Here is a 72,089-nt window from a genome sequence, read left to right on the forward strand (position 1 = left end):
TTTCCCTGCTCATGCCCTTGATTTGCAGAGCAGATGCCTTTGGCCAAAGATCCATCCTCAGCTTTCTCCCATCACCATGCTCACAAACAAAAGAATGGGGAATTCAATGACAAAGCCAAATCCAGGGAGAATCTAGAGGGTTCTGAATTAGTGTTATCTACTACCCTTGCACAAGTAGCATCAGCAGCAGAAAACCACTCATTACCACGGAAGACTGCAAAAGATGAAATGAAGAGAGTGGATAGGGGAAAAAGAAACCATTTTCTCTGACATTGCATTTGAATCCAGAGCATAAGCAACATTAAGAATTTTATGCAGTGTCTAGAGAAGTATGTTCTGGCCCACCACCAGTTATACAGACACATTTTAATGGTGTTTTTCAAAAAATCTTATGTGTTTTTTAAAAAATTTTTGATCCAATTGAATAGGCATACATCTAAACGTACAAAAAAGTTATCTTTAGCTACTACTTTTAAATTTAGCTTTGAATCAAAACTTGTATTTTACTATCTCTTTGGGGCAACGCATAACCATTAATAGTGATGCAATTTCTTTTTTAGATTTAGACAGATTTGATAAGACTACGGGGTCTGCAAAGGAAGACAGTGTAAAGAATACCTTTTCTTTTATTGGAAGTAGATATTTTTCTTAATAATCTTGGAAGGGAAAAACAAAGCAAACTCACAGCTTAACATGTTCTTAATAAATACTTTAATGCTGCCTTGCTTTGGGTTTGTATTAAGACAAAAGCCAGAACTACTATTTTCTTTATGCCCTGTATGTAAGCATTGTGGGTTAGTGCTTTTGTATTCATTACAATATTTTCTATAAAATACTAAATGGAAGAAATTAGCCACTCTATCATATCTATTCAAAGCAAAAGAATTCACAGACCTACAACGATAGCATTTTGTGCAGAAAGGGACCTTATGTTGCCACCAAAGCCAACCCTCTATGCCACTGCCACCCTCACTCATTCAACAGTGGGGAAAGCTCAGACCTGAAGAGGAAGAATGTAAATTCCACGAGGTCCGGGCTCTTTGGCTGTTTCGTTGTATTTGCTGTGGATCTACCCATCTGGTAGGTAGGAAGCAGTCGAGAAATATGTTGAATGAATAAAAAGTTTGCCCTAGCCTTGCACTGCTTTCATTATACACATGCCATCATGATATAAGAAAACGACTGTAAGTTTTCCAAACTTTTATTTTGAAAAATGCAAACTTACGGCCAAGTTGCAAAAACTGTGCAGTGAATACCTATGTACTCTTTACTGTAATTCATTAATTTTAAACATTTTCCCACATTTGCTTTATCTTCCTCATAAAGTGAAACTTCCTTTCCTTGCTTAAGAAAAGGGACATCCTCCTATGTAAAAAAGATATAAAAATCACATTCAGGAAACTTAACTTTGATACAGCATTCTTATTTAGTATACATCTCATACTGAACATTTCTAAATTCTTCCCCAATCAAAGTTTATAATGTTTTATTTCCCAATTCAACATCCCATCAAGGATTACGGATCTTATTTCCTTGTCATTTCTGTTTATTCACTTTTAATCTGGAACAGTTCCCTACCCCTTAATTTATTTTTTGATTTTGGGTTTTTTTCTCTGTCTTCTCATTACACTGCTAATTTTGAAGAATCTATGTCAGATATTTTGCAGAATGCCTCTCAGTTTGAGGCTGTACAGTTTCTTCTTCATCATTAGGCTCAGGTCTAGTATTTAGGGTCATTGGAACCACACGGGAATGAGTGTCCTTCACAAAGCATCACATCCAAAAGCACATGACCTCAGTCTCTCCTCCTATTGGTGACAGTAAGCTTGATCTCTCGGTTAAGGTGTGTCAGTCAGATTTCTCCTTTGTAAACGTACCTTTTCCCTTTGTAATTAATAAGTAATCTGTGGGAGATTAGCCTATCTCGTCCCCAACTTTTCACCCAGTGATTTTAGTATAAATCAGTGAGTCTCATCTTAATTAATTATTGCTATGGTGTTTACAAAATGATGATATTCTCTTTGTATCTTTCTTTCTATATTTTGTTGGCATTCTTATCTAAAGTAGAACTTTCACTTCTGATCTCCCCTATTTTTAAAAACTTAAAGAATTGCTTTATAATTCTGTACATTAAAACCTATTTCCATAGTTGCTATTTTTAAAAACTTGTTTAAAATGGCACCTTTTCTGGAAGAACTAATGGAAATAAATTTACTGTATTTACTACTGTCTCATTTTCAATAATTATCTACTAAAATTAATAACTCAAAAATATATTTTAGAAGAAAAACATTGTTAATTTGAGAACACAAACTTGTGATGTTTTGTACTCAGATCAATCAATTTAAAGCACCAAAATACTTAGCTGTAGAAAGCAGATAGGGTTCATGATATTTTGGCTGTCAGTTACTTGGGTGGTTATAAAACGAGTGGTAAGGCAACATATAGACATGCTAACTTTTGGGTGTTCCTTTTAAATAACTCAGTTTCCTCTGCTATATTTAGTTTATTCTTTTCTAGCAGATATACTAGAAGGAAAACTTCTTGGTTCAACACAAAATCGAGTCACAGACTCTCTGTTTCTTTATTCTATTTTTTGATATTTAATAAGATGTTGAACTTGTCATCCAAACAGAATTCTTCTGATTTGCATTTTTGTGCACTGATTAAATGAAATGCCCATCTTTCGATTTTTAAATATAGGAAGCAACTGTTTTGTAATGCACATAGGAGTAATACACACAGGAAAATGTTACAGATCTGTAACACCATCATTAACAATCATATATTAAATGCACCTCGGACATAACCTAATTATTTACATGTTCAGAAAGCCCATCCCTGGCTGGTGTGTTCAACCTTCTGAAAATGAAAGGCTGCGGGGACTGCTGGTGAGTTTCTCACTTCAGCTCTGCCATACCTGCCATTGGTCCAGTCTGTGGGAGGTTTGTTTGTCACTCAGCTGCTGCGATGCCACCAGGGAAACAGCCTCTGTATAAGCACCTCTGGGGCTTTCTTCCCAGCATTGCAACTGTTCCTGAAATTGGTCAAGGTAGGGAAGGACTCCACTAATGCTTAACCTGCAGGTCCAGGAGGTTGCAAAATCATGTGTCACTGGGGTCAAGGTTACCCGGATAGCGTCAAATTATCTAAACATTGTACTGGCAATTTTATGTTCCTGTCTCTTTTCTCAACTCTGATCTCTTATCTCTTTGCACAGTAGAACACTTGGGAGAAATTTACCTACCTTCCAACGACTTAGAACAAAAATATTGATTTCCCATAATTTTCATACCTTTGGGAACTATGCTAAAGAAGGGTTATAAGCTGTGTGCTTAGTGCACCTTCCAAAAAGAAAGCAAAACAAAAGAACTCAAAGATGGCAAATTTTAAAAACTGAACATTCATGAGGTGTAGATCATCGGGAATGATATAATAGAAACGATTTAATTTTTTCTCATGTGAATTTCACACACTACAGAGGGGTTAAAAAAAATTCATGTCTACCCGGAACCTCAGTGTGAACTTATTTGGAGATAGAATCTTTGTATGGATAGATGTGATCTGTTAAGACTCTCAAGATGAAATAATCTGGGTTTTGCACCCAGGGACACACAGGGAGGAGACTGTGTGAAGACAGAGGCAGCGATTGGAATGATGCTGCCATCAGCCAAGGGTCTCCGGGAGCCCCCAGAAGCTGGAAGAGGCAGGAAGAATTCCTCTCTGGAGCCTTGGTGGGAGCCTGGCCCTGGCAGCACCTTGACTTAGAATTTTGGGAGAACTGTGAGAGAATAAGTTTCTGTTGTTTTAAGCCACCACATCTGTGGTAAATTGTTCCAGCAGTCCTAAAAAACCTGTACACACACTGAAGAGAAATCAGATGGATTTTAACTGAGGATTTGTAAAAAAGTTGTGAGGTTCCCTGGCAACTAAGCCTGATGATAAAGCCTAGTTTTCGAAAGGGAACAGTGAATTTCGAAAGGGAACAGTTTCATACACTATATGAAACTCTTCTGCAGCTCTATAGCAAAACAAATGTGACAATCCAGATGAATGCCAGGAAAGATGTAGAAGATGGAGAGACATACCTCATGACATCTATATCACAGCAAAAGGCCAAAATCTCTGTAATGCATTCAGTCCGTCAAGAACAATGAGAAGTATTTTTACACTGTGCTTGGGTTTTGCATTAAATTCCCAGGGATAGTTGTCTTCATTCAACAAAGACAGGACACCTGATGTGGCCCAGGTGCTGCTCCCAGCTCTGTAGGATGCATCCATGAGCAAAACAGAGATGACTAATCTTGTGGAGTTGCTAGTTTAGCAGCAAGTAAACCTAATCAGTGAGTAAGTTACCTAACGCGTTAGAGAAGGAAATGTGCTAGGGGAATAAAAGAAGTAAAACCTGGCAGGAGAAATCAAGGGTCCTCAGTCTGGGGAGACAGTGTGATGAAAGTGACAAATGGGGAAGTCAGTGTGTAACAGGGAAGAACAACTCTGACTCCATACTGGACCTGCTCCTTCTGCTTTATCCTTTGTGTTCTAGGGGTAGGGGAGAGAGGAGAAGATGAAAATAATGTGAAGAGCCCACCTGAGGTTCATGGTTATGACTCTAAAGTGAACCCAGTAGCATGGCACTAGGACAAGACACATTTGTAATTTCAAACTTTCCTGTAGATATAAAAAAGGAGAAACAGGTGAAATTAATTTTAATCATGGCTCTTTTGTAAGAAAATAATTAAAAAATATTATTTGGACTTGTAACCAACATAAGAATTATTAAGGAGACATTTCCCCCTTCTTCTTTTAGCACTTGGTCTTCAAAATCTGGTGTATATTTTACACTCACATCTCTATCTGGACCAAGCACATTGCAAGTGTCAATAGCCACGTGTGTTTAATGGCTACAGCGTTGGTGGTGCAGATGCAGGTGGTGACGGCGGAAGTGACTGGCTGAGAAAAAGTGAAGTTCAAGATCCTCAGAGGAGGACAGGGAACTGAAAGTCCAGGCTGCTCATAGGACTGTGTAGACGTGTATTGAAAGTTCCAAGAATAAACAAAGGAGAGCCTCTGAAGAGAAAGCCAAGAAGCAGGTAGGTAGAATCACTTGGACACATGAGAGGACAGTGCAGGATTCTGTCTTTCACAGCAACAGTGAGGAATGATGCAGTTTTTAGAGAGAAAGAAAGAAAGAAAGAATAGTCTGAAAACAAGAATAAGAAGTGAGTAGACAGCCATAGAAAAGAACGAACTTCTGCCATTTGCAGCAACATAGATGGACCTAGGGAGTGTCATACTAAGCAAAATAAGTCACACAGAGGAAGACAAATATCCTATGATATCACTTAAATGTAGAATCTAGAAAAAATGATACAAATGAACTTATTTATGAAACCGAAACAGATTCACAGACATAGAAAACAAACCTGTGGTTACCAAAGGGGAAAGGCTGAGGGGGATACATTGGGAGACTGGGATGGACGTATGCACACTTCTATATTTAAAATAGATAACCAACACGGACCTGCTGCATAGCACAGGGAACTCTATTTAATACTCTGTAATGACCTATATGGGAAAAGAAACTAAAAAAGAGTGGATATATGTATCTGTATAACTGAATCACTTTGCTGTACACCTGAAACTAACACAACATTGTAAATCAACTATATCCCAATATAAAATAAAAATTAAATTTAAAAAAAGGGAGTAGAGTTTCTGTCGCTCCCCATGGTACAAGGCCTGGGGGATGGTGGAGAGAAGAAGCAGCCATGTTGGAAAGGGCTTCTTTGGGGATGAATATCTTTAGGGGATGTTTTTTTTTCAGGAAAGTGAAATCAACCTGTTAATCAACAGACACTGGTTTGCTTATGGCTCTTAGGAGGTGAGAGGGTCTTTGCTGGGGTTGAAAACTTGTGTAATATACACATACTTACATTTTTCAACATAGGTAAAGAAAGATTTGACTAAGTTTATAATATTTAAAATGATTGTTTTTTTAGACATGGGAAAATTCGGGGAGTATTTGACTCTAGTTAATGATTAGTCATTTCTGGGAAGTGGAACCTGGTGACTTTCATTTTTGACTTGGTGCTCTTTTTGTATCGATATTGTCTTACAATGTGTACATTTTTGTCTGAATAAAGAAAAATTCAAATACCTATTCTTTCCTGGAGGTCCTTTAATTTGATATAACCTCTCTCCTGAAGAAAATATGGGATTTTCAAAAGAATTGTTAAGTGAATGAGATTGTTTTGTGTGTGTGTGTGTGTGTGTGTGTGTGTAATACCAAGTTAGATAATAGATACAAAGGACAACCAAAGCGACCAGTAATGAAGGAAATGCCAGAATATATCACCCCAAATATGCTTCTTTGGCATAGAAGTTATATGGAGGTGAAGGCAATTAAGAAGCAGTAAATGCAGGAAAAGTTCCCCACTTTCTGCCTAAAGGCAGGAAATAAATCCTCCTTTTACTCTTATCAGCCCAGAGAAGTCACCGGTGAAATTTGCAACCAAAACCTATTCCAATCGCCCTTATATCCCAAGTTACTTCTTCACTATTTACTACCTCAAACCCCTTTGTCTTGTCAATTCTTCACAAACTTATTGTTTCTTGGTCTAAAAAATATAAAAGCTTCCTGCTCTGGTCCTTTCAGGGCTTCATTCCCTTATGAAGGCTCCCGTGTACATGTACAAGTTCAACAACATTCGTATACTTTTCTCCTGTTAATATGGCAGTTTGATTTTCAGACACAGCCAGGGACCCTCAAAGGGGTCTGTATGGTCAATCGTTATTGTTGTTACATGTATATAAATAATCAGATCAAGTTTGTTTGTTTGTTTGTTTGTTTTTGCGATACACGGGTCTCTCACTGTTGTGGCCTCTCCCGTTGTGGAGCACAGGCTCCGGACGCGTAGGCTCAGCGGCCATGGCTCACGGGCCCAGCTGCTCTGCGGCATGTGGGATCTTCCCGGACCGGGACACGAACCCGGGTCCCCTGCATCGGCAGGCGGACTCTCAACCACTGCGCCACCAGGGAAGCCCCAGATCAAGTTTTTTGAAACCAGACATTTTGCAAACAAGTTAGTCTTAATTTGACTATCTTTGGTAGAAATGAGGGTGTTTTGAGAGAGAAAAATTATGTTTCAGTAATATACCTTTGTAGATATTAGGTTCCAGTACTCAGTTGTCTGTGAGGTTTTGTTATTTATCTGTAAACTGGACTAGATCCTGAATTCTTCTGGTTTCCTCCAATATCTGGCTATAATTCTCCAAACTAACATTTTCAGTTCTTCTCCCATTTTTAAAAACTTGGAATCATTGAGAACTAAAACTGCCCTTTTTCCAAAGTCATGGGAACTAAAATTGGACAACTTGATATAAACCTCAGAGAAATCACCATAACATCATGTCTGTATAGACAATCTTTGTACCTTTTGTATCTGAGCCACTCAGAAAGTTTACCTGAACACCTGATGACAACATCAGAGACATTGCAAAACATATTTTGAACTTGACATCTAGAAATCAGCTGGCTCCACTCTGGACTCAGTGCCTTATTGCGATCTGGATTACAACTAGTGATTCTAATCATGGTTCTGATTTGTTCTCTCTTTGCTGTTTTAAACAGTTTATGCTTTGTATCTTTTGCTGTGGTGCTATGATACCTTCCACAGGAATAATGGTAGCTTGAGGTCTTGAGATGATTAAACACTCCTATAAGACCCCTCCCGATGAAGATACATGCCTATTTTGAAGACTCACTTCTTGGATGGCTTCGAGCTGCTTTTATGGGGCCAAAAACTCTCAAAGGGCATACCTCTCACACAGCCACCTCTTTACCCCTCAGTGGGGCATGCTTTCTGAGAACGAGCCTTCCCGGAAGCAAGGGAGTTGATACTGATGCCAAATAACCAAATGATTAACCATCAGTGTTTTCTAATGGAAGATCTCAATCAAAAGAAGGAAAATAAAAATGGTGTTGGTATTGTTAAGAGAGCTCTCCAAAATGGAGCCAGGAGGCCAGTAAGAAGTGTCACCTGTGCACATTAGCCTGGATGGAATCTGACCTTTTGACCACTTATTGTCCAAAGAAGGCATCCAGAACATCTGCCAGAAACTCAAGATACTTATCCTACTGTTACCCTAAAATAACCCATGACAGTCTGTCTTCTTATCAGATCCCTACCCTAAAACAACTCATGATCCTTAAAGACAAATATTTCCTGGCTCAAGCTGGAGTCGATCACAGTTCTCACCAGGCAACTTTAACAATCTTGTGGCTTTTTGTCTTTATAAGGCCCTGACTCTTTCTCTTCCCCAGAATACTTTTTTGGTTTTACCTGAATCTATGTCTCCCAAATTGTGATTCTTAAGGCTCCAAAAATCTCTTTTCTTAATTACAGCCTTCTGCATTGCTTCTTGGATGATGCTAGTCATCCTAAATCCACACAGAGGAAAGAAATAGTCCCTTAATTGAGACATAATTTGCAACATGAGAACCCCTTCCCTTGAAATTCGCGTCCTAAGAGTTTCTTTTCTGTTTCTTATGGGTCTGCCATAATAGTTACAACTGAGCAAATATTACTTGTTGATGGCTGTTCCAGAGTTTTACTAAAAGACTTTGCAAAGCTCCTACTTGCATAACTAAGTTTAAATTCCAGGTAAAGTTTTTTTTTTTTTTTAATTTTTAATTTTTTGACCACACTGCACAACATGTAGGATCTTAGTTCTCTGACCGGGGATTAAACCCACACCCCCTGCACTGGAGTCTTAACCACTAGACCGCCAGGGAAGCCCCCAGGTAAGGGGTTTTAATTCTCTTGAGATGCCCATCTATGGGAATAAAACAAAACATCAACAACAACAAAGCAACAAAGAAGGGCTACTTCATACAACAAATGGCAATTCACCATACCAAATAAATGAATGAAAATGGATTGCTGAATGGCTGCTATGTTTACAGAACTTTCTTTGCTTGGAAAGGAAAAAGATTTTGAAAAACAAAGGTAACTATTTCGTTCCTAAATGATGAATAAGAGATCTGCATATTGCTTTGGTTTTCTCCAAAGCAGAGCCTGAGGCCAGGGCTTGAGCAGAAGGTGTTTCTTTGGGAACTGGTCCCAGGAGGAGGGGAGGTGATGAGGCAGGCAGGGAGGGAGGAAAAGCCAAAATCAGGATTCCTTATGGAGGTCAAGGCTGTAGACAAGTGGGGATTCCGCTTGGATGGTTCCAGAAGCGTGTGGGGTGTTTTCAGAGTCATCTTCTGAAAAACAGGATGCTGGGGCATTTATCCATGAGAACTCCTCTCCTGGCTTTGTGTTTCCATGTCTGCCACTACCTTTAACTGTTGAGTAAGAAAAATGGGAACAGTTGGGCTGAGGAGTAGGGTGGGGATTGCGGCAGTTCTAAGATTTGAGGGTTATGTGAAAGAAGGAAATGGACCACTCCTCAACAGATTACAGGTGGCCTTTTGCTTGAAACCAATGCTGTGTGGCTGAAGGAATAAAATAAATTCCCCTCACTTTCTAAATTACACCCAACACCAGCTCTTGCTAATTCTTCCCTTTGCTCCATGTCACGGGCTCACTCTCTACCCCCTAATCTTAGACCAAGAAAAGAACCAGAGATATGGGATTTTATTTTGACAGTCAAGTTATTTTTGATATTCCTTTAATATTCTTTTAGGACATACCTGAGAAAAAAATGTTATTTTGTCTACCACATTTTCAGTATTTTTACTTCTACAGATTGGATGGTTTGGAGGGTTTCCGACGGCCCAGGATTGGACATGATTCCTGTCTTTTAAGCATGGACATCAGGCAGCTTTGCCTCTAGCATTTTCTCTTTGTAACCCATGGGTTCACAGAGTTACGTGCTTGAGGACCTGTGAAGAGTTTAGAAGAGATTACCACAAAGCATTGCCTGTAGCCATATGGTCTCCTCTTTTCATCTCCTCTAATGTCTGAGATTGGTCTCCTCTTTTCATCTCCTCTAATGTCTGAGATTGGTCTCCTCTTTTCACCTCCTCTAATGTCGTGAGATTTCTTTGCGTTAAAGTATATTTCTAGAAGGTCTGTATAAAATATCCAGTACATAAGCTATATTGGGAGCAGTATGTACTATATTGGTTATAGAAGTTTTAAATCTGATCACGAAGAAAACATTTTCAGTATGGGGTAAGCATCAGGTTGACAAATTGGTTTTCAAGTGGCAACATTTAAGTGTTGGCAAGATGCTGACCAGAATATAACTAGTCCTAAATCTCATAATACTTTCTACTGCAAAAATGAATGAGGGCTTCCCTGATGGTGCAGTGGTTAAGAATCCGCCTGCCAATGCAGGGGACATAGGTTCGAGCCCTGGTCCGGGAAGATCCCACATGCCGCGGAGCAACTAAGCCCATGTGCCACAACTACTGAGGCTGCATGCCACAACTACTGAAGCCCGTGCGCCTAGAGCCTGTGCTCCGAAACAAAGAGAAGCCACCGCAATGAGAAGCCTGCGCACCACAAGGAAGAGTAGCCCCCGCTCGCTGCAACCAGAGAAAGCCCACGCACAACAACGAAGACCCAACACGGCCAAAAAAAAGAAAGAAAAGAATGAGAATACATGTGTTTGAGGGGCCGTCATTGTAGCTACTGTCCTGGCTGAAGGAAACAAGCTTTTCTTAGGTTAACTTAGGATTTCTCTGATACACTGAATTCAAATCTTTGAATAATCAGCTCTCGTGTTGCTCAGATAAGCCACTGAATTGACACTGCTTAGAAGATCTAAGTGGAATGTTATTTAAAAAAAAAAAGACAAAATTTTTTTTGCTTCTAAAATATCTAACTTTTCTAATTTATAGTGAAAACAACATCATTTCCTTATTCCTTTCACTAGTATGGGGACCAGTAAGTAAAGATCACTTCTCAGCCGAAAGGCTTAAAGAGAGTAGAATAAATTATTTAGCTGAATTATTTGTAAACACACACTTAGTTGAATAACCACATAGAGAAAGAGGAGCTATTATATATTTTCTGCTTCCTGACACTCTGGGCCAGCACACCAGGAACTTTTTTTTTTTTTAATTAATTTATTTATTTATGGCTATGTTGGGTCTTCATTTCTGTGCGAGGGCTTTCTCTAGTTGCAGCGAGCGGGGGCCACTCTTCATTGGCGGTGCGCGGGCCTCTCACTATCGCGGCCTCTCTTGTTGCGGAGCACAGGCTCCAGATGCGCAGGCTCAGTAGTTGTGGTGCACGGGCCCAGTTGCTCCGCGGCACGCGGGATCCTCCCAGACCGGGGCACGAACCCGTGTCCCCTGCGTTGGCGGGCAGACTCTCAACCACTGCGCCACCAGGGAAGCCCACCAGGAACTATTGCTACCTCTCCTGCTGACAAACCCCCGTCCAGGGAATAAGCAATGGCCTGAGGTATCTGTAAAAACCCCAGTGGAGTACAGGGATCTAGGATGCGGTTTAGATGATTTCCCAGCTCTTACAACATTTTCATGCTGTTTATACTTCTGTAAAACTGCATTGATGTTACAATTTATTATAGTCATAAAATCAGAATTTTCAGGTGGATCAAGATCTTCGAAATTACAATCGATTTTAAACACCTTCATTGCTTTTGATGAAGAAGTTGATGTGTACAGACATTAAGTTAATTTTCCCATATCACAAATTAGTCAGTCAAGACTAGAAATGAAGCTTCTGACTTCTGATGACATAAATTGATCACTTTAGATGGTGAGAGAAATAGGAAAAGCTGTCTCTCTGTGTGGTTCTTTGTGCCTCTCCGCGGTGGATAGGGAGGGGGATGGAGCTTCTGCCCTGGCTCTAGGGGCCTCAAAGCAACGGTTTAGAATTTAGTCCAATAAGTAATGTTTTCTAGAAAGAATACTTTCTCACAGATATTGCTTGGAAACCTGGGCACATTATTATCGTTTAAAAATTGTCTGCACTACATCATAACAGGTGATCTGGCAACAGGAGAGTCTGGATGCTGCAATGCTAACTTTGTGCTCTCAAAGCAATGTCACCGTCACCATTTTATTAAACATGTACGCCCACCTAACCAAGCTCATTATATATTGTATCCTGGAAAAAAAGAAAGAAAAAAGAAAGAAAAATAAAAACTGTCTGCAGACAAAGTGGGATGACTGCCACTGCCTGGTAATCAGGGTGTGACAGGTGACCAGTAAATTAATAATGTGCATTTAAGTTCCAATTCAATACAGCAGCCTAACTGCTGCTAATCATTAGATAAGATTCAGGCCAGAAGAGCTATGAAGAGGGGACAGAAACGGGGTTTAAGCATGAATCCTGCATCTGTTACATAACGTATTTCTTTCCCCAGAGACATTCGAGGTCCATTTGTGGCTGAGGAGTTGTAAGACTATTCAAATCTGAGACTGAGAGAATAAATGTTTGTTTTTCTCCTACAGTGTACAAACTCATCCTCTTATACCCTGTAACACTATGAAAATGTACTCTTGGAACAGAATAGTTAAATCTTTGGGCTGTTCCCTTTGCCTCTTACCGAGTTATTTGCTGCTTGCTACTGTGGATATGAAAGCAGAAGTTGACAAGTCCAATATTGTTAGACAGAACACTCACACTTCTAGCAAACAAACTGTCCCAAACACAAATCCACTCTAACGTTTACCAAAGTTCAGCTTCTGTTCCAGCTGAAACAAGAGCCTTGGTAAGAGACACAGAGGGGCTGATTGGCTGGGCAGGGTGGGCAGGGTCCATAAAAGGCAGCTGTGGAACACCTGGGGGGCAAAGGCATCACCTGGCCAGAGGCAAAACTCAGGGCTCCTGTGACAGCACGTCTTCACCATGAGTGGGTGCCCAGTTTTAGGAAGCGGCTTTGGGTGAGTATTTACCTCTATCCTAAGTATGGGTAAGCTCTTAGGAATGTCAGGTATGAACACTAATTTCGGAATTTCCAAAGCAAGGGTGAACAGTCACCCTTCTTCCCTTGTTTAATAATCTACTTTGAAAAGTGAGCAATAAGGGAATTCTCGTCACTCCTATTATTAGTTACTGTTCTTTCTCAAGCTCTATTTTTTTCTTCTCACTTTTTCATCTGCAGATATGCTTTTAAAAACCTCTCTGTACAAGGCAGTGAAGAAGACAAATCACAAATGGGTGTGAATAGAGCCAGTAAAGGGGGACTTATCTATGGGAACTACCTGCAAGTAAGTGGCAGAGTCCTTACAAGGAATAGCTTTCATTGCTAGGCGCTAGGTGACATTTTCATGTTTGGGTTTTTGTTTGTTTGTCTTTTTGTTTGTTTTCTCAGTCGCCAAATAGTTTTCTGGACCTAAAGATATCTCTTTTCATACACATGTATGCTTTTTCAAGTTTTGTTAGAACAATTCAAGAGACTCGTATGTGAAGATTCACCTGCCTGACAGAGGTACAATAAAAGCAGAGAATGCAGAATCCAGGCCGAGGACACATGGGATAAGATAAAGCGCAGATAACTGGCAGGCATTGCACAACTTGCATACCTGAGACCTGGTTACTGAATCCCAGCATAGATAATTGCAAATGTAGCCAGAAAATATTCTCTTTTAAATTCTTTATCTTAAACTAGAAATGTTGAAGGAGTATGTTTAGATGAAAGAAAGATGTTACAAAGAGGCACTTGGAGATTATTTTTATTTCTCTCTCTCTCTCTCTCTCTTTTTTTTTTTTTTGGCCATGCCACATGGCATGTGGGATCTTAGTTCCCCGACCAGGGATTGAACCCATGCCCCCAAGGTGGAAGCGTGGACTCTTAACCACTGGACTGCCAAGGAAGTCCCTGGAGATTATTTTTAAGGTGTGAAGTGATTAGAGCCCTGATGCCCTTGTTGGTGGGTTTCTAGGGATGAGCTGACATGCAATGTTAAGACCTTAGAATCGACTCTTTAAGAGAATAAAAGAGCAGCAGACACACAGTAGGCTAAGCAAACTATGAAGCTTTTATAGCACTCTCTCCAAGAGATGGAAGGGACAAGATTTCTCAGTGAGGGTTAACAGCATTTGTTATGATAGATTCCTACCAAATATATTTTCTTCTGAAAAGAATAAAACTCATAAATTCAACTCACTCTTTATGAAGAGGCATTAATTGTTTAAAAGAAAGTAGATTGGTTCCTGAGCATTTGGGATTTGGGGGACTTTTTTCAGTATTGTATTCTATTTATTAAAGTTGGTAAAAATCTAGTTTTGCAATTTCAAAATCAGTCTTTCTTTCTGTAATCTTTGTTCCAGCTTTATCAAGATATAATTGACATATAACATTGCATAAGTTTAAGGTGCACGCACGTTGATTTGATACACTTATATATGGCAAAGTGATTACCACCAGAGCATTAACTAACACCTGCATCAGGTCACATAATAGCCATTTCTTTTTTTTGCAGTGAGAACACTTAAGATCTAGTATGTAATGCATTGTCCTTAACTATGATCACTATGCTATACGTTAGATCCAGATAACTTATTCATCTTGTAACTGGAAGTTTCTACAAAATCAGTTTTTCTATTTTTTTGTTTAAAGTTGGAAAAACTTTTGAATGCGCAGGAACTTCAAAGTGAAATAAAAGGAAATAAAATCCATGATGAGCATCTTTTCATCATAACTCATCAAGGTAAGTTGCCCACAAGGTTGGAGAGTAACTATTCATAGAAATTTTCCATCAGTAATGAGGAAAGATACCACACTTTTACCTGTAAGACGGTGGAGGACTAAGAAATCACCTTTGTTTGGATGCTTGCGAATACTTTGCTGTCAGATAAGTTCTCATAGGACCTCCTTCTGCGATTTATAACAGTCTTCTTTCTGCTACCTCGGCGCTTCTTGGATCAGTTACGACTCTGTCCTAAACCCAAGGGGGCTTTCTATCTCTTGGAATTCACAATTTATTTGCAAGCTAAGATGTCACTATTTTTCAACTTGGAACATTAGGAGACTCTTTTCAAGAAACAGATCCCTCACATTTACTGTAACTTTACATATCCTACAGAGAGCTGGTACTAAACAGGAATGTGAATTTTGTCAAAAATGTGTGTTCCTACTCTCCATACTTCTGACTTCTGGGTAGTGGGTTTTTTTTGTTTTTTGCTTTTTTTTTTTTTTTTTTTTTTTTTTTTTGCGGTACACGGGCCTTTCACTGGTGGGGCCTCTCCCGTTGCGGAGCACAGGCTCCGGACGTGCAGGCTCAGCGGCCATGGCTCACAGGCCCAGCCGCTCTGCGGCACGTGGGATCTTCCTGGACCGGGGCATGAACCCGCGTCCCCTGCATCAGCAGGTGGGCTCTCAACCACTGCGCCACCAGGGAAGCCCTGGGTAGTGGTTTTTAACGTAGAGTCCTTGACTTTGGAAGTTTAGGAAGTCCCTGAACTCTTTGAAATTTTGTGCAATATTTCACAAACATGTCTTTCAGAGGTCTGTGACCCCCAAACCTTTAGATTTCCTCTAAGATTGTTGGTGTCATAATACTGCCCTCTGGCTGACCAGGCCCCAGTGACTCATGCGGGTCAGTGCTGCGTTTCTAGATGTTTCCTTGTCCTGTCAGTTCTTTGTGCCTTTTCCTCAAATGATTGTTTTCTTCACGGACTGGCTAATATGATCATCTCCTTTGAGTTAAAAAAATTAAAAATGGAAAATAATGGGGCTAATGTGTTACTTCTCCTGTTTTTTATGTTGACATTTTAATCAGTGGCTCGAAGACAAAATCAGCAGGAGAGGAATCACCGCAGGGCAGCACACGTTGGGAATCCGAAATTTGTTTCGAATCCCATCTCTACTATTAAAGATGGTGTAACCTCGGTCAGGTTTCTTGACCAGTAATTCTCGCCATTTCCCCACCTATACAATGGAAAGAATGATTGTTTCTTCTCATGCATAGAGTTGTTGTGAGGATGACATGAGTAACGTGCACTAAGCACTGAGCTCAAGGTAGAGCACACAGTCAGCACACAACGAATGGTAGCACCTATCGTCTGATGGGGAGACTTTCCTTCCATCAGAACACGTGGTCAGTGGGTCATGGGACCAGTTACACCAAGTTAAACCTGAAAACGTGACTCACAAACTGATCCAAAAATATTTGGTTTGCTCTTGTTGTCCAAATATGGAAAATAGATTTCTGAAAGTCTCCTTAAATGTAATTTAAAGGTATAATTTGAGCCCCTTCATTAGTACAGAAGCACAGCCTGTGGCCAAACAGAAGGCACTAGCGATCACTAAGATGATTGGTTTCCATGCTCCTCTAATGACTACACTGGCTGTTTAATTCATCTATTTATATAATAATCACCCAGCATTTATCTTTTGCCAAACACTGTGCTAGGAACTGAGGGAACTAGATGAGTATGACAGAGTTTCAACCTGTTCATAGCTTGTCCTCCCCATAGAGTCCAAGTCCCTAGAAACAAATACGTTGTCATACTCATTAGGTTAATGTGTATTAGGGTCTCACTCTATAGGAGTTTAGTATCACTTCCACTTCTCCACACACCTCCAGCTTCCACATGGTAAGTTAGATTTAGATTACATGCTATATCCACAAGGACATTAACAATATTTTGTTGAGAGAAGTCATTTGGAAAATAACGTAAAGCATATGGATAACACGGCATATTCAAGCACTCAATAAAAGGAGTCTGTTATAACTTTACCACTAATATTTGTTTGTAGCACAAAATGGGGCTATATGGGCCTTTATTGATTTTTAAGTTACATTTTGATTTCTCTTACAGTGTGTTAACCGTGTCTTTCATATAATTATGGTCAAAAGGCTCCCATCACTTTCCAACTGACAATGATTTTCCCCTCGCAGCTTATGAACTCTGGTTTAAGCAGATCCTCTGGGAATTGGATTCTGTTCGCGAGATCTTTCAGCATGGCCACGTGAGTTGCCATGTCACAATAGTGTTTTCATACTTTTCTTGGAGAATGTAGAAAGTATTATTAATGGGAAAAGTTTAACACCAAATGGTGGAATTATAACTTAACGGGGGAAAAAAGTTTGTAGCAGAGAAGTGTTTAGTCACATCTTCCCAGTCAGTCATCACCTTGCTTCAAGGTTCCTTTCCAATTTTAGTTTCAAGCCCCTTGCTTAGAACTCCATATTTTCCCCTTAAAAAAACGTTATGATGAACGACCGTGGATTGCCAGGACGGCTAATGCAGATTCGTTCATCAGTAGGTACCAGAATTGTATTTCTACTGAACGTTTGCATGGGAAGACAGGAGCAATGGTGAGCAAAGGGAGACGGAGAGAAAGAGGAGAGGAAAGAGGGAGGAGATGCAGAGGAGGACCGGGCAGGGGAGGGCAGAGAGGGGCGCCCCGCGAAGCTACCGCAGCCTCCCTCCCAGCCTGCATCCTGCCCACACCTTCCTCCGCCCTTCGAGGACACAGGACCCAGCCTTGGGTCCCCCAGCTCGGAGCCCCTGCGCCAAGGGGGCTGGGAGGAGAGAGCATCCATCCTCAGACAGTGCCCTTCTCGTACCTGTCAACGCAAACCCCATCCGTCTCAGCGGCAACTCCCGCCTCAAGACGGAGCCCACGGACCCAGGGGTCTGCTTGACCTGCACACACGAGTCCGCATGTTCCCCTGGACTTTATTCCTTAAAGCAAAACTAACAGAGACGTTTGCTAAGGGATCAGTGGGAGTTGTGGTCCAGAATTTACTTAAAACTTGTTTCCATATAGTTTTCTATTTTTAAAGAAAAAAAATGATTTTGAGGTTGCAGGCGTTCCTTGTACACAATTCAGAGTTGCTATTAGTTCAGTGTCGACCTAAGGCACATTTTAGTGCCAAGGTTGCTCTTTAGAGTAGAGATGGCATTAACAGAACACATTGTTACTTATACTCTGTTTACTGTCTTCCAGAACGGAGGACTGATGACTGTTTCACCTCCTAACCCCCCAGGTCAGGGATGAAAGGAACATGCTGAAGGTGGTGACCCGAATGCACCGAGTGGGGGTGATCCTCAAGCTCTTGGTCCAGCAGTTTTCCGTCCTGGAGACCATGACAGCCTTGGACTTCAACGACTTCAGGTGTGCACGCGGCTTTGTCAACATGCAGAGGTTATCCTCCCATTCTGATGGGCTGGAGAGAACGTGTGTGTTGTGTTGTGTGACGTAAGAAGCCTGTCCTGCTGACACTCTGTCACTGGGAGCACTTGGGAAACATCACCACACGCATTTGAGCAGCTACTGAAAATACTTCATCCCTTCCTCTTACATATGAACATAGCATGATCTGTGAATTTCAATTCATCGTGTGTGCCCAATTTTTGTCCCAAAAGGATTTTAGACAACTTACCAAAATGGCTAAAAAGGCTGATAGAATACACGTAACTAAATTTAAATGATTAAAAACTAAAAATAAAAGAGAAACAGGAGTGCTATATAAAGAAACATGTCAGCATAAGTTATGGATTAAACTATAAACTTTATTTTTTTATATTTTTTAATTTTTATTTTATATTGGAGTATAGTCGATTAACAACTATACTCAGGTGTGTTAGTTTCAGGTGTACAGCTAAATAATTCCATTATACATATACATGTATCTATTCTTTTTCAAGTTCTTTTCCCATTTAGGTTATTACAGAATATTGAACAGTTGAACTATAAATTTTAGAGGTACATATCCAGGAAGATATTTATCTATCTATCTAGGAAATCTTTTTTCATAACCAAAATTTGAGAAGAAATCTTCCTAAGAGCATCAGGTGCATTTACTGATGGAACAGACAGTGTCTTCTACATATATGATGATCAAATGAAAAGTGGTAGAATTCCTTTGTAGTATATATTTAACAACTTGAAGTTTTAGTACCAGTTAGATGAAGGAAATTTGTAAGGATGTGAGAGTTATGTGGGGTGGGAGTACTCACACTTTGTGATGCCCTATTTTTTTTTTTTTTTTTTTTTTGTGGTACGCGGGCCTCTCACTGTTGTGGCCTCTCCCGTTGCGGAGCACAGGCTCCAGACACGCAGGCTCAGCGGCCATGGCTCACGGGCCCAGCCGCCCCATGGCATGTGGGATCTTCCCAGACCGGGGCACGAACTCGTGTCCCCTGCATCGGCAGGCGGACTCTCAACCACTGCGCCACGAGGGAAGCCCTGTGATGCCCTATTTTGTGTTAGGCAACATCCAATTCATTTTACTTGTAGGGTCTCACCAGTGCTCATAATAATACTAGGTAGTGAGATTAATGAATTGAACTTTAAAGAGAAATGGAATAATATATATATTTTTTGGCTGCATGGCTTGTGGGATTTCCCCCACCAGAGATTGTCCCTCGGCCACTGCAGTAAAAGCGCCAAGCCCTAACCACTGGACTGCCAGGGAATTCCCTTGAATAATACTTATAAAGAAACTTTTAGCACTATTGAATGAAAAATATTGCTCAGTGTTCACCTGTCTTTATCTTAGGAAAAGCTTAGTATACACCCATACATGTACGTGTCTGCATGTGTATGTATAAGTTTACATGTAAACACACACACATAGATAAACACACAGATACATACACATATGACCTTTCACAAACTATACAAACATCAACTGACAGTGACAATGATGGCTAGGACCTCGTTGTCCTGATTTCGGTGAAGTCCAAGTCCTGGGTCCAACACTAGGCAGTTGTGTGTCTGTGTTTGGTGATGCCTGGGAGACTCACACTGACCACCTTTCCCAACAGAAGAGACCCTTGCGGCGATTGACCGTGACAACAATCTCCTCCCTCCTCTTCTGCCCTCCCCCACCTGTTCTCACAGAGAGTACTTATCCCCGGCATCAGGCTTCCAGAGTCTGCAGTTCCGACTGTTAGAAAACAAGATAGGGGTTCTTCAGAGCTTGAGGGTCCCTTACAACAGAAGACACTACCGTGATAACTTCAGGGGAGAAGACAACGAGCTACTACTGAAGTCCGAGCAGGAAAGGACCCTCCTGCAGCTGGTGGAGGTGTGTGTGCAAAGGTCACTGGGAATGCTTAACTCAGCACACCTGGTTACTTGAGCTTCTGCGACATCTGGATTTTAAAATTCATATCAAAGTTGGGTCGCATTCATTGTAAACAAGAGAAGAATGAATTTATCGAAATACTTTAGCTGGTAAATTCCACTAATTAAAATATTAAAACCTCTCTTGAGAACTTCAGAGAATTTATATAATCCATGACATGTTAATATTTAACAACCTCCTTATCTTATTATAACAATCCTTTTAAATATTCCTGCTAAGCAACATTTGATTAGCTGATTTTTAAATTATTTATTGAATGAGGTTTGTTTCTTTAAAATATTCCATAATTGAAAAGTTCCACAAGTTGTGTTTCTTAATTAAACTAAGTAACTGAGATTCTATCCTTCAGACTTTTTTCCCTTCATATCTTAATTCTCTGTGGGTCTGTAAATGGCCTTGAGGAATTATTAATTTGTTTTTGCATAAGTAAATTATTAAATAAGGATTGTATAGCCTTGACTTCCTTGACAAAGTCTTTTCCTTTGCAAATTAAATTTTTATTTTAGTGAATTATACTCTGCTCACTAATCTCCTGGGCATTGTAAGTGTAGATTTAGGTTAATAAATTATAGATAATGCTATTTAACAGCTTATAAAGATGGAGAAAGAATCAGAAAGCTAATTTCAAAACCAAAAATAGGCTAAGTGAGAACCCACAGAGATGCACAGATTTGGTTTTATTTCTATATTAAAAATCCTGTGGCATCTTAAAATAATTGAGCAGTCAGTTGATTTCAAAGTTGCTAAGTGTACAATGTCCCTGCATTTAGAAGAAATCATATCTTATACATGTCATGATTCCTTCAGCTCCTAAGACATAAATTATTTTGAGAATAAACCAGAAGCCCTCATTAAAAGAATGTATAGATATGTTCATAGATTTATAGAAAAAAATTAGGACTTTTGTAATAATATATTTCTTAATAAAGAGTAAATATCTTTAATGTGATTTCCTTTAAGATTAGAAGAATAAAATATTGCTATTTTATAAATGAAGAAATTGAAGGGAAAGAGAAATATTTACACACAAAAAAACAGGATGTATGTTTCTCAAAACCATGAAAATTTTCTGTTTCAAGTTCATAAATGTTTGTTACAAAGCATTTTACATATTTTAAATTTTACAATGTATTTACTTGAAAAATATTTATTTTAGGCATGGCTGGAAAGAACCCCAGGTTTAGAGCCACATGGATTTAACTTCTGGAGAAAGTTTGAAAACAACATTGTCAAAGGCCTGGAAGAAGATTTCACAAGAATTCAGGTATTTGTGAAGCCATAAGTAAACATAAGTTTGCTACAGGAGAAGTACTGGGAATTTCATTTTAACCATTTTCTCTTAATCTTTCATTTTCTTCATATTCTTTTACAAATTCATCTGCTTGGAATATATGACATGATTGATTTAATTTTACTGATGTGCAATAAAAATTAAATGAAGAAGTTGATTGTAGGCAAGACTTTGAATAGATGAGACTAATAGTCCTTTCTCATTTTTATTGAAAATATCATGTTATGACCAGTTCTAGACAGAAGTGGGCTCACAAAGGTCCAGTGATCCAATACACTAAGCCATATAACTTTCCTTCACTCTGATGTGTCTGCTGAGTTCTTCCTATTGGCTCTCAGACAATGTCAAGTTTCTCTCAGTTAAAAAAAAATATTGTAGATTCCTCAATTTCCCCCACGTTATGGGCCCCATATCCTTTCTTCATGACCAAATTTCTTGAAAGTGTTGTTTCAATTCTACACCTTGAGAGGCTGTGTCACGAGGTGTTTAAAGCAGGGACCTGATGTCACAGTCATGGGTCAAGTCCCCCCGTCCCTGCTTGGTGACCCTGTGCCATTGAACCCCTCCGGCTACCTAACCTCTCTTTGCAAAGAGAGGTTGGCAAAATAGAAAATATGAGTATCTACCTCATAGGATTACTGTGATCATTGCATGAGATTCACATTTGCAGAGTATTTTGAACAGCAGTCAGCATGGTTATTTCTTTTTCTCCATCTAATTCTCGCCCGAGTTCAGTCTGCCTTCCTGCCCGTCATTCACAAATGGTCACTGGTACCTAAATCCAATGGCCATTTTTATCTCCATTTTACTTCATTTCCTACTGGCTTTACTACTAATGACTACTTACACTTTCTTGAACATTTTCCCCCATGGTTTTGGTATCAACATTCTGTCTACATCTAGTTTTCTGAACCTTGTTTCTCTGTCTCCTTTTCACAAGGCATAGGCTCAGATCCCTTGCATTCCCTCTCTGTCCTCTTCCACCAGTGAACTCGTTTATACCCACTGCTTCAGCATCTGCTAAGACACGAGTAATTCTCAACTGTTTAGCTTAGTTAGCTCCTTAAATTTCTTTTTTTTTCTTTCTTTTTAAAAAAATATTTATTTGGCTGCTTCAGGTCTTAGTTGGGGCGAGATCTTTTGTTGCAGGGTATGGGCTCTTCCTTGAGGTGCACGGGATTCTCTCTAGTTGTGGCTCGCGGGCTCCAAAAGGCATGGGCTCAGTAGTTGTGGTGCACGGGCTGTTGCCCTGCGGCATGTGGGATCTTAGTTCCCTGACCAGGGATCAAACCCACATCCCCTGCATTGGAAGGCGGATTCTATTTTATTTTTATTTTTTATTTTTTATCTTTTTTTACTTTTCATTTTTTTAACATCTTTATTGGAGGAAAATTGCTTTACATTGTTGTGTTAGTTTCTGCTGTATAACAAAGTGAATCAGCTATATGTATACATATATCCCCATATCCCCTCCCTCTTGCGTCTCCCTCCCACCCTCCCTATCTGACCCCTCTAGGTGGTCACAAAGCACCGAGCTGGTCTCCCTGTGCTATGCAGCTGCTTCCCACTAGCTATCTATTTTATATTTGGAAGTGTATATATGTTCATGCCAATCCCTCATTTGGTCCCAGCTTACCCTTCCCCCTCCCCATGTCCTCAAGTCCATTCTCTATGTCTACCTCTTTATCCCTGTCCTGCCCCTAGGTTCCTCAGAACCATTTATTTCGTAGAGTCCATGTATATGGGTTAGCATACGGTATTTCTTTTTCTCTTTCTGACTTACTTCACTCTGTATGACAGACTCTAGGTGCATCCACCTCACTACAAATAACTCAATTTCGTTTCTTTTTATGGCTGAGTAATAGTCCATTGTACATATGTGCCACATCTTCTTTATCCATTCATCTGTCAATGGACACTTAGGTTGCTTCCATATCCTGGCTATTGTAAATACAGATGCAATGAACATTGTGGTACATGACTCTTTTTGAATTATGGTTTTTTCAGGGTATATGCCCAATAGTGGGATTGCTGGGACATATGGTAATTCTATTTTCAGTATTTTAAGGAGCCTCCATGCTGTTCTCCATAGTGGATGTATCAATTTACATTCCCACCAACAGTGCAAGAGGGTTCCCTTTTCTCCACACCCTCTCCAGCATTTATTGTTTGTAGGTTTTCGATGATGGCCATTTGACTGGTGTGAGGTTGATACCTCATTGTGGTTTTTTTTTTTTTTTTTTTTTTTTTTTTTTTTTTTTTTGCGGTACACTACGCGGGCCTCTCACTGCTGTGGCCTTTCCTGTTGCGGAGCACAGGCTCCGGACGCACAGGCTCAGCGGTCATGGCTCACGGGCCCAGCCGCTCCGCGGCATGTGGGATCTTCCCGGACCGGGGCACGAACCCGTGTCCCCTGCATCGGCAGGCGGACTCTCAACCACTGCGCCACCAGGGAAGCCCCTCATTGTGGTTTTGATTTGCATTTCTCTAATGATTAGCGATGTTGAGCATCCTTTCACGTGTTTGTTGGCAATCTGTATATCTTCTTTGGATAAATGTCTATTTAGATCTCTGCCCAATTTTGGATTGTTTTTTTTTTGTTTTTTTGATATTGAGCTGCATGAGCTGCTTGTATATTTTGGAGATTAATCCTTTGCCAATTGCTTCATTTGCAAATATTTTCTCCCATTCTGAGGGTTGTTTTTTGGTCTTGTTTATGGTTTCCTTTGCTGTGCAAAAGCTTTTAAGTTTCATTAGGTCTCATTTGTTTATTTTTGTTTTTATTGCCATTTCTCTAGGAGGTGGATTAAAAAGGATCTTGCTGTGAGTTATGTCATAGAGTGTTCTTCCTATGTTTTCCTCTAAGAGTTTTAAAGTTCCTGGCTTTACATTTGGGTCTCTAATCCATTTTGAGTTTATTTTTATGTATGGTGTTAGGGAGTGTTCTAATTTCATTCTTTTACAGGTAGCTGTCCAGTTTTCCCAACACCACTTGTTGAAGATACTGTCTTTTCTCCATTGTATATTCTTGCCTCCTTTATAAAAGATAAAGTGACCATATGTGCATGGGTTTATCTCTGGGATTTCTTTCCTGATCCATTGATCTATATTTTTGTTTTTGTGCCAGTACCATACTGTCTTGATGACTGCAGCTTTGTAGTATAGTCTGAAGTCTAAGAGTCTGATTCCTCCAGCTCCATTTTTCTTTCTCAAGATTGCTTTGGCTATTCGGGGTCTTTTGTGTTTCCATACAAATTGTGAAATACAATTTTTTCTAGTTCTGTGAAAAATGCCATTGATAGTTTGATAGGGATTGCATTGAATCTGTAGATTGCTTTGGGTAGTAGAGTCATTTTCACAATGTTGATTCTTCCAATCCAAGATCATGGTATATCTCACCATCTGTTTGTATCATCTTTAATTTCTTTCATCAGTGTCTTATAGTTTTCTGCGTACAGGTCTTTTGTCTCCTTAGCTAGGTTTATTCCTAGGTATTTTATTCTTTTTGTTGCAATAGTAAATGTGAGTGTTTCCTTAACTTCTCTTTCTGATTTTTCATCATTAGTGTATAGGAATGCAAGAGATTTCTGTGCATTAATTTTGTATCCTGCTACTTTACCAAATACATTGATTAGCTCTGGTAGTTTTCTGGTAACATCTTTAGGATTCTCTATGTATATTATCATGTCACTGCAAACAGTGAGGAAGTTTTACTTCTTCTTTCCCAATTTAGATTCCTTTTATTTCTTTTTTTTCTCTGGTTAGAGTGGCTACAACTTCCAAAACTATGTTGAATAATAGGGGTGGGAGTGGGCAACCTTGTCTTGTTCCTGATCTTAGAGGAAATGGTTTCAGTTTTTCACCATTGAGAATGATGTTGGCTGTGGGTTTGTCATATATAGCCTTTATTATGAGGAGGTAAGTTCCCTCTATGCCTGCTTTCTGGAGGGTTTTTATCATAAATGGGTGTTGAATTTTGTCGAAAGCTTTTTCTGCATCTATTGAGATGATCATATGATTTTTCTCCTTCAATTTGTTAATATATATCACATTGATTAATTTGCATATATTGAAGAATTCTTGCATTCCTGGGATAAACCCTACCTGATCATGGTGTATGATCCTATTATGTGCTGTTGGATTTGTCTGCCTGTATTTTGTTGAGGATTTTTGCATCTATGTTCATCAGTGATATTGGCCTGTAGTTTTTTTGGGGGGACATCTTTTTCTTGTTTTGGTATCAGGTTGATGGTGGCCTCATAGAATGAGTTTCAGAGTGTTCCTCCCTTTGCTGTATTTTGAAAGAGTTTGAGAGGGATAGGTGTTAGCTCTTCTCTAAATGTTTGATAGAATTCGCCTGTGAAGCCAACTGGTCCTGGGCTTTTATTTGTTGGGAGATTTTTAATCACAGTTTCAATTTCAGTGCTTGTGATTGGTCTGTTTATATTTTCTATTTGTTCCTGGTTCAGTTTTGGAAGGTTGTGCTTTTCTAAGAATTTGTCCATTTCTTCCAGAAATTGTCCATTTTATTGGCATATAGTTGCTTGTGTCTTTTCTGATGATCCTTTGTATTTTCTTCAGTGTCAGTTGTTACTTCTCCTTTTACATTTCTAATTCTATTGATTTGAGTCTTCTCCCTTTTTTTCTTGATGAGTCTGGCTAATGGTTTATCAATTTTGTTTATCTTCTCAAAGAGCCAGCTTTTTTAGTTTTATTTATCTTAGCTATTGTTTCCTTCATTTCTTTTTCATTTATTTCTGATCTGATCTTTATGATTTCTTTCCTTCTGCTAACTTTGGGTTTGTTTTGTTCTTCTTTCTCTAATTGCTTTAGGATAAGGTTAGGTTGTTTATTTGAGATGTTTCTTGTTTCTTGAGGTAGGATTGTATTGCTATAACCTTGCCTCTTAGAACTGCTTTTTTTTTCACACACACACACACACACTGTATTTTATTTTTACAAGAGATAAATAAACTGACATCAAGAATTGTAAATGGATGACCACAACAAAATTAGAACTGCTTTTGCTGCATCCCATAGGTTTTGGGTCATCGTGTTTTCATTGTCATTTGTTTCTAGGTATTTTTTCATTTCCTCAGTGATCTCTTGGTTATTTAGTAGTGTATTGTTTAGCCTCCATGTGTTTGTATTTTTTACAGATTTTTTTCCTGTAATTGATATCTAATCTCATAGAGTTTTGGTCGGAAAAGATACTTGATATGATTTCAATTTTCTTAAATTTACCAAAGTTTGACTTGTGACCCAAGATATGATCTATCCTGGAGAATGTTCCATGAGCAATTGAGAAGAAAGTGTATTCTGTTGTTTTTGGATGGAATGTCCTATAAATATCAATTAAGTCCAGGTTGTTTAACATGTCATTTAAAGCTTGTGTGTTCTTATTTATTTTCATTTTGGATGATCTGTCCATCGGTGAAAGTGGGGTGTTAAAGTCCCCTACTATGGTTGTGTTACTGTCAATTTCCCCTTTTATGGCTGTTAGCATTTGCCTTATGTAATGAGGTGCTCCTATGTTGGGTGCATAAATATTTACAATTGTTCTATCTTCTTCTTGGATTGATCCCTTGATCATTATGTAGTGTCCTTCCTTGTCTCTTGTAATTGTCTTTGTTTTAAAGTGTATTTTGTCTGATATGAGAATTACTACTCCAGCTTTCTTTTGATTTCTATTTGCATAGAATATCTTTTTCCATCCCCTCACTTTCAGTCTGTATGTGTCCCTATGTCTGAAGTGGGTTTCTTGTAGACAGCATATATACAGGTCTTGTTTTTGTATCCATTCAGTCAATCTATGTCTTTTGGTAGGAGCATTTAAGCCATTTACATTTAAGGTAATTATCGATATGTATGTTCCTATTACCATTTTCTTAATTGTTTTGGGTTTGTTTTTGTAGGTCTTTTCCTTCTCTTGTGTTTCCTGCCTAGAGAAATTCCTTTAGCATTTGTTGTAAAGCTGGTTTGGTGGTGCTGAATTCTCTTAGCTTTTCTTTGTCTGTAAAGGTTTTAATTTCTCCATCAAATCTGTATGAGGGATCCTTGCTGGGTAGAGTAATCTTGGTTGTAGATTTTTCCCTTTCATCACTTTAAAGATGTCCTGCCACACCCTTCTGGCTTGCAGTTTCTGTTGAAAGATCAGCTGTTAACCTTATGGGGATTCCCTTGTATGTTATTTGTTGCTTTTCCCTTGCTGCTTTTAATATTTTTTCTTTGTATTTAATTTTTGATAGTTTGATTAATATGTGTCTTGGCATGTTTCTCCTTGGATTTATCCTGTATGGGACTCTCTGAGCTTCCTGGACTTGATTGACTATTTCCTTTCCCATATTAGGGAAGTTTTTAGCTATAATCTCTTCAGATATTTCCTCAGTCCCTTTCTTTTTCTCTTCTTCTTCTGGGACCACTATAATTTGAATGTTGTTGCATTTAATGTTGTCCCAGAGGTTTTGAGACTGTCCTCAATTCTTTTCATTCTTTTTTCTTTATTCTGCTCTGTGGTAGTTATTTCCAGTATTTTATCTTCCAGGTCACTTATCCGTTCTTCTGCCTCAGTTATTCTGCTATTGATTCCTTCTAGAGAATTTTTCATTTAATTTATTGTATTGTTCATCGTTATTTGTTTGCTCTTTAGTTCTCCTAGGTCCTTGTGAAAGGTTTCTTTTATTTTCTCCATTCTATTTCCAAGATTTTGGATCATCTTTACTATCATTACTCTGAATTCTTTTTCAGGTAGACTGCCTATTTCCTCTTCATTGTTTGGTCTGGTAGATTTTTACCTTGCTCCTTTATCTGCTGTGTAGTTCTCTTTCTTCTCATTTTGCTCAGCTTACTGTGTTTGAGGTCTCCTTTTCACAGGCTGCAGGTTCGTAGTTCCCGTTGTTTTCGGTGTCTGCCTCCAGTGGCTAAGGTTGGTTCAGTGGGTTGTGTAGGCTTCCCAGTGGAGGGGACTGGTGCCTGTGTTCTGGTGAATGAGGCTGGATCTTTTCTTTTTGGTGGGCAGGGCTGCTTCCAGTGGTGTGTTTTGGGGTGTCTGTGAACTTGTGATTTTAGGCAAGGCTGGGCATGTGATAATTTTACTCTCTAGAAACCTTGTTTTTCAATCTTTATTTGTTTCTCCTTACCTCCTTTTTTTATTCTCTGTGGCTTCCTTAGGCTTCCAAAAATGCATCAAGCATCCACTGCATAGAAGTCTGATATTCTCGTGTTGTAATTCACTTTCCAGTTCTTGCAGATTGGCTCTGTTAGGTCACTCTTCTGACACTCAGCAAAGCTGCTGACTGGTCCAGTCAGCAGCTCATTTCCCCTGTTGTGTTAGTTTCTGGAATGGCCTGCCTCGGGGAAGGGATGTGTTAATTTCTTCTTTCTTGTAACCATCCACAGGTGGAACAGGGTGGAAGGTGGATTCTTAACCACTGGATCACCAGGGATGTCATGCTCCTTGAAGTTCAGATTCGATCTTCTATCCCAGATAACTCTTTCCCTGTCTTCAGGTCTTGGTTCAAGGACAACTTCTGCGGGATGTTCTTACCCAACCTCTCTGCTACTATAATTTATTATGGACAACACTGTTCCTTTATACCACTGCCTATGGTTGTAATTTAACTTAAGTTTTCAGTGTTTCAGTCTCACCAGATAGAGATCAAGGGACTCAATTTTGCTCATGATTTTTTATCTATATAACATTAGCCTTATTTACTGAATAAATCAATAATCAATTGGCTATAGTGTGCACACACATTCTTACCCCACGATGTGGTTGTTCTGATGAATTGAAGACAACTGGGGAAACGGATTTTTGCTCCAGCCCAAGTAATTGAGTTGTAAGTAGCACATGTGTTGTAAGCAGGAAAATAAGAATTCCCTTAAACAAATCAATAGATATCAAATAAATAAAAATATAACAGTGGAAAATATCTAAGGAATAGTATTTCCAGAATACTGCACTGAAGATAGAATTTCAGTAGAATTAGTTGTATCTCTAACTAGGAATTCTTAATTTTTCCTAAGTGGAATTACTTTACTGCCTGTATTAAATAATTGCTGTCTAAAATTAGACCATTATTGACCACTTGTAGTTACCTCCAGCTTTGCCCATCTGAGTCCATTTCTCTTGATATTTATGAAGAGAGTATTTGGGTTTAACAAATCATTTAAGCTTAAACAAAAGTATAGAACCAGTGGTATGAGGAAAGTCCTGTCTCATAAGCCGTAATTTTCAAGCTGCAGTATTAGATGATATAGTACATATCCTAAGTACAGCCTTTCTGCACCCAGCTAGTTTTTTCTCACAAGCAATGTTTTCTAAAATAAGGATCTCTTCTCTCTTGGGAATATTAATGCAGTATTTTCCCCAAAGGCCAAGGAAGAGTCAGAGGAAAAGGAGGAACAAAAGGCTGAATTTCAGAAGCAGAAAGAGGTGTTACTATCCTTATTTGATGAGAAACGCCATGAGCATCTCCTTAGTAAAGGTAGGCATTTCTATTCCGAGGATCCTTCCCCTGGAACGTAAGACCATGAGATCAAAAAGTCAAACCTTAGTTGGGAGGAAGAAATGCACACTGATATTTCCACTCATAGGAACAAGGAATTTTTCATTTGTTGTGGAAGTTAAGTATTTTCTATACCAGGTTTCTCTTTTTTTAATTGACTTAAAACATATTTAATAAACCTTATTTTATAATTCTATAATTTATTTGAAGTGTTTCCAATAAGGTATTCATAAATGATACAGGAACTGAGTATTTAGGAAAAGAAAAAAGGTCAAGTCCTTTTGTATGTGGCTGTTTATTGCTTGATTTCTAACCCTGCCTATTTAAAGGTTTTGAGAATTTAAAGTATGTGTGTGTGTGTGTGTGTGTGTGTGTATATATATATATATATATATATATATGTATGTATATATATTTAAGTTTGTCTTTCAAAATCTAATATTAAAATAATGTTTTAAATGATAGTTTTGCAAATTCAAGCTAAGGGATAAAATATTTAAACGAACATTCACATTCTTTTCTAAAAACATGTGACACAATTATTTAAGGTGATGATTGCCAAATGAACATGAGCGCCTTAAATTACCTATTAAATTAAAACTTGTTATGTGTCTTGCAGGAGAGAGACGGCTATCATACAAAGCACTTCAGGGGGCCTTGATGATATACTTTTACAGGTAAAAGCAAATCAAAAGGGGAGAATTAAGGCATACAGCATGATTGTTTCATTTATTTATTTTTGGTTTTCTTTGGCTGTGCCGCACGGCTTGTGGGATCTTAGTTCCCCGACCAGGGATGGAACCCGTACCCCTGGTAGTGAAAGCACTGAGTCCTAACCGCTGGAACGCCAGGGAATTCTCAAAAGAGGTGAATTAGAAGTAAAAATGGAGGAGTACATATAAATAATAAATCCAGTATAAAGTTTATACATTGCAATCATAGTTTTAAAAAATCATTTAGATTTGGCGGCGGGGGGGAAGCTTAGAAAGTAATCGTGAAGTTTCATGAGGTTTTTCTTTATTTTACATAGTAAGAGTCCAATTTTATACCTGTGGTGGGTAAAAAAAATAAAATAAAAATACACACAAATTAAACAATATCCTTTTCATTAAATTCTGCAGTGTTATGTGACATGAACTGTCCTAAGGACCCAAAGTTTAATCTGTCTCAGAAACTCAGCAATGAAACGGGTTCTGTCACTTTAATGATGTTGTTATTCCTGTTTTGTAAAATGAAAAAGAATGAAGTGAAAACACCTTATAAACTGTTGTTCTGCTTGTTCAGCAATTTCAAGTCTAACTGTCTTCACAATCCGCAGTGTCTGGGGCAACCACGTCCTGTCCTCCTAGCCACGTGGGTGAACGGCCCATCTTTGTGTTTCATAGATTAAATGTGTCAGAGCAATAGATGGCACACTAGTAAAAAGCAAAAAAAAAAAAAAAAAAAAAATCTGTGTTTACTGCATGTCTTACTTACTTGGGTTTATTTTTTAATCCTGTCCCATCTATTTTTCAGAATGGCAGCACCAAAAACCCTTCTGTTTTCCTCAACTGTTAGTAAGCATATGCTATTCAGGCTTATGTATCCTCGGCAGAAAATGCACTGAGAGAGTTGGGGGAGTAGATGAAAAAGGAAACAAATATAGCAGAGGGAACTGTAACAAGCAGTCTTTGTTTTCACGTTTTAACATCTTTGCCTGGATGAAGTTTCTGACTGTTATTGGCTAGAAAATCCGAGATGGTGTCCGTGTCTGCCTTTTATGAGAAGGGGTGTGAGGTGTGACTCTGGCTGGTCACTTCACGTCTATCGAGGAATGTTCTAGACTCTTACACACATGCTGCCACATGAGTGGTGTTAACCCCTTTTATGAGATGAGGAAACTAAGCCTGGGAGAGAGATCAGAGCTGTCACAGCTCCTAAGAGGCAAAGGGGATGTTTGTTTCAGGCCCAGCAAATGGTAGAATGTGTGTTCTTCCTGACACACTGGACTTGCCTGAACACTTTTTATTATTAATACTATTACTATTATTATTTACTATTATTATTATTATTCTTTTTCTTCCCCAGGGAAGAGCCCAGGTTCCAGGTCCCCTTCCAGCTGCTGACCTCCCTCATGGACATGGACTCGCTCATGACCAAGTGGAGATGTAAGTCCCCCCGGACCCCCCAGAGCTGCTCCCTCCCTGGCACCCTCCCCTCCCCCACGGCTGTGGGTGGGGGTGGGGCTCCGTCGTAAAAGCAGCGGAGCAGCTGCTCTCAGGGCCGACCCATCCAGGGCGCGCGGCAGGCGCAGTGCCCAGCGCTCACGGCTCCTCTGTGGGCCCAGGAAGACGCTGTGTTTGATAATTAGAAGAAACAAGTAAGCTTCAGGTCGAAGCAAATTTCGCTTGTAATAGCAATGCCCTCTTGGCGTCAGTACAACTTGAAAATAATTTCAATAGTTCGAGTTCATGGAGGAAGGGCCCCATGAGGACACGAGTAGCGAGGGCTCATGTAAGTCGCAGGAACTCCGCCCACGGCGTCCGAAGGCTGAGCGTAAGGATGGACGGACGCCCCACGCAGCTTGGACCAAGCGGGCGCCGGGCAACCCACCCGCACCCTCATCCGCTCACACCTGAGCCTTCCACACGGCTGAGGGATAAGGGGAGGCGATAATCGTTACCAACCCCTTGCCCTTGGCGCATGTGGAGCTAACGCGTGTGTCTGTCTAGACAACCACGTGTGCGTGGTGCACAGGATGCTGGGCAGCAAGGCGGGCACCGGCGGGTCCTCGGGGTACCAGTACCTGCGCTCCACGGTGAGGTAAGCCGGGCGTCCCTTCTCATCTCGGGGACCCACCAGCGCCTTCTTCCCCACGGAGATGCGCCTTATCTAGGAAAAGTCACTTATATTTGCTCCTGTCTGGACTGCCGGCAACCCATGTATCCTTAGATTAAGGGACTCCTGTGGGAGCCTTCGGAGGTCACTGCAAACACCCTTAGTTCTGGAAACTCATCATTGCATCCTGGGATGCGAGGGGGCGGGGTACCAATGTCTGCATGACCTGGGAGGGCAGGAACCAGGTAACCCAAGAAGCGTTTTCAACTTATTCTGGCTCAGGTCTGGGCTAGACTAAAATGGGTATCATTGATTCCGCCAAAGTCCTCCTGGCCAGATGAATGGCACAGCTGAAAATAGGTTCTTGCTTGCTGATAGGACTCTATTGTATAGGATAATAACTACTCCTATGTGCTCCAGAGACTGCCTTTTTCATGTTGTTTACAAGGAAAGAAAGCAACATCTACTGAGCACTTCAAACATGCTAGAGAGATTTCTAGGACATTCATGTTCTTACTTTATTTAGTATTCACAGTATTATAGACAGATGGATATATAGATAGACAGACACATCTGAAAACTAGGAAACTTACAGAGCCCCCTGGGAAAGGAGAATCGAGAATAAATTAGATTTAGTCTCCAAAATTCTTTTTTTTAAATTTTATTGAAGTATAGTTGATTTACAATGTTGTGTTAATTTCTGCTGTACAGCAAAGTGACTCCAAAATTCTTTATAATTCACTATTTTCATCCCTACTCTTACTACCTGATTGACTAAGTTATAAAACACCATGTTTCTATTTTCATCATTTGTAGAGATTTTCAGGTTCCCTGGGAATAAACGCTAGGCTGAATGATTCACAAAAGTTATCGGTTTGAATTTTCACAGTCATTACACATTTTCTCTTTTCCTGGGAATAAGTTCTGTAAGCAGCATGAAACTGTAAATGATTGTACAAAACGAGCACAGCCATCAGGGGTGGTGGTGGGAACAGTGAATACAAACAGCATTCCTGGTGTGTCATTTTCTCATTAAATCTTCACAAAGGCCTGGTTAGAGGAAGGGATTGTAGTTTTTATTTTACAGAGTTAGAAACCAAAACACTGAGCTTTAGACAACTTGCCCAGGGTCACATGAGTTGCAAATGATAGAGCAAAATTTGAACCCAAATTTGACTTCAAAGACAAATGTTCTTCTGCTATAAAACTGCAAGTTAAAATAGTTGACTAACAAACACATGGCAGTTTTAAATGTGAAAATCACTCTTGTAGACATTTATTATAACTCTAAGATGGCATTTCAATTTATTAATGCACTCATGTCACTTACCTGGCAGCAACTTAATGGGTGGGAAATATTTTCTGATGAACAACTAGGAATTCTGTGTGCTTTCAATTTATAATTTTGCATCCTGTCCTTTAAAAGTCAGAAACTAGAACACACCCTTATCTTTATGAAGGTAGCATGACAATAATAAAGCTCTAGGTTTTAATCTGGACCAGCCGGGTCCAGATCACTGAAACACGTAAAATGGTTTTATGGTCATGAACCTTGGATATGGAATAAAAAATGAAGCAATCTTAATACTGATACTCTTTGATATATACAACATGGAACATATAATATAATACTGAATACTAATTATTTATGGCAAAATATCACTATTTGAGAAATTTAAAAATCTTTCATGTCAATAAATCTAAAACATCTGTATATATGTGCTTCTCCAGTGACAGGTACAAGGTGTTTGTAGATTTATTTAATCTCTCAACATATCTGGTTCCCCGACACTGGATACCGAAGATGAACCCAATTATCCATAAGTTCCTTTACACAGCTGAATATTGTGACAGCTCTTACTTCAGCAGTGATGAATCAGATTAAAATCATCTGCAAAATTTTATGAAGAACATTGATTTCTCAATCTGTGGTCTTGTTTATTGTCTATGAATTTTCATGACTATGCAGAGTCCTAATGTAATATATGTTTATACATATATATAGCATATATAGCACTGTAGCACTGATTCAATCCTAAAAATAATTTTATTACCTCATGTGTGTGATGACATCAGACTCAACAGTAAGAAATTCAGTTACATTGTAACATTGTACCTAGGGTGTTTTCCTATGAGAGACAATGTCCCTGTGTTTACCTTAATGTAACCATTTAATGTAATAATTTTCTCAGTTTCATACCTTATAAGCTTGTACACTTCAGCTATTTCAAATATTTTATGCAATAAAATGTGTCATTCTGTACAAAGATGTGTTCAATCAAAAAGTTTTGTAAATAGTAAATAAAATTTAGTCTTTTGACATATACTGTTTTGGAAACATTGTTTGTATTTGTTAGGACTCTTGGTGACCAAGGACAGAAATCTGTCGGAAACGTACCTGCAGGGGGTTTATTGGGCAGTTTCTCCCGTAGCTCCCAGAAGTGAGAGAGGCTTGGGGAGCTTGGAGGCGCAGGGATGGATCCAGCTCCTGGAGAACGCCATTCCCCAAACCTTGGAGGACCTCTGTCTCACCTCTTCTTCTCTGTAGGCGCTGGTCTCGCTCTGCCATGTGGGCACCGGCTCCATCCTCAGGCTGTGTCCCTCTTCCTGCACCTCTGGACTCCCCCCAGCCCCCAAGGCATGTGTCTGGCAGCCAGAGCCCACCTTAGCGCAATGCAGAATTGAGGTAGCGGGGAGTGTTCTTTCCAGAGGAAAGGAGATGTGAACAGATGAAGCAATGACCCGGTTCATTTGGCATAAAATGGGTTAGATCAAGAGTTTAGATCACACAGGAGTTCCATTCTTCACTTTCTAGCTCAGTCTGTCAATACCTAGTGAAATTCCTGTTATGAGGGGAGTACAAAATATTATCAAAGAAATCTGGAATGCGCAGCCAACTTGACCTAGGGTGCTTATCTACGGCAAGCAGTAGGTTCTTGATGGAAGTGAACTATTCTTTGGTCTCAATTACAATTTTCTTATAAGGATCATATTGTCTAGTTTGTCTCTACATTATTTACATATACTTGCTTTTGCCTCCATGGCATGTGTGTGTGTGTGTGTGTGTGTGTGTGTGTGTGTGTGCAGGTACAGGTATATGGTACCAGAGGGTGGTTAAGCTGAAAAATCCAGAGACAATGACCAATGACACTCCCTCTGAAATAAGTCAGCAAGTTTGAGATCAAATGCATCTGTTAATTATCTACTTTGCTCCAAACAACCAGTTTAATCCCCAGTTTCCTCTCTATGTATTGGGGATAAAATACTTATAATCTTTGCTTTTTCTCATGAAGTAATGAAGAAATATGTTACTGGACATTCCGTCCATCAAGATGCCTTGGAATCCTGGAACAAGTTCCTTAAAAAACTACAAATAGAACTACCATATGATCCAGCAATCCCACTACTGGGCATATACCCTGAGAAAACCATAATTCAAAAAGAGACATGTACCAAAATGTTCATTGCAGCTCTATTCACAATAGCCCGGAGCTGGAAACAACCTAAGTGTCCATCATCGGATGAATGGATAAAGAAGATGTGGCACATATATACAATGGAATATTACTCAGCCATAAAAAGAAACGAAACTGAGCTATTTGTAATGAGGTGGATAGACCTAGAGTCTGTCATACAGAGTGAAGTTAGTCAGAAAGAGAAAGACAAATACCGTATGCTAACACATATATACGGAATTAAAAAAAAAAAATGTCATGAAGAACCTAGGGGCAAAACGGGAATAAAGACACAGACCTACTTGAGAATGGACTTGAGGATATGGGGAGGGGGAAGGGTAAGCTGTGACAAAGCGAAAGAGAGGCATGGACATATATACACTACCAAACGTAAGGTAGATAGATAGTGGGAAGCAGCCGCAGAGCACAGGGAGATCAGCTCGGTGCTTTGTGACCGCCGGGAGGGGTGGGATGGGGAGGGTGGGAGGGAGGGAGATGCATGAGGGAAGGGATATGGGAACAGATGTATATGTATGACTGATTCACTTTGTTATAAAGCAGAAACTAATTAAATAAATAAAAAAAAATAAATGCTATTTGTCAAGGCATATTCTTTTAATAGACTAAATGATCTGATATAGTTATTTTTATCTCTGTTTCTTGGTGTGACTAGGTTATATAGTTGTAGTTTTTTTCAAATGATGTATCACTAATTCTTACATAAATGTCGAAACCACTCATAAAACCAGTTAGTACTCTTGCCCCATTTAAACTTGCTTCTAGTGCTTACGACCCGCTTTCAATAATTCTTAAATGAATCATGAAATCGCTGTAAGGCTAATTTAGTATTTACTCTGAGATCCCAGTGAAATCACATCCAGGAACACCTTGGTTATTTTCATTATGACTCCTAATTATTATGTGAAGATTTCATTGCTCTCCTCTCAGCCTCACTGGCGAACGTCCAGCAGCTGGTCAGGGCGGGAGCACAGCACACTCCCACGTGGAACAGCAGTTGGTGAGGCTGAGAAGGCAGGAAGGGGCCTCTTTGGGAAAATCTCACTTAGAAAAGTTGATATGTTATCTTGTAGGCACCGGGAACCCCTGAATGGGCTAAAACAGAGGGATAACATGAAAAATGGTGTCTTTTAGAAATGTAAACCCCGGGGACACAGAGTAGATGGATTATCCATCCGTCCATCACAAACACCCGGGGAGCTGATGAAAGAGTTTCCAAGTCCTCAGGTGGCTCCTGGTCTGGGGGCCATACTCGAGAAGCCCCAGACTGAGGGACAAGGGGTCTGATGGGTTGACTCCTGAGCAGTGGGGGTCAGAGATGCTAAAGAACATGTATCGAGTGAAGGATGGAGAAAGGAAATGGAGAGCAGGTGGGTGATTAGGTGATGGGTCCTCAGGTGTAGCTGACCTGATGGAGCATCTAAGATTTCCCTCAATTTTATTGATTGAGTTATTACACGATGCTGATGCTGTTACCCAAAATAGAGACTCTAGGAGGTGTGGGAGTTTGTTGTTTTTTAGGTTTTTCGTTGCTGTTGTTTTGTTTTGTTGTTTTGAGGAGGGGAAGGAAATAGTTTGCAGACATTGAAGTTAAGATGTCTATGGAGAAAACCAAAAATTAAATATATGGATTTGCAGCTGAGAAAACTCTTGTGTGAATGTAAAGCACATTAACATTGTGTTCACAAAATGTAAGCCATACACGTGGACAGAGTCTTCTTAACCCAAAGTCAGATACAGGTTGTTTTATTATAAATGTTATCAAAATCCAGAAGAGCCGAGAGGTATTTATCACTTTGTAATTCAAAAGAATATTTATCTTTGTAAAAGAGTATCAGAAAAGCATTCATATTTTACAGGAATTAGTACATTAACACAAACTAGAACAATCAAGACACAATTCCTTTTTGGCACAGTTGGATATTTAGAATATTAATCAAATAGAATATCAATTTGTCATTTCTAAATCTGAGTCAACACATACTCTTTTGAAATTGCTTCTGGTTGGTGTAAGGAAAAGAAATAGTGTCTTGTTTTTGATTTTCTTCTAATAAGGAGAGTGATAAATAAAGGTCAACTGTGAGAGGAAAATGGTATGTCTCAATTTTTTTCAGTGGTTATTGCCACCCCTACAATTTTGCTTTTAAGATAGTCTACACTGGACAGCGACTGTGAATTTGAGAGAGGAGATATTTACATACATAGTACTTGATACAATTTTGTCATTTAACTCACACAATACGATTGTACTTATATTCAATCAGAAGAGCAGCTTTCATGCTCTGAGGTTCTTACACGGCCAAGCATAATGACCCTGCAAAAGAGGAGTTGGACCTCGAGGACCAGGGACCATGTGGAAAGCCAAAGGGATGCACAAAAATGTAGTTAGGATGTGAGTCTGGGGAAAATAAGCAGAAAACTGGGACAACTGAGGCTGGGAAACACATTTTGGCTGATACCCCAGATTAATGAGGTTGAACTTTGAAAGAGGTGGTGCCTCCAAATGATGGGTGGACAGACAGGTGAGGTCCTGATGCTGATAAAGGCTTAGAGACAATTGGAGCCAAATAAATGGCCCTCAAATTGAGAAGGAAAGTAAACAGTGAGACTTCTTTCACCAGGGAAGCCGCACCACCAGGAGGATTTAGAAGTTTCACGGCCAAGAGTAAGAGAAAGAGTGAGAAAATGTGAGAAGACACACCACTCCTCAATCCAACAAGAACAAAGGAGGAAATAAAACGTACTGGAACCCTCCGGACCGTGAAACCCCCAAATAATTTGTCTTCCAGTCAAGGCTACTTGAGATTTTCCTATCACTTGGTTGCCATATTGGTCATTGAGTTTCAATCAGGCTAGCTGTCTGCCTTAAAAAGTAACTTTGTCTTTTTGCTTCTTTCTACATGATCTGCGCAGGTCACGGGTGAGCGCCATGTGCTGGGGAAGAACAATTGGCCTTTCAAAATTCTTATGAAATTCCATCCTGGAGGGCTGGGAATACAACTGGGAGGGGCACACCTAGTTCTAGGTTGGCTATTCTTATATGCAGGGCAGCTTGGGCTGCTGATTTTATCCCATAAAGGAAAAGGAATTCTTATCACCTCTTTAATCCTACTGGAAATATGTCATTAAAAATAAACAAATGGCAAACAGAAACAATAATCAAACAAACCAGATAATAGCCTTTTCAGAGTGAAGAGACCTAAAATACCTCCTAATCTGACCTTCCTCCCAGTAGGAAACTGGTCCACAGACTTCCTCCCAGGCCATGGTGCTGGTTTTCTTCCTTCTGACTTTGTCCATCTCTCTCTAAGAAGAGAACATTCTACAACTTATCAATAGTTTCAACAGGACCAGGCCCTAGAGCCTGTCTTTTGTGGGTAGTTGCTAAAGCCTAAAGGTGAAAATGCCAAGAATGAAGTATCACATCTCATCATGAGCCTTCAGTTTGGTATCTGTCTCTTGATCTGGTGAACATATCACACGAATACAGCAGAAACAGATTCTGCAATACCTAAGAAAAAGGAAACCATCAGTACTACTCTATTTCCTCCTTATATGCCTTTTAAATAGCAAATTAAAACAATTTTCATTTGGGTTCGGAAAGAGTTAATATCTACTAAGAAAATCACTCATTGGTGATAGCTACCTGTCCGTAGAGACACGGCAACCTCAAACGCAGATATTAGAAGAGATACCTAATATTTTTATTTCAAGAAACTATTAAAAATCCCCAAACGACTTATGAACTGAACAGGTGAATGTATCTGAAATCTGTATCGCACTCATACATATTGCTTAGAGGCAATACGATAATTTAGAGGATTATTTTCAACACAATTTGAAAATTTAAATTCTAAGATTTGAACTTCAACAACATTTCAATAAATCACCAGCGTGCTCTGTGGACACAGATCAGAATGTCATGGCGGAAGTGATTAAACATCCTATTTGAAGACTGGATTCCTCTGTGATTAGCTGCGTCTTTGAAATCTCTTGGGGCCACGGAATGCTACCCGCCTTCCACAGCTGGTCATAAGAGTAATGTGACCATCTCAGGGATGTAACTTTCAGGAAATACTCCCTTTCAGAAAGGATCTGGATTCCTGTATAATGACGAACGAGGCAGGCCTTGGAGACTTAAACTGGGAAACGGGTACAGGGGAAAGATAATCGCGACTCACCCTTTGTAGCTGGGGGCTGGGAAGAGGTGGGGATGCAGGGTCCTAATCAAGGTGATGCTGAACCAGTATCCAGATTACATCCTTGCAGCAACCCTGACAGGGCTGTGAAAGCAGCCGCCCCTCAGCCCAGATGCAGGCCCCTCACTCCGCAGCTGGGGATAAACTGTGGGGGCAGCAGGGCTTCCAGGAGTGGCAGCGGCCCTTTATCTGCAGAGCCCCAGTGAAGCTGAAAGCAGAGGGCTGACAGGGGTGCTCGCGCTCTGGCTGAAAAGCTTCTGTGAGGCTGACTCTTGTTAATAAATAATTTATGGAAAATTCTTTACTGGGGTGATTGAAGAGGCCATTTATTAAACTACACGGATGCTGCTCTGTGGAATGACTGAGCTGCCGTCGCTAGACTGGATCAAAATATAAGCTCTCAAGTTTTTCCATAACTCTCTTATTTATTTATTCATTTTTGCTGTACGCGGGCCTCTCACTGTGGTGGCCTCTCCCATTGTGGAGCACAGGCTCCGGACGCGCAGGCTCAGCGGCCATGGCTCATGGGCCCAGCCGCTCCGTGGCATGTGGGATCCTCCCGGATCGGGCACGAACCCGTGTCCCCTGCATCGGCAGGCAGACTCTCAACCACTGCGCCACCAGGGAAGCCCATCCATAACTCTCTTTTATCATAAATATCACAACCTGGTGTGTTCTACAATTTTTAAAAAGTTGTATACACAGCATAGTTTGGGTCTAACTTGATTCAGAAAATATGCTGATTTTCTAGATCAAAAATTTTAGAACAGAATTTGAATATGGATTTTAGAATACGTTTAACATACTTAAATAGCTATTTAAATTTGGTTTGTTGTTAATTAATAAAAAATGTTATTCAACAAAAGAGCATGTTTGGCATTCTTTTAAGCCTCTCAATTCCAGTGAGTAGAATTTTTTGCTAGAATTTTGTAGGTGACAAGGGGCATATTAAATCAGAAACAACCCTAATATTCAGACTTTCACCCATTTTGATACAAAGAAAAAGTGATTCTTCATGATCCTAGAGAAGGCATTATAATACATAAAATAATGGAAAGTAATACAATTATAAAAAGTATATTTGGAATTGGAGACATTTTTGGAAAAGCTCAGCCTCCTAAGTGGAGTTTTTTCTGGTTTTGGAAGTAGTTAACTTTGGTAAATTATCGCCATGTCTTACAATGTTTTGCTCATTACACTGGTTTTTACTACAGTCCCTCTTCCTTTTAAAAACATGAATGTGTACAATAGTGTCTTTTTTAGAAAAACACTGTTGTATTTTTATCAATTAGTTAAAGGATGACAATTCTTACTGTAAAAGTGATCTAAGTATCCTGGACGCACACTATGGACTGGACGGGCTAAAATTTTAATCTATTCACAGTCTCTTCCTTGACATTTAGCCTAGAGTTTTGAATATCAACTCATGACTCACCACAAATGTTTCCTCCCATTTTTACATGGACACAGCCGTCTATGCCCCAGGAAGTTCCCCAGGAGTTCCTCACGATCCAGTATGGGGTACTGCCTAAAAAACATAAAACAAACCCTGGAGAACGTATTTGTGGTGAAAGAATGTCTATTTAAAGTTCAGTTCTTGAAAAGTACAGTGGCTCTAAGAAAAAGATAAAAAATGTAATGAACTGCTAACAAACCAGCCAAGTAAACTTGAGCGGTACTAGTGTCACACGCCAATCAATGGAAAATGTGTTTGAATGCATTTCACTTAATGCAGTTACTGCAGAAAATGAAAACACACATCCTTTTCCAGAGACTTAGAAAAAGGAAAAAAAAGGAAAAAAAAAGGATCATTAGGTAAGTATGATGAAATAATAAGCACTTCTCTTTCCCAGCAGTTACCCTAAACATTCCAGATGAAGAATGCCCATTATTTAGATCAGGAATTTAGTGTCATTTCAACAAGGCATCTACCAGATTGACAGTGGGACCTGCAGGGCGTGTATACCTGGAAGTTTAGTGAAAAGTTGTAAAGCTCATGAGGACTTAGATGTAATAGGACCAAATTTCAGCATTTTAAAGGATGGCAATCACTTGTCAAGATGGAGTTCAAGCTGCAAAGCAATTGGTCACATCTCACCAGCACTCACCTGTTTTATCAAAGCCGGTTACCAGAACGGCGTGATTTGCTTCTCCACTAGAGCAATGATGCTGTATAATGCCTCCCAGATAATCTTGCCAGCTCACGGCATCTACTACCACTATCAGAGGGCCCAAGGTAAACAGTGCTTTTGCCATTTCGTCTTCTTGGTCACTACCAAAAAAGGAAATGTTTGGTTAAGAAGTTTAGTTTTTCAGGTAAAAATACTTTATAAAAGTGATCTATTTAATCTGTATATGGGTAGGAGTAGGTTTGGTTGCAATTATCAAGCCCTAATCGATGGAGGCTAAAAGAAGTCTGGAAGACTGGCAGTCCAGGAGGGCTGTGGGACACCAGGATACCAGGAACTCTCCTGGGGTCAGTTCATGGTCCAAGAAGGCTGCTGGAGCCCCAGACATTTAACACGTATTTCAGACAGCAGGGAGTAGAAAGGGGAAGTGCTACATTCCTGCTGAGATCCCAGAAGTGATCACATATTCTGCACATATCCGCATGGGTCTCATAGGCTAGAACTCAGTCCTATGGCCAAGTCTAGCTTCAAGGAAGATGGGAAATGAAGTTTTGTAGCTGGTTGTCAAAGTACTCCTCTAAAATATAGGGATTCTCTTAATAAGGAATGTGGAAAGCCTGGATGTGTGGCGATAACTCGTCGTCTCTGCCACACCAGGTAAGAATCAAGAGACCAGCTAACTTAGGTCAGTGATCATCAAATAAAGAAACTACAGGGAAGGGTTATGCAAAAGTGGTGAATGCAGTTATAGGGCAGGATAGATGCTAAGATGCCAGGAGAACTAGGACTGTACTGGGAAGACAGCTGGAGATGCAGTTACTGCCTTCCTATGCGGCCTTGTATTGATAAAGTCTCATGTTACACAGCATTCAGCCTTCATGGGTCTTAAAAGTATGTGATTAAACCATTAATTTGCATTTTTAAAGGTCAGCTTTGTGGGTGCAGGACACTGAAATAAGGTTACTGATATTTCAGGCCATTAAGATAGCTTTTGGTAGTTTATTGCTGCAGCAAAGCATGGTGGGTTAGTGCCCTGAAAGAGTAAATAAGCCCTCATCATGCCAGCTGGAAGCCAGTTTCTATCAAGGGGATATTCTGTCCACAGATGAGGGAAAAACATGAGTGCGTAACAGTGGGACTTACTGCAACAGAAAGGACACATTCATTCTAAACATTCACTCATGTTACCTGTTAAGGTGAAGATCTGTTTTTGGAGGTCTGTAAGCAGGCATTTCTAATTTTTGCTACTGTAATAATAGTTGGTATTCATTAAGATGACCTAAGACAAGCAAAATTATGAAATCTGGGAAAGCATCGTGGTAGGGTATGGACTTTGAGGTTCCCCAGAGCTGAGTTCAAATTCCACCTTTATGCCTCGGCACTGCACCCACCTTCAGAATCAAACTAAGGATACAATTATAGGTACAGGCTCTGTGGCCTTCCTAACCCATAAATTATACTCGAGGTTTACAATAAACATTGTCTCTCTCCCTCACTTGTCTAATAATTTAGTTTTGTTCAGCACATGTTTTAGTGTATAATGTATATTTTATTTTATTCAATTTTGGGGAAAGTTTTGTAATCTGACCACGACAAATATGATAATCTCTGTATTAACCAGACACGACTGCCTCCACCTTTTTTTTTTTTTTTTTTTTGCGGTACGCAGGCCTCTCACTGTTGTGGCCTCTCCCGTTGCGGAGCATAGGCTCCGGACGCGCAGGCTCAGTGGCCATGGCTCACGGGCCCAGCCGCTCCGCGGCATGTGGGATCTTCCCGGGCCGGGGCACGAACCCATGTCCCCTGCATCGGCAGGGGGACTCTCAACCACTGCACCACCAGGGAAGCCCCTCGAGCAATCTTTTATTGATTCATGAGTAAGACTGAAATACGCTAAAGGTAAGTGTGACACTTAAACTTGGTAAGAGGTGGTGAGTGTCAATTATACTTTAAACTGGATTTAAATGTGTTGTTTCTATTTGTAATGACGTGGGAGAAAGTAGATCATATTTAAGAAACAATGTACATAGACCTCCACGTTGATTACCAATTTTCAGTAAAAAGTCCATTTTAAAACAATTAAGAGTAGGCAGTGATGCTGTCAATCAACTTATTAATTCCAAATAATCAATAGATAATAAATTAAGAGATATAGAGGAAACCACAACAGAGGGAGACACTTACCGGAAGTCATAGGCAGAATAACCTTTGATTGAAAATCCAGAATGTGAGTCAGAAAAGTAACGGCACAGACCATTCTGGGCTTTAAACGGGTATTCTGAATCTCTCACCAACTTCACTTGCATCTAAAAGAAAATGAGCACCCAGAATTATTTCTGTCACACTGTTGTGTTAGAAATCAAATAGAACTTATTACCAAGTGTCAAAATAAGATTAGCCTTGGCCACACCTTCATCATGTGGGTATTCTTTGAGTTATGAAAATCTTAAATTAACGCTTTAGGTGTTTTATAAGGACATCCTAGGTAATTAAACTCAATGTCTTTGTCTTTGGCTCCTGTATTTCCTGTATTCCGTTTCCTGGGAGCTCCGGTGATCTGATGATAAAGTCTGGCCCTCCTTCTCCCGAGGGTACAGGCGTGTAGACCACTCTCCTTCCACGGCTCTGGCTCTGGGTTGCCAAGCCTTTGAGGCTCAGGCAGGGCAGTGGTCCTGGGTTGTGCTCACAAGCGTCCTTCTATCCACTTCCCTCGCTGCCATTCACCTGGCAAATGCCACACACCTTACAGTTATCGGGATCGAACCCTCTCCTTCAGAGAGCAGGGCTTATGTGAGCGCAGGCACACGCTCTACGTATTGCTGCCCATAACATGTACAGAGCATCAGCGTCCAGTGTGCGGTGACTCAAAACACAGCAAATGAGTAAGAGGGGGGCCCTGGAGCTTGGGGAGCACTGTCGTGACAACTTTTCACAACACCTCATCGCTGGCTTTACGCCACTGCTGCTGAACCTAGGACAGCATCAGAGGGTGTGTACGTGCTGGGGAAGCCTCTGGAGGGGGAGAGGCAGGGTGCAGCCCCGTGCCAGCTACTGACGTGCAACATGCGCTCAGCCCTGCGCCTACAGAGAGCACCCAATCAGCTGACTGCTAATCCCCTGTAAACCTGAACACTCAGAAATTCTACGGAAATGAATACGCTCTCAGCTTTGTGAGTCATGTGACACACATCTGCAAAAAAAGAGCATCTGTTAAGTAATGTGAGGAAATAAACATAAATATTTTTCTGAACACTGATTGCAGGTAAGATTTTTCACACTTTGGTTTCTCTATTGATGGCTGACCTGCCCAGAAGCAATTCTTTTTTTTTTTTTTTGGCTTAAAAAACTGAAATTGATTTTCACATGGTTCTGGACACTGGAAGTCCAAGGTCAAGGTGCTGGCAGGGTTAGCATCTGGGGAGAGCTCTCTCCTTGCGGTGCAGATGGCCACCTTCTCACCGTGTCCTCACAGGGCAGACAGAGCTCTTGTTCTCTTCCTCCTCTTCTGATAAGGTCACAGTCCGATCGGGTTAGGGTCCAACCTTATGACTTCATTTAACCTCCAGAGCCTCCTAAAGACTCTATTTCCGGATATGGTCACATTGGGAAGTCTTCTGATTAATTCAAGCTCTGGTTAGCTACATTTCCAACCTTGAAAACATTATTTAGTAAATGAGAGTAGATTGTCTGAATTCTGAACGCACATTAAACAAGCAGCTTAAAAGGCTGTGGACCTAGTCACCTTATTGAGCCAGTTCAAAGCGCTGAGCGGGGACCCTCCGTTGCAGCCGTAGTTGCTGTATGAACAGTCTATGACCTGCTGGACACTCAGCGCCTCCAAAGGCTGCCCTTTTATGGCGCACGCGGACTCCACTGCTCCTACCACGGTGAAGGCCCAGCATCCACCACACTGCCAGGAACAGAAACGGACAGTACTTACTATCAAATAACGTGCAAATCAAGTCTGCCAACATCTCTAATATCTCAGATGATCAAATCAAGTGAGCACAGTCTGGAGGCCCACAGAATATAAACACCGATCCTGTCGATTTTCTAATTGAAAAAAGGAAACGAAACCCAAAATTCTCTTGTAAGCATCAAAATCTAGTTATTCATGAAAGGTAAATTGGTAGTATCACTATTGCAGGTTAGACGATGCAAAATAAAAGTGAATTTTAGAGACTGGGAAAACACTTGAACTGATGGTCTTTTTAAAAAATGAGTCTGGGGCTTCCCTGGTGGTGCAGTGGTTGGGAGTCCGCCTGCCGATGCAGGGGACGCGGGTTCGTGACCCGGTCCGGGAGGATCCCACGTGCCGCGGAGCGGCTGGGCCCGTGAACCGTGGCCGCTGGGCCTGCGCGTCCGGAGCCTGTGCTCCACAATGGGACAGGCCACAACAGTGTGAGGCCCGTGTAAAGCAAAAAAAAAAAAACAAAAACGAGTCTGCACAGACAGAGCGGACTTGTGGTTGCCAAGGGGGAGGGGATGGGGGAGGGAAGGGTTGGGAGTTTGGGATTAGCAGATGCAAATTAGTATATATAGAATGGATAAACAACAAGGTCCTACTGTAGAGCACAGGGAACTATATTCAACATCCTGTGATAAACCATCATGGAAAAGCATATGAAAAAGAATATATATATATATGTATAAGTGAGTTACTTTGCTGTACAGCAGAAATTAACACAACATTGTAAATCAAGTATACTTCAGTAAAATACATTAAAAAAAATAAAAAAAAACGAGCCAGCTCATTGAACAGGTGGCTTGTCTCTAAGGTGTGTACCAACGCCCATCCCGTTCTTCCATCCCTCTGCTCGGCCATCCACGTCCCCCTGGCTAGAAGGCAGGGATGAGGTGAGCAGCGGTTAGGATGCACGTGCCTACGTTGGTCCCTTTCACAGATGGACTCAGGAACTGGGTGAATGACTGACTCTTCAGCCCATCACAGTTATGAACACACAGGAAATGTCCCAATGATGGAGACCTATACTGCTCGTTCCTCATTGAGATACTGGCTGACAATCTTCCTGAGTCTGGGTCTCTTAACTTCCTCTTACTGGACAAACTAGAGCAAAAGAATTAAAGGGCTGGTCCTACAAGAAAGGGAGGAGGTGGAAGGAAAGGATCAAGAATTTCATACAAGGAGGAAGAACGGCAGGAAAGGCAGAGAGTGGGATTTGAAAGTGGGCAGAACTGTCTTAATCCCGGGACCAGGTACTGCAGGCAAAGAAAGGACGCACAGCTGGTGGTCCTCGTGGAGGGAAGCTCTGAGCGATCTAATGGCCTCAAAGTGGCCTTATTTACACCTCTAGCTTCAGGGCCTGGGGCAGGGTACGGCATTCACTAAGGGACATTCCAGCAGGGTGCCCACCCCTTGAGAACTGTAAATGCAGGTCACCTTAGGTTACCCACCTACCACTGCCCCAGGGGGACAGTCCCTGCTCCAAAACATCTTTCCTTTAGTAAGAAGATTCCTAATTAAAAGTTCGCCTTGAACGCAACGTAAGCACACCTTGGATGGACTGGGTTTCATGCTACATCACCCTTCATTACGAATCCAAAAATAAAGCAGATGATTTGGTGGTAAAATTTAACCCAGAACAATAAATACAGAATCTGAGAAAGCAAAAAGGATCATCCTAACTAGATGGTGACCGGGGAACTGTTGGGTCCAAAGCGTTGGTCTTACGAGAGGAGACTGAGTGACCCACTGAGGTTTCTACTGCAGACAAACTGGGGCCGCATCCCTGGGGTTAGGGACCAACTTTCCCAGGTCAGCGGACATCCCCGTGCCCAGCGGGGGTGCGGGGCAAGCGCATCTGCCCTCCAACATCTGCCGGAGAGATGGCTCTCCTCGTGAATGAGGGTGCCCACCCACATCTGGGGTCCCGCTTGCCCTCTGATTCCAGGTTATCTTCACAGGCACACTCAGGACTTCTGCAAGGTAAATGGCTGCATTTTTAAAATTTGTTTTTGTTGAGTACAGTTGATTTACAATGATGGGTTAATTTCTGCTGTGCAGCAAATGACTCAGTTATACATATGAATATTCTTTTTCATTTTCTTTTCCGTGATGGTTTATCACAGGATACTGAATATAGTTCCCTGTGCTGTACAGTAGGACCTTGTTGTTTATCCATTCTATATATGTACTAGTCTGCATCTGCTGACTCCAAACTCCCACTCCATCCCTCCCTCCCCCCCTCCCCCTTGGCAACCACCAGTCTGTTCTCTATGTTTGTGAGTCTGTTTCTGTTTCATAGATAAGCTCATTTGTGCCATATTTTAGATTCCACATATAAGTGATATCGCAGGGTGGTAAATGGTTGCATTTACTGCAGGACTTACACACTTCTTTATCATTTAACACATGTAAAACCGCACTGCCACTTTAACTACTTCCCTGTCTTTTTTTAGTGTATCACGAAGTTTTTAGCGCTGAGTCCTAACCTCATTTCTTCTATAACCCCTCTCATTTTCACTGCCTGATTTTGCAGAGTTGGTGATTTCTAGGAACGTCTATGTCACATTCCAGCAGAACTGACTGCATTTTTAAGGATCACAGGTATGAAGTGTGCGATCCTGTAGGGGTGGGGATGGAGGTAGGGTTTCTGAGGGAGTTCAGGGGATGAACCCAAGAGGTCTGGGCGCACGGGGGAACAGTGCCTGATGTCACGTCGTTTCCCTTTTGAACGGCTCAAGCATCAGTGGTCAAGTTCACCTCCTCCAGCCTTCCACCCGCTGCTCTGCAGAGGCCTGGGGACCGTGATAAGGGGGCTAGGCAGCCAGGGAGGGGAGCCCACAGAGCTCACCTCCAGAGTGAGTGCCTGGCCTGACATCCGTCTCCCACACCAGGGGTTCTCCTGGCCTTGCCATTTTTTTTTTTTTTTTTCCGGTACGCGGGCCTCTCACTGCTGTGGCCTCTCGCGCTGCGGAGCACAGGCTCCGGACACGCAGGCTCAGCGGCCATGGCTCACGGGCCCAGCCGCTCCGCGGCATGTGGGATCTTCCTGGACCGGGGCACGAACCCGTGTCCCCTGCATCAGCAGGTGGACTCTCAACCACTGCGCCACCAGGGAAGCCCCTGGCCTTGCCATTTTTCGATGATTGGGGTGTGCTTTCACCTACAGCAGTGATGGCTCCTTTACAAGTCTGATCGAACTTGACCTCAAGAGTGACTCAGACACTGATCAAAAAGGAAAAGAAAACCAACGTACTGTCTGCTGATTCCTCACTGGGGTGACGACGTGCTTGTCCCTCCAGTCAAATCTTAACGGCAAGGACAGGTTGGAGATGGATGTGTGCTCATCTGCCAGAAACCGGGGAAAACTGGAAGGTCTGCTTCGTAAATAAATAGCTGAGGATACACATGAAAAGAAAAGGCAAGCAACATTATATTATAGGGATTCATTTTGGAGGCACGTTTCAACAGAAACAGTGGAGTTTCTGATACAGTCTGCCTTTTGTGCTTTTCCGTACATGAAATGGATTAGCCGAAAGCTACAAAGATGAGAATTCCTCCAATAGGGCCGGGGCTGTCACATAAAATGACATGTTTGATAGAAGCAGGTCAAAAAAAAAATGAGTATAATTGACATCATTTGTTTTATCACAACCCATGGAACCATGGGCGTCTTGAATAGAAACAGCACAGAAAACTGGAGGAGAGATGAGGTATTAGCCCTCAGAGCCACGTGGAAATGTCTATATTTACAGTATTTAGTTCTTAAGCAATAATTAGAAGAGAGTGACCATGGATTTATTTTTTTAACTGTCAGCACCAGGTACATGCTTGACACTTATTAAGCATTTAATAAATATTAAGTATTACTCAATTTACTAGCTTCACAATTGAACAATTCTCAAAAGTTAAGGGAACAAATTAAAGTCAGGAAACTAATCAACTAATAGCCCCATCGCACCATACCTTTAAACTCTTCAGGGAACAAATAAGAAAACTGATTTATTCCATAGACGGCAGTGGAGTTTTCACCAGGAAATAAAGAATTCAAGTATCGCTGTCTATTAAGACTTTCCTAAAAGGAAAAAAAAAAACCACACTCATTTATATCACCCATGTTAACTTTCCAGAGCAATATGCATATAACTTACTTGGAGACAGTGTTCAGATGCAAAAGTTAAAGCTTGATTTATTTCCTGCAGATCATGATGGAAGGTCATCTAAGATATTCAGATTCGTTTTATAAATGTTTTGTATTAAAAATATTATCTGATTTCAGGAGTAATTTTTGAAGCTAGGAAAGGAATGTCCCAGGAATTATAAATGGATAACCATTTATAATCCCTCTTTACTAAGCATGTTGAAAGCACTAAATATATGTTTATTTAACATAGTGGAAAAAAATAAATTGCAAATAAACACTAGACACTAGTGGGAATTGTCGCCAGAGAGTATTCATGTGATCCAACAACTATGAATCTGGGAAGACTGTCTTCTTTATCTTCGTATTTCCCAGCACAACTAATGAAGCATGAAAAAAGGAGTAAGTAACTAGTGAATCAGTACATCTGATTCTCCTCGAGCTTTATAGAGGTCTCTGTTTCATTTTGGGTAAAAAGTCTTTGGGAAAGAGATGCAATCCTGGAAATGTCCCAGGAAGATCGCCTGGTTTGTCTTTCCAAAGGGAAAATCGGACCATTGTTTACAGATTCCTCAGCTTTGAGTCTTGTGATAATCATCTTAGGCTTGTCTTTTGTATGAACATGCCTCAATTTCCTACTTCTAACCAACTGTGTGGGATAAATAAAACTTCAGGAGACCACCATTTGGTAAGTTTCCAGCTCTAGCTATTCTGTACTCGCTTGTGCACTTACGTGTTTATTGCGTGTGTGTCCCATAAACCTATAAGTAAAATGAGGGCCAGGCTGGTCTGTCTTATTCGCTACTGTGTTCCCCTCACGGAGCACACACCTGGCACACAACAGACGCTTAATTAATATTTGTTGTTGAATATATGCATAATTACATTTTATATACGTCATGCCCTTGATAGTGCTAAGTTGCGTTTTGGTTTTTTTTTACATATGTATATCTATTCTTTTTCAGATTCTTTCCCATTATAGGTTATTAAAAGATATTAAGTATAGTTCTTTGTGCTATACAGTAGGTCCGTTGGTTATCTATTTTATACACAGTAGTGTGTATATGTTTATCCCAAACTCCTAAATTATTCCTTGCCCCCCTTTCCCCTTTGGTAACCATAAGTTTGTTTTCTATGTCTGTGGGTCTATTTCTGTTTTGTAAGTAAGTTCATTTGCATCATTTTTTTAGATTCCACATACAAGCAATATCACATGGTATTTGTCTTTCTCTGACTTACTTCACCCAGTATGATAATCTCTAGGCCCATCCATGTTGCTGCAAATGGCATAAGCTGTTTGTTTTCAAGCAAATTATTGCTGGGACTTATCATAATCTTATTTTTTCCTTATTGAGCATGCCTGGAAGGACTGTTAATCAATAAAATGATCAACAGTTATTGAGTTTTAGACATTTAAAGGTAATCTTGATGAAGCAAGCCTTTGAATATAATTTGGAAAGGAGATGTAAAAATCTATAAACAGAACTGAAGTGCAAAGCAAGTGTGAGTAGAGGCCGTGTGACAAATCTAAGCCAGCGACTGCAAACTGTTGAGGAGTTCAGCGGCTTCCTTCGTCCTGTTAGCATCTACTGGCCACTGTGGCGAGCTGGACAGATGAGGGAAGGCCTGAGAAGGTAGGACGTTTATGGATGTACAGGAAAGCCTGCTGCAGCCAGGAGGATGGGCCTCACAGACCATCCACAGGGAGCTTACCCCCTGAATCTGAATTGCCAGGACTGCAGGGAGGGAGGCCCTGGTGCTCACAGGCCGCACCCAGGCCATGACTAAGCACTTGGCCGGCCTACTGGGGAAGGGCCTCCGCTGAAGACTGGTTTGGGATTTGTGTGTCCCCATGGCCTCCTACCCTCCCCTGGCCTGCGGGGCATCTAGAGTACTCTGCCCTCACCCCTTCTCTCAGCTCAGAGATGCTGCAGACACTCTCCCTGACCCTCCCTGACTTCCTCTCTCAGTCCTGACTCCTGGGATAGAGAAAAGAAAGAAAGAGAAGACACACAAACCCCCAATATCAGTCACTTATCCTGTGAGGCATCCCATAATCATCCCAGGAGGAGTCCGGTCTTCACCCAACAATAACGAAGTGTCGGTTTGTGTACAAGTATCACCAGGTGCCACCTGACTTCCGCTCAAGGAATATTCCCGGGGAACTTAGAAAACCCCATAAGGGATGACAAAACCTTTCACCATGAACCCATGATGGTGAAAAACATTACTAATCAATCAGATCCTTTCTCTGTGTCAGCAGTTCCCTGAATACCTTTCCACTGTGTCTTGGGCAGCCACTAGTCAGTCATCAATGCATTTGCAAACAAGAGGACACCTCTTTGCTCTCCCTAAATAAGACACCAAGATCCAAAGACTACAGCTCCTGGTCTTCAATATTTGTCCACTTTTTACCCTAAAACCTCTCTATTCTCTCTAGCACAACACAGAGCAATTTATAACTCTATTTTAATTTTTAAACTTTTTTTTCGTTTTAAGTTGATTATGGAGCCAGGGAATTTTCTAGAATCTGTACATAATTTACCCCGATGGGTAAACAGAGAATCTCAACTTAACCAATTCCTAATTAGACATAATTTTATTTTATTTTTATTTTTTATTTTTTTGCAGTACGCGGGCCTCTCACTGTTGTGTACTCTCCCGTTGCGGAGCACAGGCTCCGGACACGCAGGCTCAGCGGTCATGGCTCACGGGCCCAGCCGCTCCCGGGCATGTGGGATCTTCCCAGACCGGGGCACAAACCCGTGTCCCCTGCATCGGCAGGCGGATTCTCAACCACTGCGCCACCAGGGAAGCCCAATTTTTTTATTTTTGAGAAGTATGGCAGTGCTTTTATTTCTTCAGTCAATGAATACATTAGCAGTATGGGTGGGATTGATTATTTTCCCCCTAAGTTGTTAGTTCACCACCATATGCCACCAAACTCAGGGCAGGAATGGAATACAAGACAAAAACTTTGATCTTAAGCAATTATACCAGTGCTTCTGGTTTTGAAAGCTAGAGAAATAAATTGGCAATAAAAATACACATCTTGGTTTGGGCAAAAAACAAGAATGCACAGAATCAGGCAAGGCTGGAACTTCCTAAACACTGGAGGTCCAGGGAGATGAGCAGGAGAAGTAGAAGAGAGCACCGCTACAGAATCCCATGAGAAAGCTCAAGAAAATACCAGGAAAATAATAAATGCAATTCCACTAAGCAGCAGGATTACTGATCTCACACTTGCTTTTGATTAAGAAAGAAGGAATTTTCTTTGATAACATAAAAAATGATAATGACCTCTCATGATTTAAAACATATTACACAGTATTGGATATATATTGAATAGAACACAGTGAGGCCAACTCTAAATCATTACCTCTTGCAGCTTGCTTGGTTTCAGGAAAAACCTTATTTATACTGAGCTAACTGGTGTGTTCCTGAGTTTTAATGCTGGAGGGCATCTGAGATTACCAAGCCTTTTCAAAATAATCTGAAAAGGAAATGAAATGCTTCCCCCTTCTCTAAATCGGTCTCCACCAAGTCAGGGCAACTTGCAGGGTGTGCGCTAGTCCAAGGGGCCCGGGTTCCGGAAAATCATAAACCGGCAGGATTCCCTGAGCTTGCTGAAGGCTGGCTCTGTGAGGATAAAATTCCGATTTCAGAAGGAGGTGGCCAGCGCCCCCTCCGGAAGATGGGCAGGTTTCTCCGCCTACTTTTGGTTCACATCCTTGAAATGAAGTTTGGGAAGGCGGCGAGGACGCCCGGGGGCTCCAAAAGGGGGTGCGCCTTCCAATCAGGACCACCTTGGATGTAGCCAGTGGTCACCCGCAGCTGCACATCTTTCTTGGAGGACCCCTCTGTGGGTCAGCACGGCCTGGGCGAGAGCGACATCCGGACACCAAGGACAGAGAGAAAGGCTCGCGTGCGTCAGGCCAGCTCTGGAACGCAGGCGCGTCATCGGACTGCGCGCAGGCAACCCCGGGGGTGGCGCTCCGGTGGCCCCTCTGTCCCGGGACAGGAAGCCCAGGGGAACCCGGGGTGCGCTCAGGTCCCTCTCCCCCGTCCCTGGGACAGGAGGCACAGGGGACCCGGTGGTGAACTCAGGTCCCCCTCCCTCTCCTGGGACAGGAAGCCCAGGGGACCCCGGGGGTAAGCTCAGGTCCTCTTCTCCCGTCCCCGGGACAGGAAGCACAGGGGACCCCGGGGGTGAGCTCGGGTCCCCTCCCCCTCCTAGGACAGGAAGCCCAGGGGACCCGGGGGTGAACTCAGGTCCCCCTCCCCCTCCTAGGACAGGAAGCCCAGGGGACCCCGGGGGTAAGCTCAGGTCCTCCTCCCCCGTCCCCGGGACAGGAAGCACAGGGGACCCCGGGGGTGAGCTCGGGTCCCCTCCTCCTCCCCGGGACAGGAAGCCCAGGGGACCCCGGGGGTGCGCTCAGGTCCCCCTCCCCCTTCCGGGACAGGCAGGCGGGAAGGGCCCCCGGGGAGCGCGGTACCCGGAAGGCGGCGGGCGGGTTGCGGCCGCTCGGCGGGGCCGGGGCGGCGCCGGGGCAGCAGCAGCAGCAGCAGCAGCAGAGCAGCCAGAGGTGCCGCAGCTCCATCGCGCGCGCTTCCTCTTCGGGTCGCGGGCTCCCGAAGCCGGAGGGTACGGGGATTGGGGGCCGCGGGCGGGGCGCGGGGCTGAGACGGTTACGCCCCTTCTTCCCCGCCGCCCGGAAGTGGGCGTCCGGCGGCCGCGAACCGCGGCTTCGCGCTGTGCTCGGCGGAGCACCCGCGCGGGACCCGGTGCTCCGAGGTCGCCTCCCGCCTGCTGGAAGAGAGCCTGAGGGTCGACTTCGCACGGGAGTGACAGTACGCGCTGTCGCGTGACCGCACTTGCTGCGTTAAGCCCCTTCTGCCTCCTCTTTCTGTCTCCGATGGAAAGATGCAGGCAGCCGCGGAGTTTAACTTCACCTTCATCCTGTTTCTTCTGTGTTGGGCTCTGACACTGGGAACCTGATTCCGAAATAATGTCTGCGAATTTGCACGGAGACATTCATTCAGCAGATGTTTATTAAATACATATCAAAACGTACAGTTGTGAAAATAGTACACAATGTTTCGGTTTATTACATTATGGCCGTTTCAAACTTTGGAAGCCAGTTTCTTCATTTGCACAGAAAGAAACGTAGCGTTTAATTCTTAAGTTTGTGGTCAAATTTTTGCGTGTGTGTGTGTGTTATTTTAGACTGTTCTAATTCCTTTTTACAAGCCAGGTGCTTTTTGTAGTTTCGGCTTATTTTGTAGTTCAGAAGAGTGGGGCTCCCCAGATGGTCCCCAAACTCCCATCCCTGCAAGCGGCAAACCCAGCCTGCGGCCACTTCCTGAAACCTGTGTCCCAGAACCAACAGGGCTGAGCCCACCTCTTATGAGGCTCGTGGGTTTCTGGTTTTCCGTACGGAGTGAGAACTCCAAGTAGGCACAAGGGAGAACGTTTTATCAGCATCCCTGCTCAGACCGTCTTGGGGACACGTCCTCATTCCCTGGGGCATCTCCTCGGAGGGAGCTCGCCAGGTCAAAGCACAGCACGTGCCCATGTCTGTCTCTTGGGCAGTGGTGCTGCGAGGGTGTTCCGGAAGGATAGCTTTAGTTTTAATGGTACCTGGTTGAGGTTTGATTTTTGCCATCATTAGCATATTTATTTCCATTTCCCTCTTTGCTCTGCCAGCCTGTTCCTTACACCATCCCTGATGCCCCAGGGCCTTTGCACAAGCGGGTCCCGCCTCACATCACTGCCAGCTCCTCCTTGGGGAAGCCCTCCTGATGCTCTCAGCCTGGGATGGGCTCTGGCAACAGAGGCCCCCGGAACAGACACTCCTGTGTAGCTGCATATTTTCTCCTTTAAATGTGAGCTTGTCTTCACTCCCAGCTGGCCCCAATGACTGGGCAGGTGGTGGTGGTGCAAGAGCTCCCTGAAGGTCTCCCTGGGAGTCTGGGCTCCCCACAAACTTTCCCTGTGTCCCCAGCCCACAGCTCCCAGGCCAGACCAATGACGGTGAAACCAGCGCCATTCACTCAGCCACAGCTGAGACCACATCCTCCTGGTGCACCTCCAGGCCAGGGGGGCTTCCTGGAGGAAAGGGCCTGCAGGTCTGGGAGGCTGGGCAAAGGACTTAGTAGAGGCAAGAAAAGACGAAATGTTTAGGTGGTCCTGGGGGTTGGGGAGGATGTGGCAGAGAGGAGGGGCTACAAGGGGTCAGCCTTCCACCCTCTGCCAGCCTGGGTGGGAGGGTGTCCAGTACTGAAGGACAGACGAGGCCCCCCGCACCTCGGGCCAGGCTTCTTCACCCTCAGCGCTGGCGAAGGGGATGAAGAGGCCCGGGGAGGGCAGGGGGGCGGAAAACGAAGTCTCTCTCCTCCCGCCCATGCCCTCAGCAATGACTACCTGTCCCAGGAGGGGCCCCGTCGGAAGTACACGCCGATGGGACGCTACGCGGCCGGCCCTCAGTGGTATACGGGCCTGACCAGCTCGGACCCCCGAGAAGTCTGGACCACGCTCCCTCGGGGGCTCTGGACAGCTCAGTACCTCGAGGCTTATGTCCGCAGGCACGGATGCCACAGCCCCCGGGAGCACAGCATGCCCTCGGGTGAGGGTCCGGCCCCGCCCGCCCCGACACCAGGCCCTCCTCGAGGGGAGGGTGAGGCCCAGAGGTGCAGAGATGACCCCTGACCCCTACCCCGCAGCCTACACCCAGCGTCTCCGGGAGACATCCTGGTAGACGGCATCATCCCCGTGCAGTACAGGGGCCCCCGCGCGCGGTAGGGAGCATGCTGTGGGAAGACAGACCCATGAGGCAAAGAGTACGGTGAGGCTAGGCCAGGACACACGACCCAGGGGCTGGGGTGAGACTGCCCGGGGCCAGGAGGCGGGACCAGCCGGTGACCCAGGTCCTGGCGCCCCAGTGATCCACAGGCACCATTTTGGAGAAGAGCCGCTGTGGCGCGCGTCTGACTACGTGCCATACCTGTGAGCGCCCAGCGCCCGCGCTACACCACCCAGAACTACCGGCAGTGGGCACAGAACCCTGCTGCTCCTCCACCGGCCAGCAGCCCCCGCCCGTCTACACGGCCAGTCACTGATAAAGATCGCGCTGCCCGATGCGGCTCTTCAGGACCGGCGCCTCTCCCCCAAGGCGTCTGTCCAGCTCTGGGGCCCTCAGGCAGCCAGGTGAAGGGAGCTCTGAACCAGGATCCTGGTGACCAAGCTCCAGGGCAGAGTCAGACAGACGAGCTCTCCTGCCCTCGGCCCCCCTACCCCGGGCCCCAGACCAAGGCACAGTCCTGGCCCCGGGTGGCCTGGGCACAGGGAGCCGCACTCGGACCGCCTGCCCGGCATGCTGAGCCTCACCATCGCCACGGCCAGGGTCTGGGCCCAGCCCCTAACTCCGAGGCTGGGCTCCTGGCAGGCTCAGCAACGGCTCTGTCCTCCAGGGCTGGCGGCACCCGGGAGACCCTAGGCTGGCCAGGGCTGAGCTCGGGGCAGGCCCTGTGCAGATGTCAATGAAAGCTGTTGCCGCCATATCAGTAAACAAAGGATGTTGCAGCCATCGAGCCATCACGTTACAGCCGCCTGGATGGTGAGCCCTGAGGAAACTCAGGATGGAGACAGGATGCCCGCCATCTAGCCCTCAGCCACCGCAGCCACCTTGCAGTGATGCACCCGAAGGAGACTTGTCCCAGAGACCTGAGGTGGGCATCAAAGGAACAATTTCAGTGAGCCCAGATTTTGCATCTTTCCACACACCGAAAAGCTCTAACTTCCTTAACTTGAGATGTCTGGTTTTCTTTACTTAACAGTAATCTTTTGATGTTCCGACCACCTGGTCTTTGTAGCAAAAACTCCTCTATATCCTGGCTCCCCCCTTGCCTCTTTGAAGCAGTCCCTCCGAGCCATCTGAGAGGCTGCGTCCCGGGCTTAAGTCCTCAGAATGTCTGCCAAGTAACACATAATTCTCAACGTTTAGTTTGTGCCTTTTTTTCAGCTGACACAGACAAGCTGTTGAAAGCAGCTGTGGGCATCTGGAGGTCTCACGGGGTTGGGGGATTCGATTTCAAGCTCACATGGCTGTTGGCAGGGGTCTTCATATGTCCTCAGGCTTCTGGATGAAGGCCTCCGGTCCCTAGCCCCTGGGCCCCCCCAAGGGCTCCATGGGGCCTGCAAGCTGTCTTCCTCAAGAGTGAGCCATTCCAGGGCTGGGGAGAACAGGTCAGGGAGGGACCGGGATGAGGCCGCAGTGTCTCCCATGACCTAACCTTGAAGTTGCACAGCACCCTTCTGCCCTGAGTTACACAGACCACAAGCCTGGTCTAGGGTTGGTGGCGGGGATGACACAGGCTGTGGACACCAGGAGCTGGACCCATTGGTGCGTCTGGGAAACCAGATCTCACAGCCTCACTTCGACACTAGCAGCACACGCGGTCATTTGTATGTGCGTGAGAACAATCCAGCGTTTCCACTGTTTTCACAAATGCTTCTCAACCTCTGTGGTATTCAGATCATTATTTGTTATTGTTTCTATCTTGTCATAAACCTTCTGGGTTTCTTCAATTTATAATCATTTTACTTTATTTTAAAATGACTTTGCTATGCAGCATTATTCACAATAGCCAAGACAGAGAAGCAACCTAAATGTCCATTGACAGATGAATGGATAAAGAAGATGTGGAACATATATACAATGGAATACCACTCAACCATAAAAAGGAATGAAATAATGCCATTTGCAGCAACATGGATGGACCTAGAGATTGTCATACTAAGTGAAGTAAGTCGTACAGAGAAGACAAATACCATATGATATCACTTACATGTGGAATCTAAAATATGACACAAATGAATTTATCTACGAAAGAGAAACAGGCTCACAAACATTGAAAACAGACTTGCGCTTGCCAAGGGGGAGGGGGGAGGGAGGGATGGATTGGGAGTTTGAGATTAACAGATACAGACTATTGTATATAGGATAGATAAATAACAAGTTCCTACTGTAGAGCACAGGGAACTATATTCAATATCATGTAATAAACCGTCATGGAAAAGAAAAAAGTATATTATTTATCTTGATAAAAAAGAAATATTAAAAAGAATGTATATACGTGTATAACTGAGCCACTTTCTGTACAGTAGAAATGAACCCCACATTGTAAATCAGCTAAACTCCAATTAAAAAAATAAATAAAATGACTTTACTATGGAGTTATTTTGTTTGTTTTTATTTTTACTTTAATGAACACCCATGCTTAAGATTTTCTAAGCATTGTTCTAAGTACTTTGCAAATATTACCTTTATTCAATCCTCATAACTAATCCTTGTAGGAGATGGGGTTGTAATTTTTCCATTGTGCACATGAGAACCTGAGACACAGAAAAGTAGAGGTACTTGCTCAGTGTTGTGTATCTGATAACTGGCCCATCTGAGTCGGGGGAGCCTGGCTCTAGTCTCTGCTCTGCAGCCTCTTCACTTCTTCATCCTCATCTTTATATGCTTTATGAAATTCTGCATCTTCTTAAGAGATGCATTATTAATTCATTATCAAGGCACACTATAATTGCAAGAGATATTGTAAACTTTAATCAGCTAATGATAGTCAAATAATCGGAAACATAAGCCGAGGAAAATGCTCATGTTAAACTAGGGATAATATTTGAATGGATATTAATTTTATAAGAGAGTAGTACTTTAGTGATGTTTTGCATGACATGTGGAATTTTGTATCCCTATACAACCTCATGACTGCAGGATCTCAGATAATGACTATACTGATATGAGAAGGAAACTTATCTGTGATCTCTGACCTGCACAACACCTCCACAAGGTAGGAATTCTCACCTTCACTCCACAAATGAGGTCACTGACTTGTATGGTGACTAAGGAAATTATTTAAGATCCTAAGTAGTCAGTGGTTGCGATGAGATATAAATTGAGCTGTCAGATTTCAGAGTCCAGACTGCCCTCAGTTATTCCAAGGAACCTCTGTGGTTGTTTCTTCTTATTATTTATTTAGTGTTGGCTTTTCTTTATTAATAATATCTTCTTTAGTCCACTATGAGATTTCTGTGTTCTGGTATGATTACAGGAAAGCGTGACACTCATTAATGCACTTGAGTCATCGAAGAGCTGTTTTTTTCTTTTTAATTTTTCTCTCTATATTATGGGAGGGATCTTATTCCTCCAGGCAATTAATTAGCTAGTATCTGGACTGAAATATTTTATTTTCTTTGGTCTTGGATTTCACACTGAAATTTTCATTAATGCCCCTAAATCCCCCCTCCCCACAAGCATTCTCTTTCTGTTATTGTTGTTGCTAATTGGGTTCATAAAGGCATTGAAGTTGTCTTGACTTGTTGCACTGTATACATTTCATAGGAACTACATAAATCCTCAGTGAGAAAATAAGTTACATAAATTGCTACGTATGAGAATTTCAAATTTCCTTTAAGGCCAAAGAGAAGAAATGCTGTCTGAACAGCCACTGCTGATGGGCAGGATTTGTTAAGCTTTAGAAGTAGCTCATTCCATTTTCTCAGCCAGAGGGGAAGCTGCCACAGGAGCTGCTAAGAATGCGGTAAAACAAAAGGCAAGGTGGTAACTCCACCCACCAGCTTCTAACCAAGAGGGAAAATGCCATTAATGAAAAGTCCTGATGTATACCTCCTTTCTGCAAAGAATTAATGGAACAAAATGCCCCAAGAAATGCCTGAAACCATGAGTGGTTTCCATAGAAACCTCAATCCATTTCTATTCTGCCGACATTTGAATGAATGTGAACAGAGGAAAGCACTAGCTCTGCTGCATGGCATGTGCTGTGGTGACAGCTAATGGGTTTATCTTAGAACCATTATTAACTGCTTGTAGCAAAGTAGTAGCAGTTCTCTCCTCATAGACTTAGATTATTCCATGGTCTTAAGTATTTCAGAAATGTCTGGGACTTGTAGGTATAAAGATTATCCATGGTCTTAAGTATTTCAGAAATATCTGGGACTTGTAGGTATAAACAATACATTTCACAAGACAATAATATTTTGCAGGAGCCTAAAACTCCCTTTCTCTCTCACGCAATCATTTTAAATAATGGAACTGTGTCCTTTGCATGATCTAAGAAAATAATTCTAGTATCCTTTATTCTCAGGACGTCATTAGTACTAATGTACATCCTGTTTTAATACCTCTCCATTTCCTGGAGTTAGATGGAGCCTGAAACAATTACATGCCTTTTAACTTCTATTGTCTATGCAAGAATCACATTATCCCAAAGAGGAGATGTAAGAAAAGCAAGACTCACAGGGAGGGACACACACACACACACACACACACAAAACAGTCTTCAGGTGGATTTTGCATAAATGAGGGTGACTCATCCTGACTATAATCTAGCCTTACACTCAACAATCACACACAAAAAAGTCTATAACCCAGGAAGCATACAAAAAAGAAAGCTACTTGCTGCTGAACTACAGGGGCAATTAGCTGCAGAAAGATTCAGTTTCATTGTTTTGAAGGATTACTTGGTTTAAATGATTTTTACTGATCACTCGTTTTTACAAATTAATAAACTTTACTTTTAGAGCAATTTTAGATTTGGAGCAAGATTGAACAACAAGAACAGTGAATTTCCGTATACTTCTTGTCCCTACTCGTGTACGACCTCTCCCACCATCAACATCCCCACCAGATGGTGCATCTGTCACAATCAACAGCCTACATTAGCTCATCACTCTTCTCCACTGGGGTTCATTCTTGGTATTGAATATTCTATGGGTTTTGACGAATGTATAATGATATATATCCACCATTATAGAATTATACAGAGTATTATTATTATTTTTTTTTGCGGTATGCGGGCCTCTCACTGTTGTGGCCTCTCCCGTTGCGGAGCACAGGCTCCGGACACACAGGCTCAATGGCCAAGGCTCACGGGCCAAGCCGCTCCGCAGCATGTGGGATCCTCCTGGACAGGGGCACGAACCCGCGTCCCCTGCATTAGCAGGCGGACTCCCAACCACTGCGCCACCAGGGAAGCCCCATACAGAGTAGTTTTACTGCCCTAAACACCCTCTGTGCTCCTATTCATCCCTCCCGATAGCTGATCCCTGGCAATCACCAATCATTTTACGTTCTCCATAGTTTTGTCTTTTCCAGAATGTCATATAGTTGGAACCATACAGTATGTAGCCTTTTCAAATTGGCTTAAATTTCTCTTTGTAATATGCATTTACGTTTCCTCCATATCCTTTCATGACCTAATAACTCATTTCTTTTTAGTGCTAAATAATATTCCATTGGTTAGGTATACCACAGTTTATCTATTCACCTACTGAAGGACTTCTTGGCTGCTTCCAAGTTTTGGCAATTGTCTCTAAAGCTTCTATAAACATCCATGTGAAGGTTTTTTGTGAACATAGGTTTTCAATTTCATTTGAATAAATACTAGAAAGGGCCATTGCTGTATCCTATGGTAAGAGTATATTTAGTTTCATAAGAATTGTTAAACTGTCTTTCAAAGCGTCTGTACCATTTTGCATTCCTACAATTAGTATATAAGAGTTTCTGTTGCTCTACATCCTTGACAGCATTTACTGATGTCAGTGTTTTGGATTTCAGTCATTTTTATATGTTACTTGCCATCTATATATCTTCTTTGGTGAGAGGTCTGTTAAGATCTTTGGCCCATTTTCTATCTGGGTTGTTTATATGCCTATTGTTGAGTTCTTCGTATATTTTGAATAGCAATTCTTTATCAGATATGTCTTTTTCAACTAATTTCTTCCAGTCTGTGTCTTGTCTTCTCATTCTCTTGACATTGTCTTTCGTAGACAAAACTTTACATTTTAATGAAGTCCAGCTTATGATTTATTTCATTCATAGGTTGTGAATTTGATATTGTGTTTTAAAAGTCATCACAGTGCTCAAGGTCATCTAGGTTTTCTCCTATGTTATATTTTAGGATTTTTATAGTTTGTTTTTCACATTCAGGTTTCTATCTATTTTGTGAAAGGTGTAAGGTCTGTGTCTAGATTCATTATTTTATGTGGCTGTCCAGCTGTTCCAGCACCATTGGTTGCAGAGATGATCTTTGCTCCATTGTATTGCCTTTGCTTGTTCGTCAGAGGTTAGTTGACTATATTTATATGGGTCTATTTCTGAGGTTTCTACTTTGTTCCATTAAGCTATCTGTCTATTCTTTCACTGATACCCCAATGTCTTGATTACTGTAACTTTATATTAAGCCTTGAAGTTGGGTAGTGTTGGTCTTCTGACTTTTCTCCTTTAATAATCAAGGTGGCTCTTCTGAGTCTTTTGCTTCTCCATATAAACTTTAGAATCACTCTGTCAATATACACAAAATAACTTTCTGGGACTTTGATTGGGATTCTGCTGAATTCACAGATCAAATTGGGAAGAACTGACATCATGACAATATTAGGTCTTTCCATCCATGAACATGGAATATCTTCCCATTTATTTAATTCTTTTTAGATATCTTTCGTCAGAGTTTTGTAGTTTTCCTCATACAAATTTTGTACATATTTCATTGAATTTGTTCCTAAGTATTTTACTTTGGGGGGTGCTAATGTAAATGATATTATGTTTTCAATTTCATGTTCCATTTGTTCATTGCTGCTATATAGAAAAGAGACTGACTTTACTATATTAACCTTATACCTTGCAACCTTGTTATGATCACTAACTAGTTCCAGGAGATTTGTTGATTCTTTCAGATTTTCTACATTGATGAATCTGTCATCTGTGAACAAAGATAGTTTCTGGCTTCCCTCTCAATCTGCATAGCTTTCCTTTTCTTTTCTTGTCTTATTGCATTAGCTAGGACTTCAGTTATGATGTTGAAAAGCAGTGCTGAGAAGGAGTCTACTTACCTTGTTTCTGATGGTCACCATTTTTAATACCATATTTGTGCACTACAGGCTTTTATGTAATTCTTGAGCTAAGACCCCAGGTAATATCACCGTGCATGTGACATATATAGTGCATAAAACACAGCCTTGAATTTGGATAGACGTGGGTTCTTATACTTGTTTGCTTATTGCCTGTGTGACCTTAAGAAATTATCTTTCTTGGGCCTCAATTAGCATTCTATGTAAATTGGAAATAATTTTTAGTTCTGGTGTTCTTATGAGGATTAGAGGTAATGGATCAAGAGTGCTTGAGCCATAGAAGTTGATTCATAATAGTAACTATAATTGTTTGACTATAAAATTTCCCTTTGGGACAAGATTCAGAACAAACATTTGGAGTCTTTACTCTCTTTATTGTTAAGTCCTTATGCAAAAATCATTTCATATTTGAAGACAGTAGCCTTTCCTTGTCTTTTCTGCATCTTAAAGACCTTTACTGATCTTGACACTGGACTAAGAGTCATATAGTATAAGAGCTAGCTATCATTATTATCAGGGAAATAAGGTGATTTCCTAATGACTCTAACTTGTTTAGGTTTTATAAATACAGCCATAATTTCTTCTTAAATACTCCTACCGACTCAGCAAATTTGGACAATTTTTGTTTAAGTTTATGTTTCTTCATTTAGAGATATTTATGGAAAAGGGGTTTTTGTAGTTTGAAAGAGAAAATAGAAGTAATGTGAATGGCACAGCTAGAAGCATGATTTATGCATGGAATTTGGGGAGAGAAAATGTCATGGAAATTCAGTCACTGGCTTTCTTTGCTTTTGTGATGCATTAAAAGGATCTGATGGCACATGTTCTGTCAATGAGTTGTTATGGGCAAAAATAAGATTGTTAACCTCAAGTCTCAGGCAGGTGGTTGAGAAATAACTGAATAAGTTAAATAAAGCCTAACCAAGCACAAATCTTCCTACCATGGACTATAGAGTTATGAAACAAAGTGTACCAAAGATGAAGATGATCTGAACCCAAGACTTTTTAGAATCACTAGGATCAAACCCTACAGTCTAATCTCTTTAATTTGCAGATGAGACATTTCCTAATGAGAGGAAGAGCTCCTAAAATTTACACAGCCAGCCCCTGGAGAGCCAGAGATTAACGAGGTATTCTGACTGCTACTGCTTCTCTGAGGAGACACGCCGTTTCATTTTTAAACTAAAAATGGTTCTTTTTTCTTTTTCGCAATTTGGAACAAGTCCTGCTGATCTGCCTTATGTAGTCATCCAACAGAGCTAGAAACCCGAATAAATCCCCTTTCATTCCAAAATTCTTAACAGATCATTTTGCACTTACCAGGGCTAGGGTTTGAACTGTTGAGAAAATCAGTACACATTGGTTGATGTAAGATATTTAATCTCTTTATTGATTCATAGCCAATGGGTTGGTAGTGAATATTAGTTACTTAACAAAGCCGTATTGTACTATTAACAATAGGATAGGTAATTCAGAAAGAATTAATGTTCTTTGAGTTCTTATTTTCATATAAGGCATTGCATTTGTATAGTTTTCATATATATTCTTTCACCACATTTTCAAGAATCCTTTGCCCCCATTTCCTTCTGTCTCCTGAAATAATGGAATGTTAGAAAATGCACTTTTGTAAATATAAAATGATTGAACAAGAATACGGTGGTGAAAGAGCTTGGGCTATGAGTCAGACAAATTAGATTTATACTGGCCTTTCCATTTATTTATTGACATCCTGGCACTTTCCCCAAGTGTGTTTTAGTGTCCACATCTAAAAAATAATATATCAAAACAACCTATCTTTGAAAAACTAAGTGAGATGAGATATGTAATTTTTAAATTTTGCCTAGCACGTAGCTAATTAATGTTAACTCATGTTAGAATCTGTGTTATTATTCCTACAGGAAACTTTTGCATCACTGTGAGTAGGTAAAACCTTGACACTTTTAGTGGATAGGTGATCCAAATAGGTTTTGTTACTATTTATAAATTTTAACTTCAAGTATAGGATTCCACTTGACATTAGTTAAAACAAAAAATGTTATTTCCTAGTTTCTGCAAATGTGCATCGCTTCAGGTCTGACCACATGAGGGCAGCATGGTACTTTTTAAGACAGGAATGTAGCCTGGCTGGAGCGGGGAAAAGGATCTAGTAATAAAGCTATAGAAATCATAGGCACAGAACTAACATGAGAAGGCTCCATAGTGATTCTCTAACCCAAACTTTCATTTTACAATGGAAGGAACTGAGGTCCAAAGAGGCTAACTAGTGAGCCCCCCGTCACACAACTGGTGTCTATGGATGGCAGAGCAGAGAAGCAGCCACAGCACTAAGGAAGCAACAGTAATCGTGTTATCAGAGCCCCCAAGTTCTCTAAGGGCTTTTTATTATGCGCTAATATTGTGTGTGGCAGAACTGTAAAGGAATCAAATATTTCTGATCATGAATTAGCCTCTGAAATGTTCCTTTCTGGAGAAATAGACACATCAAAAGATAGCATCTCATTTCCAGAAGACATAAGTGCATCCTGGAAGGCAGAAGACTGAACTGTGCGACTTCTCAAGGTTGTCATTCATGTTTTGCTCACAACCTTGTGTGTGTGCACTGCCTTGGAACTGAAGCTCTGACCACAGGATGCAGGAGTGAGCAAAGGACGAATGCACACCAGTCCTGCCTAGGAACTCCCCTTTCTGTAACCCACTTTCTCAACACGTCCCACTCCCCAGCCACGTATGAACACATACACGTACACAGCCAGGAACATGCAGAGACATACACCCCAGTGGCAGCGGCACAGTGGGAATCCGTGCTGGGAGAGAGTTGCTCTGACTTTGCACTGATAGTCTTCACCACACACACACCCCTTTTCCAAGCTCCATGAATAAGCATCAGATGACCCGGATCAGCAGGATATGTTTGCTGTAAGCCCCAGTGTCCCCATTTCCCTCGTCTCCCCTACATCTTTTACATCTTTGCTTTCTTCCCTTCTCTACTGCCATGGTTACCACTCTTTTGCATTACTCAATCAGGCTTGAAAATTGGACACTGCGATGCTTAATTTTATGTGTCAACTTGACTGGGCCACTGGGATCCCAGACATTGGGTGAAACATAATCTAGGTGTTTCCATGAGGGAATTTTTAGATGAGATTAAATCAGTAGACTTGGTAAAGCAGATTGCCCTCTGCGACGTGGGTAGGCCCTGGGCAAGCAGGTGAAGGCTGAACAGAAAGACTAGAAGAAAATGGCTAATCTGGAGAATTCCTCCTTCCTGACTTCCTTCAAACTGGGGACACTGGCTTTCTTCCAGCCTCAGACTCAAATGAAACCTTGGTCCTTTCTGGACTGAAGCCGGCTGGACTCCAGACCAGAATGTCACCCTCAGCTCTCCTGGGTCTCAGGTCTTCAGACTCCATCCTGTAAAAGATGCTGCAGGTGACTCACCCTGCAGGTCTTGGGACTTGCCAGCCTCTGTAATCATGTGAGTCAATTCTTATAATCAATCAAGCAGGCAATCAATAAGTATCTCCTATTCTGTTTTTTGTCTGGAGAACCCTGACTGATGCAGACACTTTGGTTCCCTTCCAAATATTTTCAACTGAAACCAGAGTTTTGGTTTATGCTGGCACTAACCTTAGGTCCTCAGTGATCAGGATAGTTTTTGGCATTTAGTGGGTATTTAACAAGTATGTGTTGACTGAATATGCAAATTCTATTAGTTTTCTTTTGAAAGAATTTTTGTTTCTCTCAGAGATCTAGCATTTTTCCTTTCACCTATGTGTGGGCATACTGCAGTTACTAACTTAATACAAAGAAAGTACTTATTTTTTTGTTGCTAGGATACTACTTTGTGCAGCCATGAAGTTATGCATATTATAGTTTTAGGCTGAAGGATGAAACAGACCCCAAGTATGATTAACATAAAGAAGCTTAATATAACAGTGTTAGTCAGTGTTAGATCATTAGATTTTTAATTTAATTTATTAAAGCCTACAATAGCACCTTGACAGTACAGATGCCTACATTTTACAGGTAAGAAAAATGAGATCTCTAAGACTGGTTCATTTGGCCAAGTTTGTGTAGTTAATAAATGAAAGGGTGATTACTGGATATAAAGTCCCCATATACCCAGTATTTGCTATTTCTTCATTGGCAGACTGCTTCTCTGTTGGCCTGTATCCAGCAACCCCAGGAAATCACCCCCTGGAAACCACCATCATCTACTTCGAAATTCCCTTGGTGACCTGCCCACCATGATGAGCCCACGGGGTACCATATTCCCCCTTGCTCCCTGTGCATCAGCATCCTGCCCTGTCCTTACTGTCCCTCTTAGTCACCACAGATATATTCACACACGAGGATCTTGTCCTGTTTTCCCCTGAGCCTGGAGCTCTCTCCTCCCAGATCTCCACGTTGCTGGGGATCCACACTGCTTAGCCCTTTCTTCCTTTAGATTCAGCTCAGATGTCTCCCCTGACCTCCATAATTCAAGCAGTACACATGCCGGCGGCCATTTTCTTCCCCAATTCTCTGCTTATTTTCTTTGTAAGACATTGAACTATCCCCAAATATATTTTATTCTTAATTTGCTTTTCTCTTTCTTACCTGTATCCCTGGCATATAATATCTGCAAACTACAGACAAATCTCCATGATGCTAGAAGCCTATACTGTTGACCCCTATCTTAGAATGTTCAGTGCTTGATACGTACTAGACCATCCTTGAATGTTCTCTGAAATGACTGACTCTGAGTCCATGAAATAAACAATCTGAAAATGCAGTTCATGAGGAGAAGACTTCCTTATCAGATGCTCATCTGAACGTATGGTTCAAGACTAAATAATAAAGTAAAACGTCCAATGTTAAGTGCTAAGTCAGAAAATGCATTATTTAAATGTATTTGTTAAACCTGTAGGGAATTTCTAAACTTTCAGATTGGAGGGATTCCATGTGTGGGACACTGTGGTTAGTTTTAAATAAAATATATGTGTCTTTAATTATCGAAGATAATGTTATAACCTTGTCTCAAATATTTAGTATCATCCGAGTAGGATTATATGAAGGCTTTTAAGCTCACACTGCCAACTTTTGAATGGGGTAACCAAAAAATCAGGTACAGGATATGTGTCGTGTGAAAAGTAACTATACATCTTAATGATAGAGGCAGGGATAAAAGCAGAAACTATCCTATTCTACCATGTTTCATGACTTGTCTGGTAGTTAGGAAGTCCAACTGCTTACCTTTAATCTTTATTTTAAATAAAAATGAAATGCATAAAATTGAATCACAATTTTCTTTATGTTATTAATAGTCTAAATTCATCATATATGTTGATTGATTTGTAACTTTCAAATAATTTTGAGAATAAACATTCTCATTAAGACGTTGGATGATTCACAGGTAGAACACACAGAATCAGGGGTCAAGGTTGTCAAGTTCTAAGTGTCAAGTGCTGATGGGGAGAGGTGGCAGTGGGAAAACCAGACCCTGGTTGAGTGAGTATAAATGAAGGATTTGATGAGTGGATACCTGAGGCAGAGGCCAGAGCTCAACCCGGAAGAAATGCCATTTGGGAAATTGTTGCCGAAACACTAACCCAGATGAAGGTGGACAGGGTGTGCTGTGTCCCAGAGTCAGGAGAACATCCATCAGGGCCTGACACAGATGACCGCACACGTGAGGGACCGCTTTGGGGCTGGCGTGACCTTGAGGTGTCCTTATCAGGCAGTTACATTGCCCCATCCTGACTTTTTTCCCAGTTGTGATTTTTCTTAGGGTGGTGTTTGCGAGTGATCACCAGACACTAGGTTTTACTATCCATCTTTTTACTTACATTAGTGGGGTGGATTATATTACGGGTCCATAGTTCTTCATCTCTCCCCTGCTGTGCCATCACTGTCCTGGGGATGGAATGGATTTTCTCAACCCGTTGGCTTTGGGCTTTGCCATGAGACACCTGCTTTGGCTATGAAATGTTGGGCAGAAATTACCATGGGCTTTTCTAAACCGGTGCCTTCTGGGAAGGTTTCAGCCAATGCTCTGGGAATACCTGCCCTTTGCTGCTAGAGGAATGTATCTCAGAAAGCTATTTCTTCTTTCTTTCTTTCATCCTGAAGAGAAGACCCAGACCAATCTGAAGCTTGTGATCCCGTCAAGCTTGCAAGGCGAGGCAAGCCCAACTGAGATCAGCCAAATAGTAGATCACCCACCAACGTGTGAATGTGGAAAAAGTGACTGTTTTCATAAGCCCCAGAAATCTGGGTGAGGTTTGCTGTGCAGCATGGTTACAGCAGAAGCCTGTCTAATTCACTCACTGATAAAATATAGTTCGTAAAATAGTGAGTACTGAAGAGAGGACACAAGGATTAATTGAAAAATGCTTATAGAAATTGAAAAATTATATGCAGTGTAATTGAAAAAATGAGCTCATCACTAGTTATTTATATTTTAAATAGCCTGCTAGATCTCTTCAGGATGACGCCCATAATATATGTACAACAATGTCTAAAACAACCCAGGTCATCTGGACTTTGACCTGTGGTGTCTCTGTTTTCACGGCAGGAAGCAACCCTGGGACAAGACTCTATTTTAGGAAGGACAGACACTATCTGTACAGTGTGATTTTCCCAGCTGGATTTTCCCAGCGAGCATTTCCAAGGACCATCAGATTACCAGCTTGACTGGACCACGTCTCATGTGCAAAGTAATGTACGGAACTTGGAATCCCTCTTGAGTGGAAAGCTGATGGTGACCCCTCTGTCTTATGACACAAAGGCCCAATATTATTGTGGGCACTACCCTATTCTCTTAAACTGTGTCTGGGGCAAACAACGAAAGAATTGCAGCAACATTCTCATCTCTAAAGGCATGTGTGCTGCAAACAAAACTACGTCTGATGCATTTGTTTAGGTTTTTAAATTACGAGCGTATTTATTCATGTGTAGAGATGCTCTTTTTTAGATTTTCCTATTTAATTTTAAATGCTGTGAAGGTAGACCCGGTTGTTTTCTTTAAAGCTATTCACAGGGCACTCTAGAAAAATTTGTGAAAAGTGAGTACTCAGTAGTTGCTGCTAATTGCCTGTGTTCTCCACTTCACTTTGCTACTGAAGACCTGGCCAAAGACTGTCTGAATGAATCCCACCTTTGTTCCAGCTAATAATCCTGCTAGGGGGAGAAGTGAACATTGCTATTTAAAACAAGTAGCAAATATGCATCACACATGGAAGGAAAGCTCTAATTACTACATGAATAAAAAGCTGCGATCCAAATGAAAGGCTGAATTATTTTATAGTTCTGAAAGTTCAGAAAATCCACAGTTTCTGAGACATTTTAGCTTCATATATCATTTCCACATGGGTAACTGATGATTTTACTTTTTAAAAAGTACCCAAACTGACCAAACCTAGAAAATTTTAGTAACATTAAAAATAAACTATTTAAATCAACATAGGCATATTTTCAAAGATAGCTTGGAACGTAAAGGCTTTTAAAATCTACTCCAGTTTCAACTTTGAAATGTTGGTTCTGAGGGTTTTCAAAGTTATAAACTAGAGGGTTTACAGGGTAATATCAATTAAAGAGGCTGGGAGGATAATGGTTCTAGTTT

At 41.6% G+C, this 72,089-nt stretch overlaps 2 protein-coding genes across 2 annotated transcripts; one reads left to right on the plus strand and one right to left on the minus strand.

Annotated features, from left to right (window-relative positions):
* The first annotated feature begins 12,766 nt into the window (after positions 1 to 12,766).
* TDO2 (tryptophan 2,3-dioxygenase) lies at positions 12,767 to 34,946 on the plus strand. Its single transcript, XM_081232793.1, has 12 exons — positions 12,767 to 12,868; positions 13,090 to 13,195; positions 14,548 to 14,638; positions 16,832 to 16,902; positions 17,927 to 18,054; positions 19,786 to 19,972; positions 21,189 to 21,296; positions 29,698 to 29,809; positions 30,450 to 30,507; positions 31,898 to 31,977; positions 32,542 to 32,632; positions 34,379 to 34,946. Exons 1-12 carry the CDS (start codon positions 12,834 to 12,836, stop codon positions 34,530 to 34,532), a joined length of 1,221 nt encoding a protein of 406 aa, XP_081088919.1. The 5' UTR covers positions 12,767 to 12,833; the 3' UTR covers positions 34,533 to 34,946.
* Positions 34,947 to 37,829: 2,883 nt separating this feature from the next.
* Positions 37,830 to 55,256, minus strand: CTSO (cathepsin O). Its single transcript, XM_081232839.1, has 8 exons — positions 55,050 to 55,256; positions 50,379 to 50,487; positions 49,669 to 49,808; positions 46,191 to 46,358; positions 44,633 to 44,754; positions 42,428 to 42,591; positions 41,755 to 41,847; positions 37,830 to 39,631 (listed from the first exon to the last, which is right to left on the minus strand). The coding sequence occupies exons 1-8, from the start codon at positions 55,152 to 55,154 to the stop codon at positions 39,597 to 39,599; spliced, it is 936 nt and encodes a 311-aa protein (XP_081088965.1). The 5' UTR covers positions 55,155 to 55,256; the 3' UTR covers positions 37,830 to 39,596.
* Between the last annotated feature and the right edge of the window lie 16,833 nt (positions 55,257 to 72,089).

Source organism: Mesoplodon bidens (assembly GCF_964165515.1).
Source record: "Mesoplodon bidens genome assembly, chromosome: 1".
Taxonomy (NCBI): Eukaryota; Metazoa; Chordata; class Mammalia; order Artiodactyla; family Ziphiidae; genus Mesoplodon; species Mesoplodon bidens.

What these genes read in the sequence shown, in the direction of transcription:
- TDO2 (XM_081232793.1), top strand. Translation starts at nt 12,834, where the DNA reads ATGAGTGGGTGCCCAGTTTTAGGAAGCGGCTTTGG. An exon ending in TTGGACTTCAACGACTTCAG is followed by an intron (nt 18,055 to 19,785) that starts GTGTGCACGCGG and finishes CTGTTCTCACAG; the next exon opens with AGAGTACTTATCCCCGGCAT. An exon ending in TACCTGCGCTCCACGGTGAG is followed by an intron (nt 32,633 to 34,378) that starts GTAAGCCGGGCG and finishes GTGCTTCTCCAG; the next exon opens with TGACAGGTACAAGGTGTTTG.
- CTSO (XM_081232839.1), bottom strand. Translation starts at nt 55,154, where the DNA reads ATGGAGCTGCGGCACCTCTGGCTGCTCTGCTGCTGCTGCTGCTGCTGC. An exon ending in GTTCCCTGAAGAGTTTAAAG is followed by an intron (nt 49,809 to 50,378) that starts GTATGGTGCGAT and finishes GTGTATCCTCAG; the next exon opens with CTATTTATTTACGAAGCAGA. An exon ending in CAGTGAGGAATCAGCAGACA is followed by an intron (nt 46,359 to 49,668) that starts GTACGTTGGTTT and finishes TGTTCCTGGCAG; the next exon opens with TGTGGTGGATGCTGGGCCTT.